Below are 60948 nucleotides of genomic sequence, written 5' to 3' on the forward strand. Positions count from 1 at the left end.
GCTTTAAGAGCCCACAAGAGGCTTGGTGTGATCTGAAACCCATGCTCCACTCCTAGCCTGCTTTACTGCTCTTCCAGCAACGCTGGATGGTGAGATAAGGTTCATGGCTGGGGGGGAGGAAGAACCATAGGTCTCTAACCTGGGGCCCCAAACTCTGAAGGCACCAGGGACCTCGACAACAGACATTTTACAAAGCTACCCTTCCACAATGCTCTGGCAGTGATTTCGCTACCCATTCAAGCAAATTTTCTAAAACTGAAGCAAAAAATTGAAATAAAACTATATAGCCGATGTAGCCAAGTGAGCATTATGATATTGCAGCAGAGTGGATTATGTAGTCATACAGATATGCTAGTCTTTGTCTTCTAGGCTCTGCTAAATGGTACTTTTGCATTCCTACAAAGGGAGTAAGTGGCATAATTTATTTTTTTTAAGGCTTCTAATGGGCTGAAACCAAACAGCCGGGCCATGAAAATGCAGAGCCAGATTTCACCTCATTACTGGCTTGCCGATTGCATGGTAGGCGGTTCGAATCCCCGCGGCGGGATGAGTCTTTCGGTCCCAGCTCCTGCCCACCTAGCAGTTCGAAAGCACCCCTGAGTGCAAGTAGATAAATAGGTACCTTTTTATAGCGGGAAGGTAAACGGCGTTTCCATGTGCTGCGCTGGTGCCGGCTCGCCAGAGCAGCTTCGTCACGCTGGCCACGTGACCCGGAAGTGTCTCCGGACAGCGCTGGCCCCCGGCCTCTTAAGTGAGATGGGCGCACAACCCTAGAGTCGGACACGACTGGCCCGTACGGGCAGGGGTACCTTTAGCTTTTTTCCCCCTAATTATTTCAAAGATAGTCCCTCTATGTGGAAAAGGGATATAAATCAGTAATTTTGGGCATAAGCTTCCAGGCACCTCGTAACAACGTCTTGTGCATGAGCACACAATGGTTAATTCTACTGATGTTACTCTACAAACCAAAGAACATTCACTCATCGTGTTTAACATCCACTGCTTAAAGCCCATTGCTGATCAATTTACATAAGCCATATGGGAGTACAAAATACATTTGCCATGGGCCATATATTTGACCTGTGTGGTTTCCAAGCTGGCCTTGGAGACCAGATCCTCTTCACTGCTCATGTGTATTTGGAGAGACCAAGCAACTAAAAATAAATAAATGCATGCGCAGTTCAGATGTGCTGCATGTACATTACTCAGGTACCATAGCAAAATACAGGAGGGGGGACCCATTACTGCACATGCAGATATTAATTTATAATCAGCGAGAGTCAAGAAACATGGCACCCTTCGACCTAGATGGGGGGCCCTTCAAAACACAGGAACACAAGTGCTGCCACTTTCTCCTTGCAAAAACTCTGCTCCTGCCCCAGCCGCTTTTCTCTCAGCAATGCTTCATGTTCAGAAATAAATTGAGGTAATGGAGAAAACATCCTGAGGGGAGGTGGCGGAGTGGCGGAGGGGGGTTCATTACGCTCTCCTATCTGCCGCTTCTCTGATAATGCTGAGAGCAATTTTTCTACCTACCACTTTACTGCGGCTTACTTACGTTTGAGGACACCGCTCTAACCTCGCCACCTGGAGTCCCGGTTTATCTTAACAGCTCCTTCAGGACATCTGCTGCTAATGAGGATCCCATCCGTCAGGAATTGCTTTTGAGCTGCCCTCATCCATTTCAGCTGATGCCACGAGACACGTGGCTTAATCTTTAGGGGGCCACAAGTGCTTTTGCTGACTATTCTCTCTGAATTTGGCTCAACAAACCAAGCCCCTTACCTCTTGAGAGCCTGGGAAGAGAGGGCTGAAGCTTAAGAATTCTAATCTAAGGCCAAGTATAAAATGGGGGGGGGGGAGAGAATTCTTGCTAGCCAGGCAAGATTTCGGTAGTGGGTGGAGGACAGAGTTATAAACATACACACACTGCCTTAAATGTCAGAAGAATTTCAGAATGGCAAGGGAAGACCCCCTTATTTTAAAAAATAAGTTAAAATTGAGTTGAATGGTCCTGAAATAATGTTTATTTAGAAAACTTCTCCAGGAATTGTACAGTTTAATAGAGAATGGAGTCTCTGTTTTTGAGCAGGGCTTTCTAGTGGCAGGCTGTAGAATGCTACAGCAGAGTTGTGATTCTCTATTCCACTCTACAGAAATGTTCAGTATGGTTCCCCCAAAACACAAAATTAGCCTCCTTCTCTATCTCCTGTTGTTTCTTTGCTAGATGCCAAACCATGTGCCCCTCCATAGCAGCCTTCCCAAACCTTTTGTCCCCATATGTTGTCAGACTACAACAGAGGCTCCGCTTGTGGCTGAAGATTGGGGGCCCGCAGCGACGCGTCGCATTTGTGACATCACTCGCGTGTCGCATGCTTGTGATGTCACGCCTTGCCTAGCACCGCACAGCTTCAATGGCTGCAGCTCCTCCTCTCTCAAACTCTGGAGGAGCCTGCTTTTGATGCTGTGCCACGCTCAGCTCAGTGATTCAGCTTCCTCCCTCAATATTCAAGGGGCTGAGCGACACCTCCGCCCCCTAGAGTTAGCGCACTCGGACCACAACCCACGTTATCTCTAACCACTGGCCATGCTGGTTAAAGGACAACAGATGTTGTAGCCCAACAACATCTGGGAGACCCAAGGGTGGAGAAAGCTGCTCTCTTTATGCACCACATCTCAGACAGAGGAAAAAAAAGAAATATACGTCTCCCAAAACAGTAGTGTCACATAATATTACCAAATGCACACAAGTTGCTTGCATTTTTTGTTTTTAAAAAAGACAGACAATAAAAGAACGGGTTTGGACAAGATGAACCACTTGTCTCGAGTCCGGTGAGTGCCAAGATGACAGCAGGATACATTTACATTGAAACAGAATTACCGTAAACATCCAGGTTGAGTCCTGGTCCTGGATAGGCACATGGAGCAAGAATGGTTTGGAGGAAAGAAGTAGCAGGCTGCCTGACTCACTGCCCCCACCCCAAACCCCAATACTGAGGACATCTCAAAGCTTCCTGGAGAACCTGAAGGCTCTAAAATGTTGGGGCAACTGGAATTTCATCCATTCTTCACTTGCAGAGAAGTTGCGCTCTGCGCTTTCTTGCTTCTACATCATCACCAGCAGAATCCCCCCCCCACCCAAAAAAAACTGACAGCCAGCCAGAACGCAGCAATTAAGATAAATGCAGGAACACGAGGGTTCGCCCTCATATTCAGAGCAGTGCTGTATCCAATCCTCTTAGCCCTCAGAGGTTGGCACAGTAGCATGTAAACATATTTTTAAAAGAGAGAGGTGGATTCCCCAGAGCTCAGAATCCGAGCCGCCTCTCCACTGGAGGAGCCAGGAAGAGGAAGGGAAAGGAGAGAAGGTTGGGGAAGGGTTGCCAAGAGGCTTCTCATTCATGCATCTGCTGCGCTTGCTTCTGCCTGAGCACGTGTCCGCGGTCGTGAAGGCTTCTTCAAGGAAAGTGCCGTGGAGAGGGAAGACGGGGCCCTCTTAGCTTTTGAAATCCATGAAGTGAAAACCTCCCACTATTCTCTCCATCAAAAGTGAATGAACAATAGTGTCCTGTTCACCTTCTGCTCACACCTTCTGGATGCAAACCAGGGTGTTCTGGGCTGAACGCTCATCTTCTTTATCTGCACAAAGCGCCCCAGATAGGTAAGCAAAGCACTCCTCCGTCTTGGTTCACTCCTCGGTCTTGCAACCGGTAGTCTGCCGAAAGTAATTAGCGGCAAGCCTCAGAACAGGTCAGGCTTGGAGAGGAGCAGAGACAGGGCTGTTTCCTGAAGGATTCCCTTCATCAGACAGCCCTACAGTCACATTTGGCAAGACTTTCCTCATCAGAAATAAGCTTCCACCGCTTCAATAACAAACGTGTGGTTTTGCCCAGCAAAATGTAACTGTTCACTCCGTCCTTTTCTTCCATTTTTTAAAAATAATTTTCTGGAGACTTGCAGGAGGATAAAAATGTGGTTTTTATGCTGATAAAACACTACCCCTCTTGTCTTTTGCAGCAAAGCAGCATTTGAGGATGGACTAAAAAGTATGTCCCATAAGCCATGACTTCTCATTCACAAAATCACTCCCGGTCAAAAAAAACAACAAATGCCCTGCAAAACTTAAGAACCCCTAACTCACCCTGTCTTCGTTCCTAATCAAGATGAAGCCTGAGAAATATTTACATTGTCAGCGTAAAAAGGAGACAGAGAGATTTCAACGGAAAGAGGAAAATCACCCTTTTCCCAGTCTCTGCTTCATCAGTATTTTGGCACTACAGAAGATCTGGTGGTGCTAGGAAAGGAATATGACCTCACGCTAAGTGGCACCCAGGCTATTCCCTCTCTGTTAGCTTCTGCTTCAAAAGCTGTTACTTGGAAATACAAAAAAATTAGGGAGAGGGGAACAGCGACAAAAGTTCTAACAGAAACTGGGAGAGGGTGGTGCTGAAGCCACGCATGCTTGCTTCCCTTGGTTTCTGCACCTGCACACAGCTGGAAGGAGAGAACTCCATGGCTGCATAAAATAGAAAACTGGCAGATGACCCACCCTCCCCCTTCCCCTACCCTGCATGCAGTATCCAATATTAAATAGGGGGAGAAACCCCTCTCTCCAGCTCCCAGGTAGGCAGAGGTAACGGGGGTTAATAAGGAAGGTTTCTGCAGAGGCCAACAATGCACACGGGCTGAAGAATGAGGTTTGGGCTGGACTCATAGAGCAGCTCTGTCCACATCAAAGGATAGTTGGTACCCACAGAGCCTCATTCTGGTGCATGGCCTGCACATCCACAGAGTCACTCTCTCTCCACACATCACTCTCTTCTCGGACTCAAGTCCAGAGTGCCTCTCCAAGCAGCACCTCACTTTAGGACGGGCCCTGGGGTTGCAAATTTTGCTGCGGTACGTTTTTGTCTACAAAGCTGCACGCCCTCGTTGTTCCTGCTCCACGACGCTGCCGTTGAAACTCTTGCCTGTATCCTCAATGACCTTCCAGTCCCAAGAGCCAAAGCAGATCGTAGCAGCATCTTCTGCGTCGCTGAATTAAGTACGAATGTGTGCCTCCCCTCAAAAAAACCCCACATCTCTGCTAAAAGCACAACCTGTATCCACCACACAGCCAGTGGAGGCCACCGTCTTGCATTCCCTGAGCTCTCTGTGTTTGGGTGTCCAAGGCAGTAGGTCTTGAAGGCTCAGCCCAACATGTACAGGAGGAAGGGGTGAGTGGGTGGGTGGGTGGGGGAGACTTAGCATTGCCCAGCACTTTTGGTCCTCGGCTTACCTTGCCGTGAAACTAAAAACAAACAAACAAGTGTGCTCGTGCGCTTGGGGACTTCGGGAGCTGGAGAGGGGGTTTCCCTATCACTTTCCCCCAACCCACCCGTGTGTTTCCCATGCATAAGAGCAAAGGGTTCCTCCATGGCAGCATCAGTTGTTGGCTTCACCTTCCTCTTCGTCAAAAGACTGCACCCCGGACGAGGTAACGTCGGAGACCTTGCGGCTGAGGGCAGCAGGCTCCGGCTCCTCGCGGGGGGACAGGGACTCCAGGTCCCGGCAGACAGCATCGTCCTCCTCGGGCGAGGGCTTCTTGTTCAGTAAGGGAGCCTTCTCCAGCAAGGGGTTTCCTTCCTCCTCCTCTGTGTGGATTCCCACAAAGGTGCTGGAATCTGTGCTGCTGCCGCCGCCACTAGGAACTGTCTGAGCAGGCCATACATCCACAAGGCTAGTATTAGAAAGCAGTTGTTGTTGCTGCTGCTGCTGCTGCTGTTGTGGCTGTTGTTGCTGCTGCTGCTGCTGCTGCTGTTGTTGTTGTAGTTGCTGTTGCTGCTGCTGTAGCTGCAACAACTGATGCTGCTGGATAAGGTTGTTCTGGATGAGAACGCTTTCCTGCAAGCTGGGCTGGGACTCTTCAAAGTTCTGGCCCTGATAGGAGCCAGTCGCTGGGGAAGCAATGAGAGACTGGTCGCTGGTCTCCCAGGCCTCGGATGAACCCAGGCAGTACATGCCTTGCGAGACGTAGGAGTGAGGCCAACTGTCATACTGTGCCTGGGCCAGGTGCTCTGCAGGGAAGGGAAGAGTCGGGGGGAGAAACAAAATTTAAAAATGGAAGAAAGGAAATCAGAGTCCAGCCATCTCCGGACGTTACAAATAGGGTTAATAAAACACCCAGGGTGTGGGTGTGAGGAATGGGAACAAATGTGTTAGCTCTACCCTTCCACCATTTTTTAAATTAACCTTCTAACTCTTATAGAGAGCTCTTTGTTTCTGTGGAGGCTCCCATGCCTCTTTAAAGGGTTTTAAAACGGGTGAGGAGCCCCCAAAATGCCCAAGACAGTCCCTTTCCACAAGATTAGGCCAAAATTCCCCTCAGTGAGAGGATTGAGAACCACAGATCCCAGAAAGGTTTGGGGGAAAGAAGTTTATAGATAGAAATAGAAATAGAAAAAAATCAAGCATTTATTTAGTGCTTTAGTATTTATATACGTTATTAATTTATTAATTTACGAATCACCATCCACTTGAATCTCAAGGTGATTTACGTAAAAAACAACTAAAAGCAGCTTTTGAAATGGTGCAAAATAAGCAAATTAAATGCAAGTTTTAAAACAGTACACATAAGGCAGAGAAGCCTGTTCACTCTGGTGGAAAAACTTGTGGAAACTAAAGTGCCTTCTGGGAAGTATAGAGAGGCACCACAGTGGCTTCCAATTTGCTAAGTACTGCTGAATCCCGGTTTTTCAAAAGCCTAGCCGTGGACCCAGTACTTTTGAAAATTTTGGTACCTCTACCATAGTTTTAGTTATATGAAAGGCACCGCAGACCCTGTGGGGTCCGTAGACCACCAATTAGGAACGACTGGTCTACTGTATCTCCAGAGGGGATGCAGTTCTACAGAACAGGGGCAGCTACAATTAAAGACTTGCCCTGAGTTATTGTGGAGAAGGCTTCTGTTATTTTATCAGAATTATCTCAGAATGCTTATTGCTAAAACAAAATTTTAAAAATTCCTTCCAGTAGCACCTTAGAGACCAACTAAGTTAGTTATTGGTATGGGTTTTCGTGTGCATGCACACTTCAACAATTCTCACAGTATCCATATAATGTAGGTCCTCATCATTAACCCCCACCCATCCCGAATTGCAGATGGGGACATCTTCAACCAACTCCAGGAGGAAAAGCCAATGCTCACCCTGGTTCTCCATCATCTCCTGGTAGTTCTCGTTGTAGTTGCCAGCTTGGTTCTCCTGGTTAGAATTGACGCTCACATCCTCGCCATCCATGGAAGACCAGGCCATGAGGGTGGCTTCTGAGATAGCAAACTGCTCCATCACCCCTGTGTTGAGCAGAGAAGAGAGAAGGATAGCGGTACATGGGATTGCCCCATTCTTCTCCCCCAGCCAATAGCCGCAGATCCTGCCTCTTGGGTCCCATTGCCCAGTCCGTGCCAGTTCCTGAGAAACTCTGGCTGGGATCCTAACTTAGCAATATGGAGTAGCCTGATCTTCTGTGCCATTGCCCAGGCTCCCAACCCAAGTATCAGGATTTGGTTTTCTGAGGGGTTCAGAACCCCAATCCAGAATAGCTGCCGTTACCCTGGTTCCACTAATACTCATAAGCATGCCTGCAAAGGGCCATGGAATAAATGTAACCCTTGTAAGCATCCTCTTGCAACTGTACCTTAATAGGGAACGCAGGGCAGAGAGTGGCAAACAGCAGCCCTGTGCTGAGCTTCCTCCTCCCTGCTCTATAGTGCATAGTATACTTACCCCATGTCTTGATGTTATTACACGGAGAATTCCCCCACCGCACCGCCCCCCGCCACTAGTGGCAGGCCAGCAATATGGAATGGGACTGGGACGTGCCCAGTGTATCTCACAGCCAGATAACCAGAGGAATTCAGCATAGCACTAAGGAGATCGCTCCATCAGCACAAGCATTTTGGCTTGCTTGGTGAAACAATCTCCCCTCTCTCCCCCCGGGGGGGGGGCTCTCCTAAACCGTGGGCACAGGAGGCGGGGAGCCCTTTTAAGTTAGTGACAGTCCTCATGCAAGCTTTCGCTGGTGAGGATGGCGAGTTGAATCTGGCCCAATAAGTGCGCTGAGTCTTTCCTGACACCTTCATTATATTTTTTAGATGCCAGGCGAAAACGTTCCTCTTCAACCAGGCCTGTGGCTGATTAATATCCTATAGCCTTTTTAAAGTGTCTGTGAGAAGAGTTATTGCTTTGCTGTTTTGGTTTAATTATTTACTTGTTTTTTATTTTATTTTATTCTGTGAACCTCCATGAGATCTGTTGATGAAGGGCAGTATATTAATTTTAACAACAACAACAATTTCCTCAGCATGCGTGTTCTCCTTTGAAATGCCTCTTGGGCTATTTCCACTTTGCTCCCAGAAAGCTGGAAGGGATCAAAAGGTCATTCCTTCTAAGTTTCCCCTGCGCCCACGACATCGGGTGGGTTAATGTTTATGCAATCCAGAGAGAAGATGCATTCAGAGAAAATGGATCCAGTCCAGTTCAACTGTTCCCACTCCTATACCCTCCTGTTCCACCACATCCACCGATGGACAGCCAAACAGTAGCAGCCCACCTGCAAGGAATCGGGCCTCCTTCTCCCCATCACTCAGGTCCGAGTAAGCGTCGGCATCCTTGCGCACTGTTTCGTGGGTGTGCTGCTGCTGCTGGGTGTTGCCGTTGCCCCAACCTTGCCACTCAATCATGTGTGCGACGCGACCCGACCCCATGGCCGTGGGCTTGGTGACGTGATCCTTCATGGTGCGGGATATCCCTAAGGCGCCAGACATTAGGAAAACAAAAAGGGGCTATTATACAGTTCCAGAGACATTGATTGTCAACCTAGGATGGGCCCATTTTCACCCAGTTCTCCCATTCCTTCTTCATACCTGCTTCCAAAACTCTATCTACATACTGGTCTAAGTAAGGAAACACGTAAAAGTCATAAGACGTGGGGCCCCATAATGAACTTAGTTGCCACGTTTTAATCTGACCAAGTATGGGCACTGCAGCCTTTTATCATACCAAAGGGGGAAATGGACTGGGCATCTGGTTATTGGGGGCCACAGTGTAACTGATATTTATTTCATTTTCATTATTAGTTGCTTGTCACCCAAAGATCTCCAAACAACTTACAGCAAAAAAAGAGAAAAAAGATATACCACACATATTACCATAGGGGGGAAAGAGCGGCGAGTCATATAATACATTAGTATTTCATATAAAAGCCATTAAAAATACTCAAATAGTGAACAAAGCAATACTCAGATCCACTAATGAGCAAATAAACAAAACCTCAACCTCCCCACAGTCTGAAGATCATTCACATCAAAACAATTTTAGTCAATTTCCTCCTTTTTTAAAAAAAAAAGTTTACTGATTTTATATAACATTAAGCAGATATAAGCAAATATAAAGCAGCCCCCTCCCCCTGTTTTAAGCACTCTCCATTAGTTGACACCATATAAGCAATTGGATATTTTTGGAGATAAATTTTGTGCAAACACATCATTTCACAAATCTCCGTGGGTCCTTGGTGGCCTGTATCCAATTTATTTTGCTAATGCATGCATATGAAATGCAATTAAGCCACATGCAACTAAAGGCGTTTGAGTTGTCACAATGTCTTTCTGAGGTGGGGACAGGTGTTCTACTATTCACACATTTTGACATACTTGTTCCGCAATGGAAATTTGTCATAGGAAGTAGTAGTGCAAGTCTTAATGGAACTGGTGAGTATATTGACACACAAGCCTGGAGTCTGAGTTGGTAATGAAGTCACTTCAGGTTTAAAAAGGGTATGTGTCGTTCAGTGTAAAGTAAGGGATATACATATAAAGCCAAGATTGGTGAAAAGTGAGATAGATGGCTTGAGAGCCACAGGTTTGGGATCCTCACCAGAGAAGGAAGACTTTGCCAGAGCTCCAATCCCATATGCATTGGAGTTTCGCTTCAGCTTGGGGAGGATGGAGGTTGTGTCTTCCATGGAGAGCTGCAAAGAGAGATCATGTAAAAGGAATGAAAAGGTAAGAGGGGGAGGGAAGGAGACATTCCAGTCTGGACTTCTAAGAACACAAGGAACTGGGAAGCAGAAGAAACCAAAGGAGAAGGGACAAATAAAGATGGGGAAATTAGTAACTAGACTGAAAAGCTGCATGGGGCTTGGTCAGGAACTGCCCGTGGGAGGGAATTATTGGGTTGAGTATGCCATTTTGGATATTCCTGTCTTGGGCCAGCCCTGGTGTGCTAAGATGTATCTCATGACTAGTCGGGTGTGCTTTTTTGGCCAGAAATTTGTTCAGGTGAAGTATTTATGAAAAGATGAAGATAACAACAAGCAGCAACAACGACAATCCTAAAGATTGTTCTGTATACACAGCACTGGAGCGGAAGGAGAAGAATGGGAAAAGTTTAATACTAACTGGATGAAGATATTACTGAGGAAAGGAGGTGAGAAAGGTCTTTTAAAAAATGTAACTAAGCAGATGTCCAGGCCAGTGTCCCTGGTGCCACACATTTTTTAATTTCAGTTTGCCCCATGTTTAGAGCAGGGCTTTAAAATTACGATAAACAGAGGACTGCTGTTGAAAACATGTGGCATAACTTACTTAACATTCTGATGTCACTGTGCTCTTCGTTTCCTTGCCTCTGCCCTCAAAACATTGGCTGTCACTGGAGGGGCAACACTCAGTGCAATTGGCATGGGCCATGGGGCAAATGGAACTGAATGTTACAAAGGGAAAGGAGATAACCTGAAAGGGGATGCTTTGTGTTTATCTATATGGTCGCTTTCATGCTTCTTATTCTTGAGGTTGTGGGGCTGCATTTATAGTATAGTTCTGCTGAGTATTCAAAGCCTTCTGTATAAGGATTTCTATCACCTGGAGATATCTCCATGGGAATGTGACGCTGAGGTAAAAAAATATATATATATCGAACCTTTTCCTTTCCTGCCCTTGAAAAAAATGATTCCAGAACCTTAAGCACTGTGTTGATGGTGAATCAGTTGATCTGTACAAAAGAAAATCTCTCTCTATTTCCACCTCCCTCCCTAAATAAAGAGGCTTTGCTAATGAAGGAGACTAGAATAATGGCTGGGGTGAGGAACATTGTGCTAAAAAACAGCCCAGAGTCTTGCGGCAATTTAAAAGATTTGACAAATGTATTCTATGGCAGAAGCTTTTGTGGAAGTGACTAATACAGCTACCCCTCTGGATCTGGGGGGAGGGGGTGTACAAAGTAATTGTTGAAAGGTTAGCACCTCTTCAGAGAAGCACAAATTTCTTTGTGAAAAAGAGGGAGTAAAACATGAATCACAAGGGTGAGCCATACCGGGCAGGTGAGTCTCAGGCCATGCCAGCATGCTTCACTCACGCCATTGTACTCATGTCCTTGCCTGATAGGTGTCTGAATCGGCCATTCTTGAGGATGCTTGCCATGCTATCTAGCAAAGCTGTTTGCAGCTATTGATCTTAGGTGAGCAAGTGTACAGGTGTATGTGGCAATAAGCCCCAGGCCATCCCAGCTCTGCAACTCCAGGCTCTGCCCAACAGAATAAAGCTAATTTAAGCTGTCCTCCTTCTCCAACTCCTCCTCCTCACAGAAGTCAAACATAATAAAAGTTCACTTCAGCAGGAATTTATTATTCTTGTATAAAAATGGAAGGGATTTGTTCATTTAAAAAAATGAAGGAAAGCTTTGGTTATGTACTGAGTTGAATAGGATCCAAAAGGCAGCCGTCTGATTGGTCCTAGAACAATAGGATTCAGAATGCAGCAGTCTGATTGGTCCACAGGAGCCACCCAATCCAGCTCCAGGTGGAAGGGAATCCGCAACCTGATTGGCCTACAGGAGAATCCCGGAATTAGCCAATCACGTGGGGCCCATTGTGTAAATAATGTATATAAGGCAGACATTCTGGGGGAACTTCCATTCCTCCTCACCACTATGAGCTGCATAAAGAGCATGAAATCCACTCTTGACTCTGAGTATATTTCAGCTTTACTTGCATTTCCTGCCCACATCATATTTGTATCTGGCTTGGGTTGTATTTAGAAGGGGTTAGAGGCACAAATTCACAGAGGGTAGATTCACCAGCAGCTATTAGCTAAGATACCTTATTTTTTGCTCTATAAGACTCACTTTTTCCCTCCTAAAAAGTAAGGGAAATGTGTGTGCGCCTTATGGAGCGAATGCAGGGATTGCTGTTTTCACTGCGCAGCGATCCCTCTTGTTGTTCTGGCTTCTGAGATTCAGAATATTTTTTTTCTTGTTTTCCTCCTCCAAAAACTAGGTGCGTCTTATGGTCTGGTGCGTCTTATAGAGCGAAAAATATGGTAGCTAAGAATGGAAGTTCCGTGTACAAGGATTCTGATCAACATTTAGCCACTGTGTGAGTTTGGGCCAGTCACTTGGTCGAATCTACTGCGCAGGGTTCCTGTGAGGATTATTTGTGCATTTATTTCATTGGTATCCCACTTTTCCTTCAACTTAAGGTGACACCCCATTTTATCCTGACAGGAATCCTACAGGGGTTAGGTCAAGAGACAGTGACTGGCTCAAGGTCACCCAGTGAGCTTCATGGCAGAGTGTGGATCTGGACCTTGGTCTCCCTAGTCCTAGGGCAGTACTCTAACCACTACGCAACTATGGCTTTAACTCTTGTGTTTGCCTTTCTGAAGGAGAAGCCCATGGCTTTCGTTCTAAACTATAAGTAGTGCAAACCATAGCTGGCGTGATGTCCACACTGAGTAAAGGAGAGTGACAAAATTTCAAAATAAATGGGAGCGCCTCCTATGTTTAGAAAGAGTGCAATATGAAGAGTTAAACTAAAATGTATGAGGCAAATCACTACTTCTATTACTAGATCCATTCACAACCGAGAAAAGTAGGCAAATTGTGCTTTCAAATTATAGTGCTTGTGTGCCACAGAGATGCCCTCATAACCGAAATCTTTAAATGCACAAAAGCATAATTAAAACGCTTAGCAAAATAAATATTCATTTATCCATCCACCTAATTCAAAAGTACAGATCTCTGCTGCTGCTTCCCTGCCTCTGGGTAACTAATGCAAAGCAGGAGTGGGTGGCAAGGAGGTGCCAGTCCTCACTGGAACGACTGCAGGGAGAGGTGGTGGGCCATTCACATGCCCGCTCTGGGCCAATTTTTATTTGATGTTGTAATGGTTATAGGGGTTGCTCGTGTGTAAGTTGATGCCACTCCTGGCCAGGTTACCTGGTTGAACCCTTTCTGTCTGGACAGCCCTTCACTTCGTGGCTGTCTCAGTCGCTGGCAGAATCCGTCAGTGGGTGTTTCTTGAACTTCTTCCAGCAAAGAAGTTCTTTGATGCCAAGTCTCTTCCTACTCTCCCTGCGCAGGGAGGGTGTGGGCAGCGGAGCACCCGTACTCCCCCCGCTGGTCTCCAGTGAAGAGTCCTGGAGCCTCCTCTCCGATTCCCCCATCTGCCCCCCTTCTCCACTGGTGTTACGCTGATTTCCTTCCCCAGCAGATGGGCTGCCTCTCTCCCTGCTGGGACCCTCTCTGGCATCCCTCTGGAGCCTTCCCTCCGCCCCTAGCTCCGATGGCAGTTCCCTGACAGATGTGATTCCTAAATGTTCAGCAGGCACCCTTGCAATCACTATGGGTCAGACTGGAAGCAGCAATACACCCAACTTGAGATATAATCCAAAACCCACCAGTAGCAAGATAGGCTCCCACACAGACACATGGAGTCTATGCAAGAAAATCTCTTGGGGCAACAGTGGGGAAGCTGGGGCCCTCCAGATGTGGTTCGGCTGAAGCTCCTATCAGTCCTAGTCAGCACAGCCACTGCTCAAGGATGATGGGATATGTAGTTGAGCAATCCCAGAGGGCCAACCTCTGTCTTAGGGAATGGGGACAGTACTCACGTTAATGCCATCCCAGGAGAAATCTGTCCGTGTTTGCTATGGAGAAAGAAGAGGCCAGGTTAATGTCGCATGTGAGTTCTCTGCATATAACATACATTACTTCCTCTACCAGCTGATCCTACTGGTTACTATGAACAACCTACTACAGTGGTACCTCGGGTTAAGTACTTAATTCGTTCCGGAGGTCCATTCTTAACCTGAAACTGTTCTTAACCTGAAGCACCACTTTAGCTAATGGGGCCTCCTGCTGCCGCTGCGCCACCAGGGCACGATTTCTGTTCTCATCCTGAAGCAAAGTTCTTAACCTGAAGCACTATTTCTGGGTTAGAGTCTGAGTCTGTAACCTGAAGCGTATGTAACCTGAAGCGTATGTAACCCGAGGTACCACTGTACTTAATCGCTTATTGAAAAAGGGTGTTACTCCTTCACTTTAAGGGTGCACGCTTGGAAGCGCATCCCTGTCCAATTTGCTCCTGACGGCCACAGCCGTACGTGTGCAGCCATCGTGTGCTACATAAAGAATAAGAAAGATGAAGAGACAAAGAGAAGAACAGAGGTGGGCTGGGAGAAAGGGAGAGAGAACCACAGACACGCAGAAAATATATATAAAACTCTTCTGGGATTAGGAATCCCATGGCGATCAAACCCCTTCAGTCTTTTATGGCTGAACACTAGATCTCTGACACCAGCAGACGTACATTCAAAGGGGATGAATGTGCAAGATTAAAAGCTTATTCACAACAGTAACGGATGATTAAGTGCATATAGATTTATACAACAATATGGAGCTCTCTGTACCTTGAGGCTAGAGGCTTTCTTCTGCTCCCCTGCATGCTGCCCAATTTTTCCCCCTGTTTTTCTACATTCATTCAAGCTCCTTTGGTTCTGCTGCTTCCAACTTCTCTTCATGAGCCCTGTCTTCCTTTTGTTCTTTCCTTTAGCCCTCCATTTTCTATTGTGCCATCTTACTTTTAGAATCCCCTTTCACTGCAAATATATGTTCTGCATTGGCTATACACACATTAAAATTTAGCTTTTCTCACATGCTTCTGTCCCCAGTTCAGGGGTGGCCTTGCAGGTGCTGTTGGGATATAATTCAACTCCAATGATTGGTTTTGCTGGCTGTGTCTGATGAGAGTTGTAGTCCCGCAGCACCTAGAGAGCCACAAGCTAACCACCCCTGCCCTGACTGAACTGTTTCTCTTCCCTCCCCATCTCAGCTCAGCCCTTCAATTCCCCTCTTCAGTTTCTTTCATGCTCTGTCCCGTTTTCTCCAAATTACAAACTCGCAGGCAAAAACTGTGACACACACCCTATGCACAATCCAGCTCGTCATGAATAAACATGACGGTAATGCACAGCTAGTTGCATGGAAAGGAGAATGAGGATGCACATTTGAAAGCACACGGAAATGTCCCACCATTCAAATTCATGCGCAGTGCGCCTCTGAATGCGCATCCAATTTATCCAAATCTAGGCAGTAGATGTGTGCTCACAGGCCTGCTTATATGCACAGATCTCCTTAGCTGAGGGAAGGAGTTTGTCTAGCTAGTTATTCTAAAGATAAGCCTTGAATATTAAACATAGACTTTGGGAGGTGCTGCCAGTCAAAGTAGACAGTACCTATGCTGGATCACATCTAGGGTCTTGTCTGGTCCAGCAGTTGCTCTCCAACAATGGGCAATGAGATGGAAAGTTCACAAGATCAGCAAGATGGCACCGAATGAGTCCCCTCTAGTGTCAGCAGGTTAGGTGGCATCCTGGTAACTCACTGACACCAACCATCATCGCACAAAGAGAGGGATTTCTGGAGTCATTCCCTACAGCTTAGCAGAGATGTACTGAAATGAAACTCTCGACCTCATTGCATTTTGCAATGGTGAGAGATTCATAAAGCTAAAGTGGCCTGTTTGAATAAAAATAGTATTCATCTTTTGAAAAGACCAAAGGTCTCATCAGATTGCATTCACTGAAGCTTATTACATAGATAACTCACATGCATAAAATTACAGATGGTGAAGCGGCTGCCAAACAACACAAATAACACCGTCTACAGAAACCACTGCCTGGTAATCAAACGGCAGATATCTGACAGCAAATTTAGAGCAAAAAGAGGAGATTCTTCTCTGTATGGCAACAGCAAGGCAAGGATATGCTATAGATTCTGTAGCATCCTTTTGCATTGCTGCAGCCATCCAAGGAAGCTTCTCCTCTTGTTGAAAATTCGCTATCAAATCCCTGCCTCTATACCAAGGGTGGGCAACTTCCAAACCCAATTATGCTGGCTAAGTCATGCCAACTTGTCATCAGGTATGGAGCAGGTAATAACCTGGTTCAGCCCAAAGGTGATGCCTGCAAATCCCTATATGAAGTGCTGTGCACACGTCTCTGCCAGGTCTTATAAAATGCCCCACAAGGTATTTATAAAACATAATAAAACATTAAAAACACAACAACAGCAACAACTAAAAACAGTTGCAAGCATTCTTTAAAAAAAATACCATTGCAAACGTGATCAGCTAGAGATCTCAGAGTTGCCAGGAACAGTGGCTTTCAACCACCTGATGCCTCTGTTAACAGGAATGTTTTTAAATTCCTTCCAAAAGTCCATAATGAGGGAGAGCATTCTGCAAATGAGGAAGCACCACTGAAAAGGCCCTGTCACACCGCCACCAGTGGCACTTTGAAAGTGGCTATGTTGTGAAGCACTCGGCAAGGTGCTCTTTCAGATCCATGCAGGCAGAACAGGGCAACCAACATCATTGCGACATCAGATGATTGCAGGTGGGTGGTCCCACACACCTGTCATACTCGGCCCATGAGACGTAGGGGAGATAATGGTCTGGCCCACAGTATAGAGAATATCACAGTATTGCCAACACACATCCAGGCCATTGGGCAAATTGTTTAGACTAGAAACTGTCCCAGACACCCACTTCATGGAGAACATCTGAGATGTCCCAAAGTTCCATGTACCTGGAATCAAACTCATTTGGCTCTAATCAAGTAGTCTGCTGCAACTCAAAGTTCAATTGTGCAGAAAATGAATAAAACTAACTACGTCTGGGACTCATTCTCTAATGCAAACAAAGAAGAACACTGCCTTCTGTCCCTTTATGCTCTCCAAACTTGATCCTGATACTCTGTCTTCTTAAGAGGACACGGAATGGATACTTACCTCGGTGGACGGCCGGTGGATGCTGCTGCCATGGAGTGAGCTGGTGCTGTCCATATTGATCTGGTCAACATCTTTTAGTCCTTTCCAGTCCACAGCAATCACCTCGTTTCCTGCAATCGCACAGAAACTGCGTCAGAGCTTGCCGCTGCTTCCATCATACAGATTTCATTCCAAAACTGGAACATCCACTGCATTTATCCAAGCCATAGTGATACAAGCCATTCGCGGGGTCAATAACTCACGCTCTTGTTAAAATTAAGGAGAGGACGGGGAGTTGTTTTATGGTTAACAAATCAAAGACCACAAATTCACTTTACAATCTTACATGGCAGGCAACGGCAGAAATACCTGTGAGGGCCAGGAAAGGCTCTTTTTCAACAACAAAAATCCCCGGGCTCACCATCCACTAAAGACAACAGATGTATTTCAATGCAAAATACTAGTCAAGCTGAGAGGTAAAACAACTTTGCTCCAGGTGCAATGAAATCAGCACAAACTCTAAATATTAAGTTCAAATATTGGTTATCAACAACCAATATCATCGATCAAATAAGGAATACATAAAATATAATTCTGTTTTAAAATACAGATTATTAAAGGTGACTGATGATAAAACATAGGTTATTCAGTATTGCTTAAAGACAAGATTCAAATAGGATGTGTTCAGACAGACCTTAAGTGGAGGGCTTTCTATTTTTTTACCTCTCATAAGGCAACCCAGCTCCCTTAGCTTTCAAAATGCGTTTGACAGATGTCCTCCTTACTAGCAATTCTGACCCCACTATCAAGCATATTTCCTGCTCCTCACTCCTTCATCCAGTTGGCTGTTTACTCTATTTATTTTTTAAAGTATAGCGCTAATGTCTATACATTAAACAGGAATGTGTTCTTGTTTTTGTTGTTGTTAAAGCAAAATCCATCTTAAGGGAGCTGCAAAACATTTCTAGGGAGAAGGATTAGTGGTACCCCACATGCTGGTCAACTAGTACAGTTCACAACCAGCTTCAGCTACAAACTGGCTTAACCGGTTTCCCACCTTAGCTTCATCCTGAACAGGGAGCCTTCTATGTTTGTAGTATTCTGAGCCATGTTCCACAGCCACTCAACTGCTCAAATAATATAGGACTGTACACACACCCTTAAATATCAAATATCAAATGCCAAACAGAAACAGTCTATGTGCAATCCTTACTGAATCTACAAAGATTAATTTAAATTTGGTGTAAAATAATTAAACAGAAAAATAACAGAACAAAAATAGGATGCAATACAGATCCTTGGTGCACTCAACATTCTACATTCTTCCATTGAGATAACTGTCCATTTATTCTTAACCTCTGCTTCCTGTTTCTTAAGCAGTTACTTATAAACATGAAGAGATCTCCTCATATTCCATGACAGCTAAGCTTACTCAAGAGTCTGTCCGAACTGCACCAGAAGATTTGGGAGGAGTGTGAAATGTGAAGGGTGGTCATATTTTGACCTGCACATTAGTCCAAGAGGTGTGGATCAGGTCATTTCATTTAGGAATTTGCAAATATCTAATTCCTTAACCATCATTCTTAAGGCTGAAAGAAGAGTTCAAACAAGAGAGGTGGTTTTAAAAGAAAAACAGCTTGAATGGCACATATCATGTTGTCTTGTGTTCATTCCTTTGAGTGCAATAAAGCCAGTTATCATCCGTTAAGAAAGAATGTAGAAGCCTGCAAGAGGGACCGTGAGACCAACTGTTCAAAGATCACATTTGATTCAGACTGAGGATGCATGTATAGGTAGCCTTGAAACAAGGTTTGAAACTGAGAAAGCAGAACATCTGATCCTGAGGTGAGAGACGATGATAAACCAAAAGAAACTTTAGTCACACAAAGCACCTGTGAGACTTGATGACAATAATATAGACACAGAGATTCCCATTACTAGCTTGAAAGAGAAAGTGACCCAGATCCCTAAGAACTTTACCTTCTAAAATGTTAATTTTATTTCATGGCTCTGAGTGCATCATATTTGCGGCAACAGATGTTATATTTTATTTTTATTCCCCAGCCAAGTAAGTCCCTTTCCTGCTCAGCAATGATCCATTAGCTCATATTTTCAAGTGCATTTTTATAAGCCTAATTTTCTACCTGTGCATTAATCACAGCTTTTCTGCCCACATGACTTTAGTGTTTGCCATTCTCTATAATCAAATAAAAGTGCATTGCCCATATTGCAAGTAAAAGTGTGTTGCCTTTGTACAGGAAACCAGTTGTCCGACCTAAAGCATTTAAACTCTCAAGATATGGTCTGAACTGAAGGCACAAGACCATAATCTTGCTGAAGCTAAACAGGTCTTGCCCTGGTCAGCATCTTTCACAGGAGACCTCCTGGAAATCACATGTATTCCACCTCAAGGACCTAAGAAAGCCTCTGTTGCATCCGGTCAAAGGCCCATCTAGTTCAGCATCCTGTGAGATACATACATAATTCTATTTGTATGCTGCCTTTCCAGCCTTTGCATTGTTAAAACCATGCTCAAGGCAGCTTACAACATGATTACAAACATAACAAAAGTAAGGTAAAGGTAAAGGGACCCCTGACAATTAAGTCCAGTCGCGAATGACTCTGGGGTTGCGTTGCTCATCTTGCTTTGCAGGCCAAGGGAGCCAGCGTTTGTCCACTTCTGCAGACAGTTTCTGGGTCATGTGGCCAGCATGACTAAGCCACTTCTGGAGAAACCAGAGCAACGCATGGAAATGCCATTTACCTTCCCACCGCAGCAGTACCTATTTATCTACTTGCACTGCGTGCTTTTGAACTGCTAGGTTGGCAGGAGCTGGGACTGAACAACGGGAGCTCACCCCATCGCGGGGATTTGAACCGCGACCTTTCGATCGGCAAGCCCAAGCGGCACAGTGGTTTAACCCACAGCCCCATATAACAAAAGTAGTCATAACCAATAAATAAAACATCAAGAAGTACAAAACCAAGTTGAAGCAATTTCCACATAAATCACAACAGCATCTAAAATAAGGATACACAAAAATTAATACATCCACACCAAAACCTCCTAAACAACACCCCAGCCCAAGTGTCTGTTCAGGAGCCTCAGCTGTTGTAGATGGAGTCAGTCCAGGCCCCGCCCTCCCCGGTCAGGTGGAAAGAGGCCTGCAAGACATGGAGCAGGTCTTCCAGGACTCACAACCAAGATGCCCAAGGGAAGACCACAAGCAGGACTTGAGTGCAACAGCATTCTCCCCACTGGGGATTTCCAGCAACTAGTATCCAGAGGTCCACTGCCTCCAACAGTGCAGGCAGAACATAGCCAATGATTCCATGACGGAAGAAAGGTGGGGTATAAGTGCATGAGAATAACTAGACTGGCTTGGTATTATTTGTTGGCTGCTAAAAAAATTGTAGTATTCCCCCCCCCCCTCCCAGATGCTTACAAATCCTGTATTTTATGTAGCATTCCAAAAATGTGCTTCTGCAAACACAAGTCCAGCAACCTGTGGACAGGATTACAACTGAGTTCTTCCTGTGTTGCCCATTGGCATCAGATATTAAACACTAGGAAATGCAGAATTCAGCAGGGAATAGTCAGGAGAGGAGCATGAGGTCTCTATAGATACCAGGATAATCTTGACTTTGAAGTGTGTGGCACCTACGGTTAAAACAGGGTTCCCCTTGAATCTGGCTTGGAGCCCATCACTATGGAAAAGGCAGCAATGTGGCTTTTCTGCAGCCGCTCTTCTCTCGTTTTCTAGCAGGAACTTATTTCCCATAGCTAGGCAACCTGACCTCTCTGCAGTTCAGGGGCTACTGGTGTCACATCTATATTCAGCCACTTCATAGCCCAGAGTCATTTGGACCAGCAAAGGACTTGGACTTGTCTTTCGCAGGTGGGCAGTGCATCTATGTGCCCATTTAATGCCCAAGAAACTCTAGAAGCACCTCTAGGAAATCAGTGCCCAGGGATCTTCTCTGGAGCAATCCCTATGAAAGCTGGTGGGAGTTGTGCAGAAGCACATTACTGCTCATTGATTACCATGTGGCTACTACTGGAGAATGGGACGCGGGTGGCACCGTGGGTTAAACCACACTGCCTAGGACTTGCCAATCAGAAGGTCAGTGGTTCAAATCCCCACGACGGGGTGAGCTCCCATTGTTCGGTCCCTGCTCCTGCCAACCTAGCAGCAGTTCTAAAACACATCAAAGTGCAAGTAGATAAATAGGTACTGCTCCGGTGGGAAGGTAAACGGCATTCTAGTTCGCCAGGAGCAGCTTAGTCATGCTGGCCACATGACCCGGAAGCTGTACGCCAGCTCCCTCAGCCAGTAAAGCGAGATGAGCGGCACAACCCCAGAGTCGGTCACGACTGGACCTAACGGTCAGGGATCCCTTTATCTTTACCTTACTCATAGGCGCCGACTCCATGGGGCTTGAGGGGGCCCGAGCCCCCTCAAAAATTCGTTTGGGGGGCTCCGCCCCCCCAATAATCTCCGGCGCCCCTCCAGCAGAGCGCCATCGCCGCCCCTCCCCCAGCCCAAAATGCACAGGGAGGGGCGGGCTGCATGCCTCCTGCCCTCCCTCCCGAGCAAAAGCTCCACCCAATTTCCTTTGGAGCTGATTAATAGGCGCAGCACGCTCTCCCCTATTCGCTCACGAGGAGGCGGCGCCACTTTATTTGCATATTCATGAGCTTATTTATTATTCATGAGCTTTCCCGGGCCCCCCCAATATTTTTTATAAGTCCGCGTCCCTGACCTTACTACTGGAGAACTTCACAGGATATTGCACCTTTAGTATTCTGCAAGTTACCTACAGGGCTGACCCACCCAGTGCTTTTTAAAAAGAAAAATAGGTGCCGGAATTCACCATGGGGCAGCCCTGAACGGATGCCAATCTGACAACAGCCACGTTCACCAACCACAGAGTTGCTAAAAATTATGGCAAACTCTCTCACTAACTGGTTTGGGGGTCGCTCCTGGTTCTGGCACAGGTCAAATAAACGCACCCATGTTCTCTTAGATTCAGGCAGATGGCTAGGGCATCTCGGAAGGGCCCTCGCGCAAACGCACACATGTTGAAAGGTTAGAGGCCTGGGTGGGAAGCTTAAAGCCTGTCACTACTACACAGGAGAAAAGGAAATGTGAATTGGCTCCACCTCGTAGCTTGACCAATTGTAGCTAGCAGCAGCTAGAAGCTAGGTGAAGTCATGGATTTTTTAAAAAAGTCTAGATTCGCATATGCTGGCTGGCTTCCGTTTTGAGTTGAAATGTTTGCTTTGGGCTTCTCAAAAGTATGTCAAGGCAAGAAGCGGTGGGAGGAGTGTTGGCCTGCAATGGCACCCGCCTAAGAGGTGCCGGAACTGCGCTCCGGCTGAAAAAAAGCACTGGGCCCAACCATGAGGCGAGATGAGGCAGTTGCCTCAGGCAGCAGATCCAGCCTCTGAGGAGTGCAATGCTTGTTGATTGCTCCTCTCCAGACTTCTTTACTTTATTCCCCTGCTGCCTTCAGTACTGGGGGCAGGAGGTTGCAGAAGAGGAGGCGGCGGCTGTGGGGGGTGGGACATTATCTGTTTTGCCTCGAGTAGCAAAGAGCGTCCTGCCTTTCTGACACGAGTCTTACCCAGCTGGCTTCCAACATACAGAATAACTCAGCTCATTTGCTTCATATAAGATGAAGCCATCATTGGTCAGATACGCTAGCAGTGGACTCTCAGAGTCAACAGGCATCTGCACCCTGCTAAACGACAAAATAATTATTTTTTTTAATATAGGAGAAAGGCAATTACAATATTTAGATAATTTTCAAGTTGGCTCTGAATTATTGCACAGAAGCAAGCGGTATGGGTTGCCACAGCGCATAGATGCTACTGATTAGGAGAGAGTGTCTGACTCATTGAGTGCATCAGCCATGAGTGAAGCTGGGCGGAATCGGAAAATTGAAGAGGATTACTGACATTTTAAAAGTCGCACGGGGAAAGCAGCTTCTGCAATTAGGCTGCCGGTGAGAACGGAAAATGTAAAACCCAAAGTTGGGTGCAACAAGGAAGGGCAGTGTGCATTTGCACCAGTGTCTCCCACAGAACACGTATGAGAAAAAGCTGGTGTCATTGACATTAGATCCAGGATGGTGTCGCTGACTGGTGTCCCACTCCAAACTCTGAAGGCAAGGAGGCTGTTTATAGAGGCACATAAAACTAGCATTGCAACTTTTTTTAAAAAAGCAAACCAGTTAAACATCAAGAAACCTGCTAATAATTTTTAAAAAACCTATGTGATAAATGAGGCAGATTTTTAAATTTTAAATGTGTTAAATTATATTTTTTTACAAGTACTGTATACAACAAACTTGGCACGGTGGTACCATCTCAGAAGAAGCATCCTATCTTCTTCTTCTCTCTCATACATACACAGTGCCTAGTGTGACACATGCAGTACCCTACTGGGTTTTCCTTTTGCTTCTTGATCTTTGTTTTAATCATATGCAAATATATGCAGCTTTAATAAGCTAATCAATCAATTAATAATAACATTTGCATAGTGATATGCAGTGCTCAAAACCCTTCACATGCATTATCTAGATGTAATTCTTACAGCATCCTGTGAGGTACGACAAGTATAATTATCTCCCATATTACCAACCGGGACAGGGAGAGTGAGTCACCCAAGGCCACCTAGTGTGTTCATGGCAGACACACGAGATCCAAACCAGCAGCCTTCTGATTTGCAGGGCCAGTCTCTTTGCCACTAGGCTACACGATATCTTTAAATTGGGCAAAAACCCCAGAACACACACATAACGGAACCATCAGACCTGCCAACTGGGAAAGACTCCCATTTACGGCTTGAAACGGAGCCCAGCTCTGACAGATCTGCTGCAGCCATTTATCAGGTAGATCTGTCAACCAGGAGGGTTTTAAATGGCAAGATGGAGCTCCACCCCGTCAAAGAAATGATCCATTAGTAAATGTTCCCTCTGGGAGGAGAGCTGAAGCGGATCTGGAGTAGATTCTGCCAGAGGTAGCAGGCAGCAGCCCACCCAGACAGATTTACTCAAAGGGAAGGAGCCCAGCTACTTAAATAATATGCTGGCCTTCTGCTGCTGTGCTTTGCAGCCGAAGCAAAAACATCCACAAAGATTTAAAGAGGTGGTGGCACATAGAAAAGAAGATTCCTCCCATTGTAGGATGACATACACTTACCCACGAATGTATCTACATCCTTTAAAGCAGTTTTTCCCAACCTTTGGTCTCCAGCTGTTTTTGGAATACAGCTCCCATCATGCCTAAGCTAGCAAGACCAGTGTCAGGAATGATGGGAATTGTAGTCTGAAATCAGCTGGAGACCCAACCTTGGGAAACACTGCTTTAAAGCTCCAGTAGGAAGTTCTGGTAGCATTAGGCTGCAGAAACGTGATTTGCAAAATCCAAATGGGAGCAACTCCCCATGATGGTACCACAACACCAACCTTCACTCCAGGATGAGTCGGTTGACATAAACTGTATAAAAGCAACCAAAGGGGTGGGAGGAACCAACTTCAAACTGGTGGGACAGTGATCCATACTAGCCTTTTGGTTTTGTTCTGCGTGCTAGGGGATTTGTCAGGCATGCGGAGAAATATTATTCTGATGAGAGAGAATGCACCCCTGTTGAGGGCTATACGTGCTCAAATTGCTCCTGTTAAGTTGTGGGTGAACATATCAGACGACACAGCGATTCTTCAAACAGCTTTTGTTTATTCACAGGCCAGAACAGAACTGAACTGAAGGATTCAGTCAGCCTGCTTATATAGAGCTCCAGTACAATGTAACTGTAACAATTTTCTAAACCTATCCAATCACTGAACGTCACTTTCGATCCCTTATTTGCATAACTATCTACAGTATCCCCCTGCTGGCCCAGGGTGAGAACTTCAGTACATAACAGCTCCTATACAAGAAGAACATTAGAGAACAGTTTCAAAGTTCTGGCAGTGGTGAAAGCAGGGGAAGAGAGACTAGAGCTTAAAGAGAAGATTCCCTTCCCTCACACTCTGCCCCTGTATGGAGAGAAGTGAGTAGAGCTCTCTTCCACACCAAATTGCTCTCAGGTTGGGAGCTGGTTGAACAGTTTGCTGCACAACTACCTCCAAATTCTCTTTCCCGCCCCTAATTTACAACAATGCAACACAGCTTGCTAGTTCTGAACCTGCCAACATAGCACTAGCGAGAGTTTTGATCCCCACCCCTCTACCACTTTCATAATATTACAGCACTCAACATTCATGGCTGACCATACAGTGTTGGGAGAGGGATTAGATCAGCCCCCTTGCATTGCAGTGCTTGGGTTGGGGGCAACCCACAGCACCCTACTTTCACTCGCCATCCTCTCAGCAGCCAGCATGTCCCCAAATTGCTCCTAACCCATCTCCGATCCATGCAGTCCAAAGCGTGGTGAATTGCTTCTTGTTTCTTTGTCAGAATGACTTGATCTTTAGGAATCAGCAGGTGAAGCTTTTCGCAGCATGGGGGATTTTACAATCTCACTTGCTAATTCCTACAGGTCAAAGCCGCTGCTAAAAGCACCACCGCAGGGGGCTGGGGGGAAAGGGGGGGGAATCCAGCCCTAATTGTGCCTGGCTATGAAGGAACCTAGGTAGATCTCTCTTTTCCCACTTAGCTTCGCATCTACTCCTTTCACACACGGTGCCCGGAGACCACCTTGATTTTTCAAGCCTAGGCAATTTCTTTAAGGAAGGGTTGCTTTCGTGATCTAGTCAGGCTCTCAAAGCAGATGAGGCCTGCCAGGGTAGTTAGTAGAGCCCATAGCTCAGATAAAGGTGGCAAAGCCACTGATGTGATTCCTGTGTTTGCGGCGTCTGGGAGGATGGATAGGCCAAGAAACCTAAGTCATTAAAGAAACAACAACCAGGAAGATTCTAGTAGCATGGAGAGCCAGCAACTCATCCTGAATGAGAAGTGCAGCAGATGTTGGTGCTGTATAGATGGCAAAGGTATATAGGACAGGCTCTCCTAGGTCACCTGACTTCTGAAATCAGGAGGATTTTGGCCAATATTGCCTGTTGCCTGGTGGGAAATGGCTCAGGACCACAGTACCTCAAGGACTGTCTCCCCCATATAAACTGACTCAGACACTGCATTCATAATCTGAGGCCATTCACATGCCTTTTCCATGAGAGGTCCAGAGGGTGGCAACATGAAAACGGGCCTTTTTTGCAGTGGCTCCCTGTTTGCGGAATGCTCTCCTCAGAGAGGTTCACCTGGTGCCTTCCTATATCTTTAGCTGCCAGGCGAAAATGTTCCTTTTCAACCAGGCCTTTGTGTGATGAATATTCAACAGCCTATTAAATGTGTTTGTGGGAGGGCAGGTTATGGGGTTTTGTTTTGGTTTTTAAGTATTTATTTGTTATTTTACCTTGTTCTTTTATCCTGTGAACCACCCTGAGATTTTAGGATGAAGAGCGGAATAATAATAATAATAATAATAATAATAATAATAATAATAATGTGGACATAGCTCCCTCCTTCAACTCACAATCCTGGCTGCTCAAATCTAATGGACTTGCTACCTGCACAGTCCCCAGCTTAGCTATTTGTGATGAAAAAAAAGTATATCTTACACAAATAGTTGAAAATCTTTTTAATTTTTACTTGTCAGGTTGGCAACAGTATTATGTACAAACTCCTCCAGACAGGGTCTGCATGAAATCTCCACACCTCTCACCTTCAGTCAAAATAGAACAGAAAAAACCAGCCAACTGCCAATTTCCAACTGTCAATTGTCAACTACCACCTCCTTTCTCCATCTATTCTTTGGGAAATACATTTTCAATGAAATTACAAATACTAACAGCTCAACACCCTGAGCAAGTGGCTGCTGGTCAGATTTTTTATTGTTATTATTATTCTAGCGTTGCAAACTATTCAATCAAGTGTTCAACTATGTTCCTCCTTTCCCCTAAAATGTACAATGTTGAAAAATTGTGGTGGAGATTGTGAAGAATGGTAAATTCATCATGCCACAAGACACCACCTCTAGGCAGATCTTTTGATATTTAAGTTCTACCATGTTATGGAACCTAAACAAAAACAAAAACTTGCCTCAAAACAGAAGTAGCACATTTGTTTTACAAAAGCAGCAAAACTGCCTCTACCATTTTCACAGCACCAGATCTGTACACACTCCTTAAGATAACACAACTATAGCAACAGGAAGCAGATATAAGCAGAAATTAACAAGGACTGTAGAAACACAACTAAAAGTAGTTTTTTTAAAAAGCCAACTAATTAAATTATGCCCATATACAGTAAATATAATAAACAGTATGCAATACACAATTACGTCTACCTACTCTAAAAGGTGAATGCCAAGAGATTCTGTTCCACTAAGCCATAATTTGTTTTATTGGCTCTGTCCCCAGTGTTTGGTGTTTTCTTAAAACTATCACCATATATATATACATATGCTATTTCTTCATTATTAGAAGCTTCCTTACAGCTCCCATTTCACTCTGAATTTTTTTTAAAGTAAGTTTATAAAAAGAAAGCTGACAGGGGTTATTTATGGAACTGGCTGACAGGGTAGAAAAAGGCATTAGAACTAGTAACTTGCCTACAAGGCCATCACTCCTGATCTCTCTTGAAATAGCAGCTAGGAAGAGACAGGTTTCTCCACACAAACCTCCCACCCTTTGCTTCTAGTGCCAGCCTGATGCAGGCTGAGAAGTACCTGGCAGCCAAAAAAAAACTCAGCACCAGGTATACCTGCCTCCCAAAGGATCAGACAGCAGTGGCACATGTTCCCCAAACCCAGCAACTTACCATCTGCCACATAATGGTGTAGGAGAACTGATAATAATGCCAATATATTTCACACCTGGCAACCAATGTGCCCCTTTGGTTTCAGATAGTACATGGGTAGATGAGTGTAAAAAGCCTGGGATGCAAATTTTCACATCCCTCTACGGTGGCTCATTTACCAGAAGTAATGTATTGAGTGTTAATTCTGGAAGTGTATACTTGATTCTGACCAAACTTAGCCTCCTGGGAGTATACACTTCCAGAGTTAACGCTCAATACATTGCTTCTGGTAAATGAGTCGAAACATAGCTGCTAGAGGGCTGTGAAAACTTGTGTCCCGTGCTTTTTAGACTCGTCTACCCGTGTACTATCTAAAACAAAACGTGTGAAATACATTGGCATTATTTTCAGCTCTCCTGCCCCATTACCAGCAGTGGCCAAAGGGAGCTGTGGAACGGCAGAAACAACATCCCTCCAGAGACCAAGCAATTTGCCACCGATGGCATTGCACATTGGACTAGCCAGGAGGCAACAAGCCTGGTGGAACTTGGAGGAGATGCAGGAAGATACCTGGGGCTTGGTAGGGACACTTTCAGCCATAGACCTATAACTAGTGCATCTCCATTGTGGTGGGCCAAAGAGGAGGAGCTGCCCCATTTGGGCTGCACCAAGGCTGCCCCCCACTTTTGTTGTTGCTTTTTGGGTGCCCCCTAGTGAAAGCAAGGCACTCCAGGGGTGGGGAGTGTACAATTTTGCCTCAACTTTTGGTGTGAACTTAAGTTGGCGAGATAGCAGCCCAAATAGTATGGGCCTGATATATTACCATCTAAGGAAGAGGAGCCCAAAAGGCTAATAAACCCGTCGTATAAAATTTCCTAACTGTGCCACTGTCACTCTGGAAAAGAAAGGGTTTCCATGGAGTATTTAATTAACACACACATCAGTTGTTCTTAAACATTCTGCTTGTTTAATTTATTTGCTCAGCTTTGGCCTCTGTTAACACAGGGTTTTCGTGGACCTGCTGTAGTTCTTTAAAGTTTATTTTGTTGATAGAAATCTTGTGAGGTTTGGAAGATTTACACAATACACAAGTTTTTCCATTAACAAAATCAGAACGAAAATTAATTGCATTCTACAAGCCTGGTGGTTTTTAATATGTGGTCTAGGAAGAGAGAGGTGCTCTCTCCTGCCCTATAGATTTGCATCACTAAAGAGAGCAGGCTTGTGTATATCTACTAATTTGGTCATCTACGGCAAGTGAGAATTGCATCCTGTCAACCCCGAAAAGGAGCTGTTGTAAACTGGAAATCAGTTTACAGCCCCTAAAAGGACTAGTGTTGGTACATGTGGAAAGGTGGGCCATTAAACATTTCTGGCGGCTAGTAAGTTTTGAAGGTTAATCTGCATGGGTACCTTAATGTGCTCTACACTTAACATACTGCAAGATGCAGCTCACTTGCACATCAATGCAGGAAATTTATGGGAATGGTCACAGGCATGATCTATTGGTGCTTTGAATAAAAAAAGTACCAGAGAAAACTTTCCAGCTCCAATTTTCTGATAAATGTGTGTACACACCAAGAATTTTCTCCCTACAAAATACAGTGCTATTGAAGTATGGCTGGTTGCCTCTCCACACATACTTGGTTGAACCCAAACCTATGTATTTAAACTTATCATCTCTGTTTGGTTCCCTTTGGTTCAAGAGGCGGCATTTGTCTTTTTCAATTTCTATATGATACTTTGCACTGCGTCTGGTCAGCCTGTCATCAAGTTGCCTGGGCAGCCTTAGGCATATCCTTCTCTCGGCCCAACTCCAAGAGAGGTTGTAAAGCTGAAAGGGGAAGCTGCCACATATGCCGCTCTGAGCTCCTTGAAGGAAGGGTGGGAAGTGTAACGAGCAAACCCAGGTACCTGGCTTCTTCAGATAAATCAAAGTTTTGGAAGCTCGGTTTTAAATCAACGTCAGAAAGTCATATCAAAGACTATCCAACATCTATGGGAAATGAGGTGTGGGGGGAATGAAATGGAAGATGGTGGAGGCTGGCGAGGCTGACTGATTGGAGCACTCCATGCTGGAACTTGTTCCCTAATTTATCATCAGTTATATAGTGCCATCAGCACAACTGGAGCATTTTTATGTTTAAAGCACAGGGCACTCACTGCCTTGCCTCTAGTCTGCCTCTCAGTAAGTAGGTCCAATTTAAATGAGTTGTGCTAAAAAGCCACTTCCGCCTTAAGAGGAGCTGGGGTTGGGGGCTGCACGCCCCCACCACAGCGCTTCATGCGAATGAGGGAATCCCTGGCTGCGTCATCCCCTGGATAGCCAATCGGCTGGCTCAGGGGGTGTGGCCTGCGCTATTTAACACTGGCACGGCTGGGGATCTTCCTCTTTTGCTGCCTCCAGTTGCTCCGGTTTTCCCACCCTCCCACCCTTTAAGGTTTCGTCTTTGACCTTGCTATGGACCACGGTTGGTCGCCGTTAAGGGGCCGGGTAGGAATTTTTCCCACTTGACAAATTGGCACCAGCCACTTGGTTTCTCGCCTACCTCGTAGCAAATCGTCACAACTTCCTTGGTATTGGAAGACATTGGTATTTGTATTGTTATGTAGATGGAGGGAGGAAGGATTCCGGGGGGCTTGGCCCTGTCCGAAGCCTATGGAGGTGTGGGCCCAAGGCACGCCCCCGAGCGGTGACCCTGGGGGAGATCCTAGTTGATGTGCCTCAGCAGGACTCCCCCTACTGGTGGTTAACCCTTCCCGGACTTCAAGCGGACAGGCTGAAGCCGGATAGTCGGTTAGGACCAATGCCTAAGCCAATACCGCTCATCACCTGTAACCAATAACGTTGTGGCCTTATTTAGCCCATTAACCTTAAATAATTGTGTCATGTGTCTTTATTTCCACTGGGGGGGGCGGGAACTCGCCACGCAAGCCCCGGCTCATATAGCATACCTTCCAATACTGGAGTGAGGGAAATCGGGACACAACCCCTCTCATTCACCTGCTGTTACCTTCCCCCTTCACTCCTTTATCCACCGCCTTCGCAGTGGCAGCCGCCACAGCCATCACACAGCCTCTGCCTCCGCCATACTTCCAGAAGCTTTTGGGAAGTATGTTGGTTGGAAAGCCGCCGCAGAAGGAGGAAGGAGAGTGGAGGCATGCAGGTGCAACTGACTTGCACCACAGTGCAGGGGGGGGCGGAAGGCTTGTGCATGAGCTAAAAAGTGTATGCGCCCTATAGCAATAAACTCTTTTTTTACAAAAATCTGCATTACATTCAGCTCTTGGGGTCCAAAATGATATGACCTATTTATTCAAAATCACGGCATGTTATTTATTTAAAGCAGTCCATAAAAAACAGAATTCTTAACTTTGTTTAGTTAGTTTAGCTGCTGCGCTTCCAAGACTGGCCAATTTTGAACCAACTGTAATTGCTGCCATATTGAGTCAATCATCCTACAACCCATCTGAGAAAAACCCCACCCCACCCTCCCACTATATATAAGGGTCTGGTGACTTCTGTTTCAGTGTATCTGAAGAAGTGTGCATGCACACGAAAGCTTATACCCAGAACAAACTTACATAGTTGGTCTCTAAGGTGCTACTGGACAATTTTAATTTTTTTATTTCTTTCAGCTGCCATTCTGTTCTTGAGTGGGGCACCTCAGAGAGTTGGTGCTTACCTTTAAAGCTGGAGTGGCTGCCCTTCCAATACAGTGGTACCTCAGGTTACATACGCTTCAGGTTACAGACTCCGCTAACCCAGAAATAGTGCTTCAGGTTAAGAACTTTGGTTCAGGATGAGAACAGAAATCGTGCTCCAGCGGCATGGCGGCAGCAGGAGGCCCCATTAACTAAAGTGGTGCTTCTGGTTAAGAACAGTTTCAGGTTAAGTACGGACCTCCGGAACGAATTAAGTACTTAACCTGAGGTACCACTGTATTGCTGGATTACAACTCTTACCATCCCTGAATATTGGGCCATGGTGGCTGTGGCTGAAGGGAGTTGGGAGTCCAACAACATATGAAAACCAAAGGTTAGCCACTCCTGCCTTAAAGCTTGGAACCTGAACGAATGCTTTCTTCCATCCAAACCTGTCTTGTGTACAGATGTCTCCATCAAAGGCTCTTCTGCAGGTGCTGCAGGTCTCTGAAGTCAGGTGTTTCTTGACCATTTGGTGCCAGCTGGAAACCTTTTCATTTCCCCAGACCTCTGCTGTTTTAATATGTTTGTTTTGCTATTTTGGTTTTGTTTGCTATTTTGGTTTGCTATTTTGGTTATTATGTTTTAATTGTTCTCATAGCCAGCTGCCTTGAGAGTACGTTTCTGAAGAACAGGATATACATATTTTTTTTAAATGCTGCAAGTTGCTAAAAGCTGGGAAATGACACAGATCGATGGTAAAACACATGCCTTGCATGCAAAAAGGTCCCAGATTTTATCTGCAGTACAGCTAGGGAAGATTCTTGCCTGAAACCCTGGAGAGCCATTGCCAGTTCTTTTGTAGATCTGGATTAGCTAACCGGTGGTTCTCCAGATGTTTTTGAACTCCAGCTCCCCTCATCCCTGACCACTGACCATGCTCGAGGTTGACAGCAGTTGGAGCTCCAATAACATCTGGATGGCCACAGATTTTCCACCCCTGGGGTAGGCAATACTATGTTGGCTGGACAAATGATCTGGCTTGCTATATGGCAGCTGTTTATGTTGCAAAAGTATATTTTCTTTGCACTGAGAAATAACAGCTCTACTTGTCTAGGAATAACATTATGCACATTTGTCAGCGTACAAGTGAATAGAGATAAAATGGCCAGCATAACACTCTCATCACAAACATGCTTTTAAAAACAGCCACGCTTGCCGGATGCATTTTGACCTGCTGGTCTCCCCCCTCCACCCCCATCAATATCAAATTACAAATATAAGTAGGTTAGAGTCACATAATGCAAATAATCCGGCTTAATGGGGCAGGAAGAATTCACTTGGTATTTAATTCAGAGGCAATTCTCTCCTCTGCGAGTCTTCAGTTCTCTTCAAACTTAGAGCCTGCTCAGTTTCACAGTTTCACAAGACAAAGCAAAGGCTCTGTCTCTTTTTCCAAAGGTTTGTAAGCTAGAATTTCATGAGGTTTTGAATAAACCTATTTTGTGCCCTTACTGCTGAATATAACATGTAAGTGGACAACTGTTTAAACACAAAGCTGGACCAGAGATCCCCACTCAGGCTTCTATTGCAACTGGAAGGTCACCGAAATTGGAGCTTATAACAAGGGAGCTCAACTCCACAGCCTGGTCTTCAATGGCAATGTTCCCTGGATCTACTCCCAACACAAGCTTATTCAGTCTGCCACAAGTTTCTATGCCTCTTGTTCCATTGTCCAAATGTCCTCACAATTAGAAAGCAATCCCAGGTATCTACCCTAAATCTGGTTGGCTGCAACATGAGCCCATAATTCTTGTGCTCCCCTCACTGCCTGTAGGAAATTGGGCTCTTCCTTTTATAACAGCATCCTTTCATATAGCAAAAAAAATGTTTCCATGTTCTATATTTGGTTGTTTCCACGAAAATCCACCCCAGTCCGTTTAGTTTTTCTTCTATCTAGAATCTTTGTAGATCATACTAGCAAACTCCCTGCCTTCCGGCTTTAAGAGCCTGGAATTTTTGAGGAAGAACTGTCCCATGTCTGTCTCTTCTTTCCACAAAACAACCCCCGTTTCCAGAAAGGTGGAAATGCACTTGGAATATTAGAATTCAGTTACTACTGAAAACCCTCTAGTGCAATTGTGACCAATCTGTGCATTCATGCCCTTCGGTTCACCCACCAAGTCTCATGTTGGGAGTTCCTTGCCTCTCTGGTGAACATTGCAAGCTTCAAGCATTTTCCTGATCTTGGGGGTGGAATACTCACCATGGCAAGCAAATATGCAGATCCATGGTATGATGTCAGCCCCGAAAAGTGACCTGCACAAGTCCATTCCACTTTAATGTCTCCCATTTAGAGGTCAGCTTGCCCTGCCTTCCAATTACACAGCTGTCTTGAGTTAAAACTGACTTAACACAGGACTGGCTTCTCGTATCTATCCAAGTATCAGCTGACAACTAAGGTAGCCCTATAAAACAACTGGAGGTGGCTCAATTTGCACCAGAAGACAAATGTCTTAAGAGTTAAGGTGATCTTATGTGTTATATATGCACAGAAAAATTGTGCCAAGTTTCCTCCCCCCCCCCCCCCCGCTTTTACTACTACAAGGAAGGCACAAGAACATGCAAGCTGCAATAAAAAAACCTTGTGAAACATACTTTTAAAAAAAGAGGTAGTCCAAAAATGCCATAGCTAAGGGAAGATGCGAAGGAGCAAGACAGAAACGCAACATAAGCGATCTAGCCAACGTTTTTATAAAGGCACAGGAGACAATTCGCAATGTAAATATAGCTTCGAAGTCTGAACTGTCAGGCCCAAGTGTCAGCTGGGAAGATGAAGAACCATAAATACAAGATTAAAATATTTCATGGGGAAAGCCCCTGATGTGCCAATGGTACTCATTCACTTGTTCCTTTATGCAGCTGGTACATAAAACTGCCCTATTAATTTTAGTGGAACTTTCCCCTACAAGTGAAGTGTCAGGGATTGAGATGTTTAACAGCCGTGGCCACTCACTGTCCTCTCGCTGACTGTCCAGAATGGGAATCAGGCTCTCTAGGTAGCTATTGTTCTGCCCCATGGAATTGTGTGCATTTTGTACTCTGGGCTGTTTCAGCATCCACATGAATCCATTGAATGAGGTAATTCAGAATTTCAGGGAGGTGTCTTCAACATGCTGATGGCACCCATATCTACTTCTCCTCTGATTCAGGCGAGGCTCTGCTGAAATATGGAGTGAGTAAAGAACGGAATGAGGGACAGCATAAATTGAATCCACAAAATACTGGGTACGGTTGACCAGATTTGGGGAGGTGATGTTCTAAATAGGGTTGCACTCCATTGCCTAAAGCGGAGATTATCAAGGTGACACCCATAGGTAGCACGGAATCTGTGCAAGCACTTGCTTCCAACACCCACTAACAACCATAACCACATCTGAAAACTTGTCTAGAAACCAGGTTTCAAAGTTCTTTGCTAGGCCACATGTAGACTGACCACACACCCTTTCCAAGGGCAACTCTGATTGGATGTCAGCCCCATCCTTTCCATTCTGGATGAGAGCGAAAATGGGACAACATGATGCACAGATCAAGTGGTGGTTGTTGAGTTCAGGTAGGTTGCTATGGCTTATTATAGTTTCGTCTGTGGGAGGGTGTCAAAAGGCACTTCTTTTTGAGTTTTTCAATTTTCTATTTTGCAGAACTGCTCTTGCCAACCGTTTTATGACTGGCGTCCACAGCACATTCTCAGAATTCAAAACATGCCCACAGGTCCCAAAAGGTTGGCAACCGTTGCCCTAAAGAGTCAGGTCCACAGCTTCAGTATTGGAAATCCCCGTGGCTCTGGCATGAAAGTAACTTTCACCAGGTGCAAGCCTTCCTGGGCAGAGACAGCCTGGCCAAAATCATTAGCATTCGGGCAACTATTGTAATCCACTCTACACAAGGGCTGCCTTTCAAGACTGCTTGGGAATTTCAGCTGGCACAAGTTGCAGCAGCTAGGTTGTTGACAGGGATTGGTCATATGGATTACATTGCATCAGTCTTGAAACAACTGCTCTCGGCTGCTGGTCTTTTGAAGTAGAATTCAGAGTGCTGATCTTACCTTTAAAGCCAGTACTCCAGGGACTCATTTATGAACCTGCCAGAGTATTAAGACTGACCACAGAGGGCCTTCTCTGGATCCCCCATAAGCTTTAGGCGTGAGGCAGGCGGTGAGCAGGGTTAAAGCCTTTTCCACTTCAGTACCTGAGTTTTGGAAAGCTTCTCCCATGGGAGACTTGCCTGGCATAATAAGCCTTGTTATTTTTTTGTGCCGGGTGCAGAATTTTGCTTTTTGTTTTTCACTCTTTTATTATTCTGGATTCAAGGTGCTCTGCTGGCTTCAATAATTTTTATTTTATTGTTTTACATTTTGTAAGTCACTTGAACTGAATCATGAAATATTAAATTATTGCAATAAATAAAATAATAATAAGCATTGCTTCCTGTAGTGAAAAACAAGAGTTTGTTTCTCTCTGTCTCTCTCTCAACGCACTAAATCAGAAAGAGCTTAGCTAGCCCAGGGAATGAAGCTAGCTGGAGGAAAGCGAGGAGGGGGGTCAATGTTATATTAATACCATTATGTGTAATAGCATCTCTTGATGTGCTGGAATGATGTCACTACGCAAGAACTGGATTTATACACGCTAAACAGCATTGTATGACCGCTAAGCAGAAACCATTCTAGAGAAATTAGACGGGGCAGTTTTGTGGGATCTGGAAAACAGTCAAGAGACTAAACAATGGAGGGTAGCAGCATTGTTTGGGGAAGGAAAACAGATGAACAAATGCATCTGCAGATTGACAGTGCTTTGGCAGCATGAAGGCAAACGGAGGAGAAACAGGAGGGGAGAAAATAAAGTGCCAATCACTGAACCAACACATAAGCAAGAGTAGTATAATACATGAGACCAGTGTTTCCCAAACATGGGTCTCCCACTGTTTTTGGACTACCATAATCCATGGCTAGCAGGACCCACGGTCAGCAATCATTGGAACTGTAGTCCAAAAACAGGTGGAGACCCAAGTCTGAGAAACATTGCATTAGATCAGCCTTTCCCATCCAAGAGCCCTCCAGATGTTGCTGGACTACAACTCCCATCAGCCCCAGCCAGGATGACAAAGCGGCTCCAGGAATCTCAAGGCAGTGAATAACTCAGTGCAAGCTGTTGGTGACCTGCTGCTGCTACCCAAGTTACTAGTTCACATATTATACTCAGCTCCACGGTCATTTGCCTTCTCTCTATGGAGAGGCAGCTTCTAACATTAAGAAACTCTAGCACAGAGTTATTGTGTGTTGGGGAAACATATGTAAATGATAGCATGATGGTGGCACACGTGTTTTGCTGTGTGCATGCAGGTAACAGGCGCCGCCAGGAAGCTACGATCGTGCTTCCTAGTGAATGAAAATGAAGCAAAACAGAAAATACGCAGTTGCCACATGTAGAAGCATGGTTTTCAGTCAGACAGAAAAGCTGACCTTTGTTTAAGAATGTTTTCACCCTGCTGAAATGGCTTGTTGTTGTTGTTGTTTAGTCATTTAGTTGTGACCGACTCTTCGTGACCCCATGGACCAGAGCACGCCAGGCACTCCTGTCTTCCACTGCCTCCCGCATTTTGGTCAAACTCATGCTGGTAGCTTCGAGAACACTGTCCAACCATGGCTTACAGAGCAATAAAACAAGTTAGTTCCTGCCCCAGGGCTGTGTCCACACATTTAAAAACCTCATGTTAAAACCTTACTTCTTGTTCAATTCCAGGTTTGATCAGTAGTGTTTTTATAGACGATGAGGTGCTGGAAATCACCATGAACGCCTCCTTTATAATGGTAATGGTGGCCACCTGAGAGGTGCCGGAACTGAGTCCTGGTGAAAAAAAGCCCTGGGTTTGATGAAAAAGCTGCTGCCTTAGATGGAAATCTCATACCAGAGGTAATTCAGTTAGATTGCGGCCTGTGCTTTTTGCTTTCTTACCATGGCAGACTAACAATGCAATTCTAGCCATGTCTCTTCAGAAGTAGGCCATATTGAATTCAACTGGGATTGCCTCCAGTTAGGATTGTAGCCCAGCACAGCTAACCTTCCTTTTTAAATGATAGATCCCCCTGGTTCGCTGTATTATTTTCTTCCATTTGCCCTCCCCTTCCTCCTCACTGCTTGAAGGCACGCTGTGGTTTGGCACTGCCTCCCCAATCAGCTTTAATGCATTATGGAGCTATCACCACCCAGCTCTGGTCTCTTAATAATGCCAAATTTGATTAGCTCTTTCTCTTTCAAGGGCCTCCATCCTTCCTGCCCTGTTGTCCTTTTCACTGGCCTGGTTTACATAATCATCTCTCATTTGGTTAGCCTGTTCCCTGTGCACGCAACCCTGACACTCTTCCCTTCACATGATTAAACTAGGAAAGTCTCTAATTAAACCACAGTTTCTCATTCTGTCCAAACCGGAAAACTATACTTAAAACCTGCAGTATAAGCTAGGATAAAAACAAAACAAAAACAAACAAACAGCCACTTCAAACTGTGGTTGGAGATCTTGGCTCGTCCAGAAACTGATAAACCATGGTTTTCCCTGTTCAGACAAACTAGAGTTGATTAGAGGCTTCCTGGTTTTATTGTTAAGCAGCACAAACACAGAAGAGAAGCAGCTGTATCAGCTCATGTGTATTTCATCTTAATATGCCAATATATGATTGTCCAAATGTAGTCCTCCAAAACACACATCTTAAGATTAAGCAATGCCTTACTATTTCCTAGAAGCAGGAAACCACTCCCAAAAGAATACCACATGACTTGGTACACTGATTATGATAAACAGCAGCAAATTACTTTGTGTTTATACTGTACTTTGGGCACTTTGCTTGCCTTATCTCAGCAATCCTTCCTTGAAAGATAGTTTGTCTACCACTGTTGATCTTCTCCTGTTAATCTGCAGCTGTTGGAGATTGTTGGATGGGCTCTGCAATGATCTCATAGTTCAGGCAGTGCCAACCGTGAGGGCCAAGACGTCGCCAGCACTCCATCCGAATTGACAATGCACCCTACCATCACACCGCAAACTTCAACAATCCGCAGAAGTTCATGGAAGATATGGAGTACCTCAGTAGACACACTGGTTTGAAAACAGTCCCTTGAAGGCACAAAGTTTGAAAAACTATTTTGTTTTGGATGATCCTCAAAAGGGTCATGTAACTACACTGAGAACCAGAACTAATTACACATACTTTATATGTTTTTTAAATCCCACCTAATTTTCAAAAGAGACTCCAGGCAGCTAGCAAATCAAATCATTGTGTCATGTTAAAATATGTCACAAGTCAGGAGTCCTTTGCCCCAGTTAAATAACTGTGACCGATATATATCATGCAAAACTGGCATAATGGAATAAAACTCTATTAGCATCCAACGGCATCCTGGTGGCATAATTTTGAATTTGTTGCAGTTTCCACGCTGCAGTTTTCAAGGCCAGTCCCATGTAAAGTGTGTCCCAGTAGTCTAGCTACTGGAATGTTAATGATTGTTGAAAAATCCAAGGTTGTCTGGAAGAGCTTTAGCTGGCACCAAGCAACCTTCACTACCAATGCTGGCCACATATCTAACATGAGCAGCAGGTAAAAGGTAAAGGACCCCTGGACAGTTAAGTCCAATCAAAGGCGACTATGGGGTTGTGGTTCTCATCTCGCTTTCAGGCTGAGGGAGCCGGCGTTTGTCCACAGACAGCTTTCCGGGCCATGTGGCCAGCATGAGTAAACCGCTTCTGGCGCAACGGAACACCGTTAAAGAGTGCATGGAACAACTGTTTACCTTCTCACCGCAGTGTTACCTATTTATCTACTTGCACTGGTGTGCTTTCAAACTGCTAGGTTGGCAGGAGCTGGGACAGAGCAACGGGCGCTCACTCCGTCACGGGGATTTGAACCACCGACCTTCTGATCAGCAAGCCAAAGAGGCTCAGTGGTTTAGACCACAGCACCACCCACGTCCCTAGCAGCAGATAAAGCAACACCCCAAACCATGCACCTAATATTCCAGGGGTGTGTGCAGCTCTATCTAACCTGGCTATAAACCCAAACCCAAGTACCAGACCAATACTCCATTCACCTAGCAATACTTAAAATAAATAAAATCTTGTTAACGTGCTGGACAGTAAGCTGGATCCAAATATCCTCCAGGCACGTCTTCATGTAGAGGGTTCACTGATCAACTTCAGTACCCCCACCCCTTACGATCAGCTCCTGAAAATTAGAATATATTTCAGAGCATCTATTTGAGGGGCATATGGAGTATGGCAGGAGGAACAGTGAAATTCTATATGGCGGGGATCCTAGAACCAGGAGGCAATGAGTCTCTTGGGGTTCTGTGCATAGACAGATTGGATGTGTTTAGCTGCCATCCAAAAATGTGGCTTAACAAGACACGAGCAAGCGTACACTCCCCTTGTGCTCCTACACTAATACCTCACCCCTCTTCCTTCTGAAGCATTTCAAGAAGGCGTTTGGAAGTGTTTGCTTCCAATTTGGGCAAACCACGGTTTGCCATGTCATCCAAACTGACAAACTATGGTTAGCTTTAAAACAAACCAGCTTCAAGTCATGGTTTCTGAAGATGGTTTGTTTTACATTATCAATAATTCTGGGTCCGGGTGACAGGGCAAGCTATGTTTAACTAAAAGCAGAAGCATCCAAACTGCTCTTGGCAGAATTGTCACCCTAGGAAGAGGCTAGGCTTATTCAGGTGTCGCTAAACTATAGTACAGTGTTTCCTAAACATGGGTCTCTAGCTGTTTTTTGGACTACAACTCCCATCATCCCTAGCTAGCAGGACCAGTGGTCAGGGATGATGGGAACAGTAGTCCAAAACAAAAAAACAAAAAACTTGTAGACCCAAGTTTGGGAAATCCTGCTATGGTATGACATCTGAACATAGCTTCTACACACAGGAATGACAGGCCCTCCTATGTAAGATGCTAACCAAATGTTTGCTGTAAGAACTCTCAAGGCAGAGCTGGGCATATTGCTACCTCATAATGAATGTTCAGCATCTGATGTTTATTTCCATCTTATAATTGATCTCAAGAAAGCAGACAGGCTTCTAGTGCTGAGGCCATCTGTGACTGCGCCCTAGAGAAAATATTATCTTTCCTGCACACAGTCAAGAAAGAGTCTGACCCAGTAGACTCAGGAGTGCCTTGCAGACAGAATGAGACATTTTAGCTCTCCAGGTGGTATTCAACGAACTTTCACCGAGAACAGACCCCACTGAAATTAATGTACATGGCTAAGTTAGGCCCATTCATTTCAATAGGTCTACTCTGAGTAAAATGTGCTGGAATATTACCCTTCGCTCCAGCTCTACGTCTTCCAAGCAAGGATAGAAGGAGCGAGTGATGTGCAGACTGCCCAAAATCAAATAGCAGACACTAACTGGATCTACTTCTTTATTTCTAGCTCAAATTTCCAGTCTCCTTTATCTGTGTGTGGGGAAGGGGAGAAGTTATGTATCACGAGCGCTGCATCTTTTAACATAGTGGAGACCCACACAATTTGTCATCAAGCTACTACCATTGCAGGGCGGCACAGCAAGGGCTCAATAGCCTCCTCAAAAGCTATTTCTAAATAACTTCCAAACTATTTTTGTTAGTAGATTTCTATCCTATTTCCCCACCTCGCTGCCTTTCTGGTAAAAAGACACAGGACCCTTGCTTTTAAAGAACCCCGACTAAAGCCCATATATACCACTTAGACATATTTTATTATAATGACAATCAGAGCGCTTAAAAATAATTATACCCAATCACTGGAAAGGGGTCCAGAATGATATGAAGTTATGGTCTGATTTCAATAGATCTTTCATTGGAAGAAGAAATATTAAAAATGAACATTCTCCCCTGCTTTTATGGCTGCTCTGCTGGCTTTAATGTTTTGTTTTATTGTTTCTTGTTGCATGTACTACAAGAGTCTACGAAAGCCTTCAGAGACCAGAGTCTTAATTCCTACAATACTTGAATAAAGTGAGTTCAAGACCCATGCCTTTCTACCAATACTTCCAAAGATTTTTTTGGTTTTTTAGCAGAGGTTTAGTGGGTTAGATACAAAGAAGCAGTTGGAGTCATTTCCTCTCCTTTAGGAGACTCACTGATGTCTTCCTGTCTGCTCTCCTAATGAAAACTAGCTCCAGAGGATTCGGAAATCCTTTAGATTAGCTACTTAAGGGACATTTGTAGTGTTGGGTTGGAGTAACAGCAACCCACCCTGTATGAATGCAAGTACCTCCTTTGTGGAATCCAGGGTCTCTGGATCCAAGCCTATATTACCTGGACAAAAGACAGAGTTTGAATTTTAACAAAAGGTATCCTCAGAGGAATTTTCCAAAATATCTGAAGTGCACCCTACCTTATTGGAAGAGCAAATAAAGTGGTAGATGTTTTGACAGAATAGAGACCAGAAAATATTTCAAAACTTCAGCACTTTTTATTCACTTAAAAGCAACAAATATTAGAAGGCAATTACCAATGCAATCCATTGTCATTTGACAATACAGAACTAAGATCCATGTTGCAGGTGTTATTTCAGCACACAAAGGTGATTCTTTTTCACACACACACACACACACACACATTGAATTCATGTGCCTCATGAGATCTTCACAATACAGCGAATCACCTATAACATCCCTTCTTAACGCAGTGTTCCCGGTAAGTTATATGGCGGCATTTCCCAATAAAAAAAATTATCAGCAATATTTTCTTACACATCTTGTTGCCCGGTTGACACATGCAAAGGACAGGAAAACAAGAAAATATGAAGAAAATGAAATGGATTAGAAAAGCAATGGACCCCGTGACATGCTATGTATGTTTACTCAGTTCAGTGGGACTTATTCCCAAGTGCGCCTGGGACTGCAGCCTCAGTTAAACGAACAGGGTAGAAAGGTTCTATATTACTGTATTAACACTTGAAGCCAGCAGATCTGTTGCTCATTATTTAGCAGGTGCCCTCTCTGTTTCTTAAACTAACCTTGTCTTAGTTTGAACAAGCTATAATAATTATTTGATTTGCTTTCTTCTCCTTCCATCAGTTTTATAACAATGTTGTTTTCGGTTTTATTTCTATGCTACGGTTCCCATCGTCATTTTGTTTCACATTGCTTTCGCTTATTTCATGTTCCTTTTATTAAAAAAAAAACCTAACAGGAAAAGAATCATAGAGTTGGAAGAGACCACAAGGGCCATCGAGTCCAACCCCCTGCCAAGCAGGAAACATCATCAGAGCACTCCTGACATATGGTTGTCAAGCCTCTGCTTAAAGACCTCCAAAGAAGGAGACTCCACCACACTCCTTGGCAGCAAATTCCACTGTCGAACAGCTCTTACTGTCAGGAAGTTCTTCCTAATGTTTAGGTGGAATCTTTTTTCTTGTAGTTTGGATCCATTGCTCCGTGTCCGCTTCTCTGGAGCAGCAGAAAACAACCTTTCTCCCTCCTCTATGTGACATGCTTTTATATATTTGAACATGGCTATCATATCACCCCTTAACCTCCTCTTCTCCAGGCTAAACATGCCCAGCTCCCTTAGCCGTTCCTCATAAGGCATCGTTTCCAGGCCTTTGACCATTTTAGTTGCCCTCCTGATTAAGGCTGCAATCCTATGCGCACCTACCTGAACACAACAATACTTACTTTGAAGAAAACAGCACCATGTAGTACCTTGTTTTTAAGAAGATCCCTCTCACTGACACACATGAAAGCATGAAATTGGCAGTCCTGGTTATGATCAGTTTTGCTGTCCTCACATTTCACAGCCACTGTGCTTCCCAAATGATGAGACTAGTTGGAGACCGAAATGGAAGAGGACCACATCCCCACAGCAAGCTCTGAATCATATCCCATGTTACCAGGAGCCTTGTTCACATTGCTCAGAGGCTGTTCAACCCCCAACTAGCTTGGCATTTCAAAGACGCATCTGCGGAGAGATTTATGCTTCCCCCACAGAGCTGAGAATACTAAACAGTGGCAGGTTGAGCAAGGCAAGAGCATTGCAATGCGTCCTACTCTACCCAGACTCAATAACGTTCTGCAGTCAATCTGGAAGGGGGAAGGAAAGAGACAGCACAGGTGTGTACGCATGAAAACTGCAGTCAAGTCAACAACAGCACAGCCATAAACAAATTTATTCAATTTAAAAAGCCCCATCCACTTGGGAGAATTATGATCTTCAGATTGCAGGCAGAAGAGGTGAGTTCACGGCAGAGGTGAGATTTTAAGTGGGGGATTTCTCCACCGCCATCAGCCATCCATGACTGCCACTTTCTTCTACACAATTTCAGCAGCAGAACCCTTATGGGAATATGCATAAACTTGATCCTTCCCAATATTGTTTGCTTCAGGCACTTGGTCCTAATTTGCCTTAAAAGTCTCCTAAACAGATAATTACGAGCAGTTCGGTTAAATGCTTGGCCAACCAAGAGTGGGTGTCACCGGGGAGGGCGCTTGTTATTTTAGGAGAATGCGTGGGTGATACGGAAAGGAAGATCATCAGATGCTGTGGATTCGTATGCAAGAAAAAGAGTGCAGTATGTTTGGGGACACAGAGGAGACTGGTTTTGGTTTAGATTAATGGGTAATATACTTGAACTATGCCACCTTTGACTACGTGCTGAAATGCTATAAGGAAAAAGCTTCAACAGGTGTCAGGGACAGGTTGGGCACAGAGGAGTGGTAGGAGGCACCAGCTGGGAACCACCAAAGGAAGAAGGCTCAGAGCCTGGGGAGTGGCAGTGAGACAACAATGAGTGGTCAAAGGGAGAAGACTGGGAAGAGAAGGTGTCGGAAGCTGGCACCTTTTAAGAACTCAGGAAGGGGGAACTAAAAGGTGGCATTATCAATTACTCTTAGTAAACAGAAGCATATGTTCATGTGTCATGGACTGGGTAGACTCAGAGGAATGGTGGGAGGAACCAGCTGCGGAACCACCAAGGGAAGAGGGAGAAGACTGGGAGAAGGAGGTGTTGGAAGCTGAAGAGGTATCAGGGCTTAGGGACCAGAATCAGAGGCAGAAGCTGAAGAGGAGGGAGGCCAAGAGGCAGAGATGAGTCTACCTGGTGAAGAAACCAGGGTGTCTCCCACTCCTGCTGCAACAAGCTCCCTTCCCCACTGGTCTCCCGGGTCCAGAAGAGGTATGAAGAGAGGGAGGAGCAGAGACAGGAGTGCAGGCTGAGTTTCAGATTGCTTGGGAAGCACTCGGGATAACCACAAGTCTTAGGCAGCTGTGGGAAGGCGGGGAGCTTCACTCCCCACATGGGGCAAGACCTACTGGGAAGAGCTGCTGTGCTCTTCAGACCTGGCATAAGTGAGCAGCCTTGTTTCTTCTATTACAAAGTTAACTTTACTTACTCTGTGTAATTTATTGCTCACCTGACAACAGGACAGAAAGTATATTGGGCCAGAGACAAGCAAGATTTTTGAGAGCTGAAGTTAGCATGATGAGAGTAGTTCAAAGATGGAGAACCTTCCTTCCCCCCTCAAGGACACATTCCCTCAGGGGTTATACCTCTGGGGTTGTGTGCTGCAGCTGGTGGTCAGTGGTACCAAAGCCACATGATTCGCTTTCCACATGAATCACATTAGATCTAGGGGTGCATATGGTCCCTTGAGCCACGGGCTTCCCATCTCTACTAGAGATCTAGGAGAAGATCTAGAGTCACACACAATGACTACCGTCACAGTCCTCACTGGCAATTTTGGCGAAGAATTAACTTGTTCCCCCACTCTCACATCCAGATGGTTTGCACCAGAGATTTCCCAAGAAACAGAGCAATGCTACCATAGGAAACCATAGCTAATGGTGGCGTTCCATTCTTACCAGAAGTTCAGACTGCATCTCATTTGAGGCCTGGAGTGGCTAACTGGTGACTCTCCAGGCAATGTTGGACTCCAACTTCAATCAGTCAGCACAGCCTGGTTGCAGCCTAACATCACCTGCAGGGCCACAGGTTAGTCCAGCCTTACCCAATGAAGTGCTCTATATACCAGTAGATCTTTTTTGGATTACAGCACCCATCATCCTTGACCACTGGTAATGCTGGCTGGGGCTGATGGGAACTGTTGTCCAAAACATCCAGAGGACACAAGGCTGGGGAACAGTGGGTTAGCCTATATTCCAGATTTTGTTTATACCTATGTGAATGACACCCATGGTGTTAACATTCATTCCTTTGTTTGATCACCCCCTGGCTCAAACCGGTTGTATATCATCTCCCATAAATACGTTATTTTCAGCTTAACACATTAGAATCTGAAAGACAAATAAACAAAAGGAGATGTACCCATTGGTTGCAAGATAAGGTGTGACAGAATGTTGAGGCACTGTAAAAACCTATCAGATCGATTTATCTAAAGGCAACCGTGGGATGGATGTGCACAGCATGGACAATAGCTACCAGCGCATTGTGAAAGCTCAGTCTTCAGCCTTTAAGATAGTCCTCGCCAACTTGGAGCTGTCCAGATGTTTTAGCCTACCTGTCTATCAGCCCTTCTAAACCCTTGCAAACATGGGGAAAGCAGTACATGGGGGAAAGGGTTAGGGATGCAATCCTATACACTCCTGGGGAAAAGTCCCACTGAACTCAAATGAGACATACTTCTTAATAGCCATGGGTAAGATATCACTGCAAGCATTCCTCCCTGTTACTTTTCTGCTGCAAATCACGCCCTCCCCCAATTTTCACAAGTAGTTTCAATCAGAAGCAGCAACCAGTTGACTTTAATATATGCTTGCCTTTAGTGTATCACAGCAAAACCAGTCAAAAATCCTATGTCAACTTGGTAGTCTGGCGCCTTTAAGATGGCAACAGGGTGGGTTTTTTGGGTGTTTCTTTTGCAAAAGATGCTGCTTCCTCAGGTGCATGGGCAACTTTTCAAGGGGATCCTAACATGCTAATAAGCAAGGGATCACCCAATGTGCAAGATGCTTCCTTGAGATCTGGTGGGACACCTTAAAACTAAGTCCAAAATACTTCCATCCCTGCAGCTCAACGTTCTGTTATGTGGCTGTCAAATGCATACATTTAACACTACAACAGTCATTTCACAAAATATTAAAATTTTAGAATAAAGGTCAGTCTAAGCATTTGAGGGACAGAGGCAGAAGATACAGTACCTAGACACCATTCACGGGCATGCAGCACTGGAAGCTCTCCTACGTAAGTATCACTGAAGGGAACAGAAGCTTCGCAGGACCGCTGTTGCATTAATGAATGGCTCCTGCCTGGGGCTCATAGATCAGATTTGGTTGTCTCCCGCTCTGCCACCAAAGGTTAGGGCCACCACTAAAAGTCACCAGATTCCCTACACTGGCAAAGTCATGCGATCTCACTTCCAAGGAAGGGTATAGCAGAATACCAACACTAGCATTGCTAGAAGAAAACTCTGATATTAGAGAAAAAAATTAGGGTACAGCTCATTTCAAGGTACAACTCCATTTTAGCAATGCAGGACTACGTGGCACTACACACTGTATGTTGTGGAAACTCAGCAGTGGAACACCTACTTCATGCATAGAAGGTGCCCCTGGCATCTCAAGGTACGGCTGGGAAAGACCCTGGAGAGGCACTGCCAGTCAGCCAGAAATACTGAGCTAGATAAATGATCCGACTTAGTGTAAGTCAGCTTCCTGTGTTCCTATATAGCACATTTATGGGGCGAGGGTTCTCAGGTCTCTTGTGCCATACTGTGGCCACAGGTACTGTACCTATTAAGCAGGTGCCGTGAATCTGGGGGAAGCAAGGCTTCCATAGCCTCCAAACAAATTGCTACCTATAATGCCCTCTTGGGGACACAGGTGGCGCTGTGGGTTAAAGCCTCCCGCGCCTAGGACTTGCCGATCGAAAGGTCGGCGGTTCGAATCCCTGCTGCGGGGTGCGCTCCCGCTGCTCGGTCCCAGCGCCTGCCAACCTAGGAGTTCGAAAGCACCTCTGGGTGCAAGTAGATAAATAGGGACCGCTTACCAGCGGGAAGGTAAACGGCGTTTCCGTGTGCAGCTCTGGCTCGCCAGAGCAGCGATGTCACACTGGCCACGTGACCCGGAAGTGTCTCCGGACAGCGCTGGCCCCTGGCCTCTTAAGTGAGATGGGCGCACAACCCCAGAGTCTGTCAAGACTGGCCCGTACGGGCAGGGGTACCTTTACCTTTACCTTTAATGCCCTCTTGACACCTTATTCAAGAAAGCACCAATTCCCTGCTGACGGCTGCTATGCTTTCTGAAGTGTAGATATGTGGAGGAGATGTATTGGTTACTAGGAAGAAGGAAGAGATGCAGTCAGTCACTCAGGACACCTTCAAATCTCTGCCAAGCCACCAAGTTCACTGGGTGGGCAACGCAACGGGCAAGTCATGGCATTCCTGAGCATTTTTGCTTGGAAATAACAAGAGTCTGTGAAGGGACTGGCAAGTGCAGTTACAACTGCTGCCTCTGTCTAATTTACTCTTGCGTCGTGAGGGTGAAACGGGATTTATATTGCAATGCACCACGAGCCCCTGAGATCTGGCAGGGAAGGAACGTTAAACAAACGCGGAAGAGTAATTTAACTGATATGCCAAACACAGGGGGAAAGAAGCAGAGCTTTTGGGCGAAAAGCATTTCAGCGCCAGAGTCAGAAAAGCTAAATGGCAGCACCACCACTAATGGACAATGTGGGTGGGGCGCAATCCACTGGGACGGCTTTCCTGGGCAATACTCATCCAACCAATTTTTCGGCACCTTCCTCCCTTTTGCACTGAGCCTTCCTGGAAGGTTGTGGCACATGGGTCAAAAGCCCAGGCTGGACGCCTCTTAAGTGGTACCCAAACCCACCCTAATATGCCTCACGCCTGGAAGGGCCTTTGCAAAGACTCATCCCACAATATGTCCTTTTCGTTTTTTGCAATTCTTTGGAAATGCCTGAGGCTGCAGCCCGTAAACCTCACTGGGGACCGTGGTGGGCGGGTGCCATTCGATTCTAGAGGGATGCGAGGAGCTGTGTAGCAGAAGCAAGTGGGGGTGCCCTTGGCAAGGGACTCGGGTCTTGTGGGAGGGATCCAGTGGCTGCTCCTTCTGCTGAGGCGTGGGCAGCCACGGGGAGGGAGGGCGCGAGAGAGGGATGAGCAGCCATCACTGCAGTGATATGGAGAATCTGATAACAATAACCACGAAGGGGAGGGGAAGGGATCAGCTGGCAACCCAGGCGCTGGTGGGAAACTCACTCAAGGAGTGGTGGAATGGTCTGGCCACTGCCCTTCCTTATTCTTTACCTTAAGGCTTCCTCCATCCATCTCCACGCCAAAGGCACCTAGGCCGGCAAGCTATGGGCATTCCTGGGGGAAGACGGAGGCGGTGACTATCCTCTCTTTCTGCCTCTCCTTGTCAAAGGGGAAACACACCTTCTGCCCCCGAGGGCGCCTGCCAACCCCTTGGGGATGGGGGGCTCGCATCCTGGCAGCAGGTGAGAACCAGCCCAGGCTGCAAAGGGGAGACCCCGCACTCCAGACGTGAGGCCAGCCAGCGAGACCCCCTCCCCATTCTTCCAGACGGGGGCAAACGGCCCTTCCAGCCCAAGGCCCCTTCTTCCCCGCCTGGCTGGCCGCGGCGCTTCTCCGCCCCTCCTTACCGACAGTCCTGGAGCCGATGCAACCCATCCTTCCTCCGGCCCGCGGGGCTCCCTCGTCGGGGAGGGCGCGCAGGAGCAGGCGCAGGAGGCGGCGGCGGGGGAAGCGGCCGCCGCAGCCTGTGCGCACCGAAGCAGAAGGCGGCGGCGGCGGCGGCGGGAGCGGGGCTGCGGAGCGGGGGCTCCGTCACGGCGAGTCCCCAGGGCGGCCCGCCGGGGGCCCCGCAGGGCTGCTCATCCCCGCGCCGAGGGGCGAAGGCGCGCGCGAGCCCGGCGGCAGGCCGAGGCGCCCCGAGGGAGCCGCGCGAGACGCTTCCCCGACGAGCAGCCAGACCCGCCTCCTGCCCGCCCGCCTGCCGTCTCCCTCTCTCTCTGCCCGGCTCGGTGGAAGGAAGATGCTCCCGGGGCTCACGAGGGAGGGAGGCGAGGAGGGAGGAGGGCTCAGATTGGGTAAACAGCTCCCGAGCCCGGCGCGGCGCTGCCATTGGCTGAGCCGGAGCCGCGGCGGGAGGAAGGAGGGAGCGGGCGAGGAGCGCAAGGCGGCAAGGAGACGCGCGCTGCTGCTGGGGGGGGGGGGCGCTATCTGCCAGCTAGCTAGCAGCCGGCCTGGTACACGCCCTGCCATGTGGGGGGGGCAGGTGGGTGGAGAGGAGAGGCTGCAAAGCGGCGTGTTGGCACGTTCACACGAGAAAGCAGAGCGGGTCTCCGCTCTTTACCAGGAGGCCATTTTGAGGCATGCCGCCGTACGAAGCGGCACCGAGGAGCAAACGGGGCGGGTGGGGGGGAGAAAGCCAGCCAGCCGTGAGGGTTCACACGGGTTGCTGCGGCTTCTCCTCCCTAGGAGGCCATGTGCCACGGATGCTTCACTCGAGGTTCCTGTATTGCAGGGGCTTGGACTAGACGACCCTGGAGGTCCCGTCCAACTCTACGGTTCCTGGATTCCATGGGTGGCGGGGGTTCAGACGAGACGCCAGGGTCGTCGCCTCGGGTCAAGGGTCGGAGAGGAGAGTCCGGCGGGCGTCGTAATCCGCACCTGTCCAGAAGCAGGGCCGCCGCTGGTCGGCTGCGGCTGCCAAGCCTGTGCGTGCGCCCACCTGGCTCCCGGGAGAGGGCACTGCGCACAGAAGGGCAGCCGGCGAAGAGCGGCTACGACTGCAGTCGTCTTCGGCCTTCGCCGGCGAGGAAGCCCACGCCTAGCGCGAGTCGACGGGCGCAGGAGGGCGCTGCAGGAGAGGAACAGCGAGGCCCGTCGGGACAGAGGGCGCGAGAGGGATGGGGAGGCCAGCTCCCGGGCATCGCAAGCCCCATAGCAGCCAACTCCTAGGGGCCGAGGGACCCCCCAATAAAATATTGGAGAGTAAGGGTGCCCACTTGGGGAAGTGGGTAAGCCCCGCCCCCATAATCGATCACATGGCGGGGTGCACGCGCACTATTTGAATTGCAATGCCTATCAACTTGGGGGAGGACAGCCCTCTCAAATATTTTATCCCCCCCCCAATACGGTCATTGCTATTCAAATAGTTGTGCGTGCATGGCACCAAACGATCGATTATGCCAGGCGGGGCTTTACCTCCCCCCCCCCAATTATTTTACCCAAGTTGGCACTCCTGGCAAGCCCTCTTTGCCCCGGGCAGACGGCAGGTGCGCGGGGAGGGATAGCGAGCTGGGGCCGCTTTTTTTTCTTTTGGTGGCGCTTTCGGGCTCTGCGCCTCTGACCCAGAAGGAGGCGCGTGCGCCGGAGCCTCCTCGCGTCCGCCGCCGGGAAGTGCAGCGGCGCCTCCGAGCGCGCACCACACCCGCAGTGGACGGCGCGGCATCCATCGCCTGGTCTGCGGCGCGTGCCAGGGGGGTTCCTGCCCGTGCCAGACGGGAGGGAGTAGCGGGGCGCGAAGGAGGGGATCCCCGGTACCAGCAGGCAGATCTGATGGAGAGCTTAGAGGAGGGCGGGAGCCGGCCAGGACGGGGAGGGAGGAGCGAGCTACAGCCGGGGCGACCAGCGCAGCTCCACGCTGTCGATCCGGTCCAAAGGTGCCCTTCCTCTGGCGACCTGATCTTAGGGGAACGCCCGGGAGACCCGCCGGCAGCCCTTAGCCCTCCACGTGGGTCGTTGGTGGGTGGGGGTGATGGGGCCTGCAGGCCCAATGCCAGAGAGACAGCAGCTCTGTTAGTCATTTGCAAGGGCGGGGTGGGGGGGGAGGCGAAAGAGGCACCCTGAAACACTGACAGATATACTGGGGCAGAGTCTTGCCAGGGCCAGAACCCACAGGTGCGTATGACTTCCCCACACAACGCCCTTTCACAGATCCCCCAGCAGGGCTGTGATTGCCCCAGACCATAGAAGCCAATTCCTTTGCACCCCCCAATACAATATTTGAGGGGGCCGCCTCCCCCTCTCCAAGTTAATAAGCATTGCTATTCCAATGGTGCGATAGCTGGGGAGAGACATCTGGCGAATGAAGGTCAACAAACCAAACATTTCGAAAGCTTGCAAATACAACTGTGATTGCTCTGCTACCAGGAATGACCATGTTGAGCAATTGGACCCACAACGTTAGTGCGGACTTTGTTCTGTTTCCAATGGGATTCTTCCCCATTGAAAGCTCCTTGCTAGGAAGAAGTGTCCTAAGCTTAACTCCTTAACATGCCCGTTTCGTCTTATTATTTTTGTTCTGAAGGTGTACACTTAAGAACCAGTGGTACAGCTCAAATACTGTTTTAATCACAGCAATGAGAACACAACCTGTTAAGTTCCTCCTCCCATTGCCAAACTGCAAAAAGCTGGGGTGGGGGCAGCACTGAGCAGAGCTGTGGGGTATGTGTGGCATAGGTAGCTCAGTAGCAGAGCACATATTTGGCCAGGTCTCAGGATCAATCCAGCCAGCAACAAATCTGAGATTTTGTTGAAGTGCTGCCAGACAGGATAGACTGTCTTGGCTAGATGGACAAGTGAGTTCACCTATGTTCCTATGACACGAGCATAAGACAAGTTCTACTGGATCAGACCAAAGGCTCATCTACTCCCGCATGGAAGCAAGACCTGAGCAAGCTTGCCACTCTTTTCCCCCCAGCTCCTGCAATTCTTAGTCTTCCTCCCTCTGACACTGGAGTTGGTATACAACCATTGGGAAAAGTGCATGATCTTCTGCAGAGACACATTCTCAACCCTGGGCCACAGTTCCAGCTGATGTCAGCTTTAATAATAATCAGGGGCACTATTGCTGAACAATGATTTCCTTCCTATGTTTGAGCCAGTTCAGGTGTTACCTGAAGCCATAGCCGAAATTGTTATGGACTGAAGTTCTCACCCTGGGCCAGCAGGGGGATACTGTAGATAGTTCAGGTCCACATATGCAAATAAGGGATCGAAAGTGACGTTCAGTGATTGGATAGTTACAGAAAATGGTTACTGTTGCGTTCTAGAGGAGCTCTATATAAGCAGGCTGGCTGAACCCTTCAGTTCTGTTCTGTTCTGGCCTGTGAATAAACAAGAGCTGTTTGAAGAATCGCTGTGTCGTCTGATATGTTCACCCACAACTTAACAGAAATAGTGCCTGGTTTTTAAAAATCCTACTCTCAGTGAATTGTGCTGGGAGCAGCTCAGGGAGAAGAAACGCCACGGTGCATCTGCAGCAGCACAAAATCTGCCTCAGCTGCAACAAAACATGTCTCTTCCACATCGGGAGAGTGGCTCAGATTTCTTCTCTGTTTATGGGACATTTAAAATTTCAGTTCATCCTTTCTTGAGCATTATAGTGAGAGGTTGCCATGCTTGATGGCTGCCATTTGTGACGTAGCTGCAAGATTTTGTCCCATATACATATTGTGGAGACTGCCCATCTGCTTCAAGGTCAAGGCAAGGTTCCAAATTTGTCATCACCTCCCAATTCACTGGAATCCTGAGCAAGCAAGTTTGAAATTACCAGATGGTTGGATTGCCGCTAGAGGGCTGTGAAAATTTGTGTCCCGGGCTTTTTAGACTCATCTACCTATCTACTGGGACTTGGAGCCTAGGACTTGCGGATCAGAAGGTCAGCATTTCGAATCCCCGTGACGTAGTGAGCTCCCGTTGCTCGGTCCCTGCTCCTGCCAACCTAGCAGTTTGAAAGCACGTCAAAGTGCAAGTAGATAAATAGGTACCACTCTGGCGGGAAGGTAAACGGCGTTTCCGTGTGCTGCTCCGGTTCGCCAGAAGCGGCTTAGTCATGCTGGCCACATGACCCGGAAGCTGTACGCTGGCTCCCTCGGCCAATAAAGTGAGATGAGTGCCGCAACCCCAAAGTCAGCCACGATTGGACCTAATGGTCAGGGGTACCTTTACCTTTACCTTTATACTTTCTGAAACCCAAGGTTGCCAGCTGTGAAATTTCCCCCCCAACTCTCCTACCTCACAACTATCACTACATGCAGGGCACAGTTGCATTGAACCATCCAACCTCAGCCCTGGAACTAGGCACAGCACCAGATAAATGTATTACTGTATGTTGTGTTAAGTGCAAGAGCCGACTGTGATTCTTCAATAGGCACTAAAGGCTAGGAGGTGCTTGTTCAATGTCATTTGAGGGCTGGTGGCTACTAGCTATTTCACACATGACGTTCAGGACCAGGTCAGATGATGGAGACTCTTTGGCAGTTCAAATGCCCAAGTCATTTCGTGTATTTGCTTCTTCCGTTTGTACCCTGTCGTTCTGCCAAACAGTGCTGAGATGCTGGTTGCCTTTAGGGGCGCTGATGTGGTATTAAAGCTAGCGTTGTGTCTGAGTGCTTAGCTGTGCCAATGCTCACCTTGTATATTTGTAAGGAACCCGATGGGGCTGGGCCATGGGCCAGGAACCAGGTGAGTCAGGAACCATGGAATAAAGCCAATAAAGACCAAAGCCAGGACAAAGGGACAACCAGAAATAAAGGTAGAGAAAAACAAGGAAGAATCAAAGAGCAATCAAAGGATACAGAAGCACAAGAGCTCAGAGAGGTCTTGATGCTTAAGGATCAGGAAGCTGTGTTAGTGGGTTATGAGCATATCAAACTGCTTGTGCAGTGGCTGCAACATGCAGTTCAGCAGCCTGCCACATGGGGCAGCCCCACACAGTTCCGAATATTCCTGCCTGTGTGTGTATTTGAGTCCCGACAGAAGCAGATGTTGCACAGAAATGCTCTAAAAATGCCTGGGTTCCACTTTGGGGGCACAGCCAGAGGTGGGAGCTGCTAAGGCACCATCTGTCCATGTTGCAATGGATATATTTCGGTTTGTTCTCCCCGAGGATGTGCACAGGCTGCTTTGAGGTTCTAGGCCTTGCCCATCCTGGCTGGCTGAAGTGGTCAGAAAAGATCTGTCCACCTGAGTCTCAGAGATAGCCAGTGAGGCAGTGGGTAACTGAACTTGGGTGGGAGTTTGTTGTGGAAGGAGTACCGCTTACGCGCACAAGTTCTGTGCAGCTGTGCCACAGTGCCATTGTCACCGGAATGTCAGATTTTTAAGCATTTAATCTGAATTCCCCATTTCTGTGGAAAATTCAAAAAGCAAACACATATGCAGTCACTGCTGATGTGGAATATTGTTTGTGGTGGGTTGGGACTTTTTTATTTCTGGGGGGTGCTTCATCATATATGTGGTGATGTTTCAGTGGACATGCCACACACCCCAACTCCTGTCTGCTCCTCACCAGAGCACAACCCAGCCATTTTGTTTCAGACAGCCCAAATGCCTATTTCCACCAATCACGACAGGCTGAAGGCATGTTTGAATTTCAACAGCCAAAGCTTGAGGACCTCTTCTTTCACATTCACCACAAAACACAAATGGGGAATTGCCTCAGAGTTTGTAACCATAGTGCATACATTGGGTTGGTTTAAAATAAATAAATAATACAGAGGTCTTGTGCAAGGCCTCTTTATCACTCTTGTGTGAGTTTTACACAAATATCACTCTTGTTTAAGACATCCATGTTTAAGGTAAAGGTACCCCTGACCGTTAGGTTCCCTTTCGGATGACTCTGGGGTTGTGCACTCATCTCACTCTACAGACCGAGGGAGCCAGTGTTTGTCCACAGACAGCTTCACGGTCATATGGCCAGCATGACTAAGGCGCTTCTGGCAAACCAGAGCAGTGCACAGAAACACTGTTTACCTTCCGCCGGAGCAGTACCTATTTATTTACTTGCACTTTGACGTGCTTTAGAACTGCTAGGTTGGCAGGAGCAGGGACCGAGCAACGGGAGCTCACCCCGTTGCGGGGATTCGAACCGCCAACCTTCTGATCAGCAAGCCCTAGGCTCTGTGGATTGGACCACAGCGCCACCCATGTCTTGTGCAAGGCCTTTTTATCACTCTTGTGTGAGTTTTACACAAATATCACTCTTGTTCAAGACTTCCATGTTTGACTTCTGTTAAAAACCCAAACAGGCATGGATATTGCTCAGCCACTTCGAAAAATGCACGAGCCTCCATTTTGCCAATTGCAAAATGTTAAAAAGAAAAAGATGTGCAGACACAGGTGTAGAAATACTCGTATACCTGGCGCCTCCAGATGCATATGCCACCAAGCTCTGTCCCCTGATGTGGACACCAAGCAGCACAGTGACAATGAAAATCGGTGACTGAAACAGGGATTTGTGGAAGGTCTGAAATGACCCATTAGTGATAAACCTTCCACTGGAGAGGAACCTTAACTCTGCTGCATTTTCAGCCTTTAGATTCTGCAACTGTTTTAAACTGTCTACTTTTATAGTTGTTTTGAGTTTGCTTTGTGTGTTTTGTTTGAGTTTAATATTTGTTAAGCTTTATGTGTTTTTGCGTAAGTTAGGGCACTTCCAGGGAGCCTGTATAATGAGCCTTTATCCTGATTGGCTTGCAGGGAGAGTATATGTTTGCTATTTAATGAACATCCACTCTGAAATATACTCGGAGTCGAGAGTGGATTTCATACCCTTTATTCAGCTCATAGTGGTGAGGAGGAATGGAAGTTCCTCCAGAATGTCTGCCTTATATACATTATTTACACAATGGGCCCCACGTGATTGGCTAGTTCTGTGATTCTCCTGTAGGCCAATCAGGTTGCGGATTCCCTTCCACCTGGAGCTGGATTGGGTGGCTCCTGTGGACCAATCCGACTGCTGCATTCTGAATCCTATTGTTCTAGGGCCAATAAGACTGCTGCATTTTGGATCCTATTCAACTCAGTACATAACACCCTCTGATTTGTTTGAGCGAGAAGCCGGGTGACAGTTGCACCAAAGCAAGTGTTCTCCTATGATTCCCAGTACTCTTTCAAGTCATTTTACTTAGCACAAAAAGAATCTGATCTTTGGGGGAAGCTGGCTTGTTGCACAAGGCCTTCCAATGAACTGCCGTTGCGCAACTTGAATTTGCTAGTTACGTGACAGAATCCTGTCCAAAACAGCAACGGTCTGGAAGCCCCTGGTATGCTGCTTACGAGGAAACTGATCCTGACCACGGCTGCTGCGTGTCGTGCTGTGCAGACTAATGTGACTTAAGTCACCAAGGCCATGCGTATCTCTCCACTATCCCATTAATTACTTCATTATAATCTAATCCCTTTGATTCTGAAAGGTGGAGAATTCCTTTTTCTACTGTTCTGAAGTCTCCCAAGAATGGTAGACATCTTTCCAGGACATATTTGCGCTGCAAATAACCAGGGCGGGGGAAAGGAGGGACATCACAGAGACTTGTTCCAGGAATCGCTGGTGTGATTGGCTCTTTGTTAGTTCTCTTCGTGTCTTTGTTTTTCCAAAACCAACGAGACTACAGATTCCCCAGGAATGCATGAAATCTAAAAGCATGACATCATGCTATGAAACCTCCAGGAACACATCCAGCCAGGGCTGAAAGTTTCACGCCGTGGAGATGAAGCAGTACCTGATTATTTGTACAATGTCCATTCCGGGATAGTTGAGCATAGCTCATATTACAACTAAATTGTACACCAGCCTGATCACACAGACACTGATTTGAAGTTAATGCTGGTTTCTTGAATCAACCATTCTGTAGCTACGGTGGACTCCACCAAGTCCTTCGAGATCAGTTACCATTCATTCTTCAGCGCAATGTTCTCACACGAATGTGTGGCTGAATAGGATGAGACATACAAATTTCCGTCCTCTAAGGATGTATTCACCACCCCTGCTGAACAAGCTTATTCTGTGTTAATTTAGGCTTGCAGATCAGTTGCAGAGCAAGCGCAGTGAATCTAGTTTAAGGAAATAAATAACACAGGAAACCATGTTTTCATGCCAGTCTGGAGAACTAGTTCCACAGTGGCTGGAGCAAAAGTCCTCTCTGAAGCATAATAATAATAATAATAATAATAATAATAATAATAATTTATAACCGCATTTTTCCATGTGTAAGATGCCCCCATGTATAAGATGACCCCTATTTTTTGAGCCCAAAATTAAGAAATAGTTAATTGCAACATTCCGTGTATAAGACGACCTCCAATTTTAAACTTAAAAAAATTGGGGGGAAATGCAGTCTTATACACGGAAAAATACAGTATTTATACCCCGTCCATCTGGCTGGGTTTCCCTAGCCACTCTGGGCGGCCCCCAACAGAATATTAAAAACACGATAAAAGATCAAACATTAAAAACTTCCCTAAACAGGGCTGTTTCCAGACATCTTATAAAAGTCAGATAGTTATTTATTTCCTTGACATCTGATGGGAGGGCGTTCCACAGGGCTGGCACCACTACCGAGAAGGCCTGGTTCCCTGTAACCTCACTTCTCGCAGTGAGGGAACTGCCAGAAGGCCCTCGGAGGTGGACCTCAGTGTAAGCAAAGCAAGAGGGGAAATTGTCCATTTCACAGGTAGCTTTGTGGGAGGGACAAAAACGAATTCATGGCTCATGGCTATCCACTTTGTAGGTCTGTCTAACATTTGAAGACAAGTTCTGAAAAGACACAAAATAGGTAACAAGACAGAACAACACTTTATTGATGCAGAAGAAAGAAGGCTTTTGAGTTACACATAAATCTTCATCAGTCAGAATGGAAAATCAAAATGCCAGCCCGTACTTATTATTTTTTAGTTAATCCAGGTTACTTCTTCCTGTGAAAAACCCATTAAGTAAAAACAACGGACTATACATCCGCAGTCACTGCTGATGTAAAAGCCTGTTAACACACTTTTTCGAGGTGGGCAGTTAGTCACAAATAATGTTTTGGCGGGTGGTCCCTATTGTCACCCTGCTTCCTCTTGCTCCTCACCTGAGCGCGATCTGGCCATTTTGTTTCCAGGAGCATACTGTACTTGTTTTCTCCAACTGCTGAGAGTATGTTTGAATTTTGTTCAGAAGGACTATTCTCTCAAGACCTCAACATGCATGGGGAGTTACCTTGGAGATTGTAACTGAGGGCTCATCTATACTTTTGCTTGACCTGTATTTTGCTTGTGTTGTGTACTGATTAATTCCTCCAGGTCTAAGAGCTTCTCTGCGGCTGCGCCTTGCGAAAATTGGATTCTACCTGCTGAATTGGAAATTTCCATGCACGGAAAATCCAAAGAGAGACTTTGCTTACTGAGCTTCTGATTCAGCAGGTAAGACTGGATTTTCCCAAGGCACAACTGCAGGACAGCAAGAAAAGCTCTCAGACCTGGGGGGAATTAATTGGTATACAATCCAAACAAAATTTGGGGCAAGTGAAAGTGTGAATGAGACCTGAAGTACACAAAAAACCCATAGAAGTCTTGTGCAAGACCTCTTTACCGGCATGTAAGTATAGCTAAATATCAGTTTTGCACAAGAGCTCTGTATAATTTTTTTAAAGCACCAAATGTAAATGGATGTTGCTGCCTTCTGCCCCCAAAATCTCCATTTGCCCATACTGAAGCATGATAGCCAGGGGCTGATAACATTTGCTCTGTGCACTTTCTGTGAAAAATACATTTTGAAGATGCACACACAGATACAGAAATACCTATATGTGCAGGCCCCTCAAAAGGTGAAGGTGCCAGCTAATAGCACTCAGGGGAGGTAGGAATTGCATCACGAAAATAGCATTTTATTTTTATATTTAAGAGAATTTATAGACCAGACCCCTTAATATTAAAAAATTGTGTAAAATATATATATTTTTAAATACTGACAAGATCAAGGAACTTTAAAAAGCAAGTACAGTGGTACCTCAGGTTACATACGCTTCAGGTTACAGACTCCGCTAACCCAGAAATAGTGCTTCAGGTTAAGAACTTTGCTTCAGGATGAGAACAGAAATCGTCCTCCGGCGGCGCGGCAGCAGTGGGAGGCCCCATTAGCTAAAGTGGTGCTTCAGGTTAAGAACAGTTTCAGGTTAAGTACGGACCTCTGGAAGGAATTAAGTACTTAACCCAAGGTACCACTGTAGACATAATAAGGTTATCATAAATATAGATAAAATCATAATCTAAAAACAAGTAGACATAAGTAAATTATATGTCTGGGTAGGCTTGCGTAAACAAAGCAAAATATTAGCAGGTGTCGAAAGCAGAACAGTGAAGGTGAGGGATTCCAGAGCACGCTAAAAGACTAGCAGACTGATTTTTAGCAAATGCAGAACACAAACTATATACCGTATTTTTCGCTCTATAAGACGCACCAGACCACAAGACGCACCTAGTTTTTGGAGGAGGAAAACAATAAAAAAAATAATTCTGAATTTCAGAAGCCAGAACAGCAAGAGGGATCGCTGCGCAGTGAAAGCAGCAATCCCTCTTGCTCTTCTGGCTTCTGGGATAGCTGCGCAGCCTGCATTCGCTCCATAAGACGCACAAACATTTCCCCTTACTTTTTAGGAGGGAAAAAGTGAGTCTTATAGAGCAAAAAATACGGTAGCACTTTTGAAAGTGTAAGGTCTGAAGGAGTATAGCTTGACTCAAGCAGTCAAGTCGGCATATATAGGGTAAGCATGGGAGGAAAATGGTTGGACACACCTCATTGCGCCCTTTCCCTGAGCTTCGCAGCAACTGTACAGGAAGGCAAATCAGGTAAGCAAACAAATGCCATGACTAGTGTGGGTGCCAATCAGACAACATTTCAGATACTGTACAAAATACATTGACCAGCAGGGGGCTACAAACTATTACAATGACTTCAGAAGCGGAATGGTATCTTTTAAACCAATTGTCTCATGCCAGTAACAAGAGTTAAAAGTCTTTTAGTTCCTTGGAACACACCCTTTCCGGTGTTGTCTAGATCAGGGCAGGAGACAAGGTATCAGAAAGGGAGTGGTCGTGTTGAGATAAATGTTTGCCTACTGGTGATAAACTAACTGTTCTGTAGGATAATTTTCTCATTAAGATCTAAAGCTGTTTGCGTTCCTAAATTATTATTTTTTTGCCTCTTACATATTTTGTTGCACTGTAATTAGAAATACCACAATCTATGGGGCAGTATTTCTCAGGTTTTTGATCCCTGTGGAAGATTTCAGTTTCAGATTTCTGACATAAAAACGAAAGCACACTTTCATCTTAACAGTCGGAAATGTTTACTTTTTTAAAGTTCGCAGCAGCAGGAACTACCAGCCCACAGAGGAGTATAGTAACTCATGTAGAAACGTACTATCTGCCACTTCCTCTGAGAATGAGTCATTCTGCTGTGTTTTTCCATCAAGAATGTTGAACCATGCCGTGGCAACTTGCAGAGCCATCACTAGGAGAGGTTGTCTGCGAAAAGGTGACCCCAGAACAGTGAATTACGCTGAGAATTATGCTGCGACGGGGTGAGCTCCCGTTGCTCAGTCCCAGCTCTGCC

At 46.2% G+C, this 60948-nt stretch overlaps 1 protein-coding gene and 1 long non-coding RNA gene across 8 annotated transcripts; one reads left to right on the forward strand and one right to left on the reverse strand.

Annotated features, from left to right (window-relative positions):
- Nucleotides 1–2004: 2004 nt before the first annotated feature.
- On the reverse strand, nucleotides 2005–49335 carry FAM131B (family with sequence similarity 131 member B). 5 transcript variants are annotated; one of them, XM_081894521.1, is made up of 7 exons: nucleotides 49208–49335; nucleotides 17100–17209; nucleotides 13922–13957; nucleotides 9911–10005; nucleotides 8590–8795; nucleotides 7187–7330; nucleotides 2005–6056 (listed from the first exon to the last, which is right to left on the reverse strand). In XM_081894521.1, exons 1-7 carry the CDS (start codon nucleotides 49233–49235, stop codon nucleotides 5425–5427), a joined length of 1251 nt encoding a protein of 416 aa, XP_081750647.1. In that variant the 5' UTR covers nucleotides 49236–49335; the 3' UTR covers nucleotides 2005–5424. The 5 variants fall into 5 exon arrangements, with proteins under 5 accessions (XP_081750647.1, XP_081750649.1, XP_081750651.1 ...); XM_081894523.1 differs by lacking the exon at nucleotides 49208–49335 and adding an exon at nucleotides 48804–48877; XM_081894525.1 differs by lacking the exon at nucleotides 49208–49335 and adding an exon at nucleotides 43245–43713.
- On the forward strand, nucleotides 26780–39881 carry LOC309360387. Of its 3 annotated transcripts, none has more exons than XR_014164086.1 (3): nucleotides 26780–26962; nucleotides 37329–37499; nucleotides 38503–39881. It is a non-coding gene; the product is annotated as an uncharacterized lncRNA (long non-coding RNA). The 3 variants fall into 3 exon arrangements; XR_014164087.1 differs by lacking the exon at nucleotides 26780–26962 and adding an exon at nucleotides 34560–35140; XR_014164088.1 differs by lacking the exon at nucleotides 26780–26962 and adding an exon at nucleotides 36531–37092 and having other exon boundaries at nucleotides 37242–37499.
- Nucleotides 49336–60948: the final 11613 nt, after the last annotated feature.

The sequence above is a fragment of the Podarcis melisellensis genome (genome assembly GCF_964234715.1).
Source record: "Podarcis melisellensis genome assembly, chromosome: 17".
NCBI lineage: Eukaryota > Metazoa > Chordata > Lepidosauria > Squamata > Lacertidae > Podarcis > Podarcis melisellensis.

Excerpts from the sequence above, each read along its gene's own strand:
- FAM131B (XM_081894521.1), bottom strand. The coding sequence starts at position 49,235 with ATGGGTTGCATCGGCTCCAGGACTGTCG. Across the intron at positions 8,796-9,910 it reads GCAAAGTCTTCCTTCTCTGG|CGCCTTAGGGATATCCCGCA; the intron begins TGAGGATCCCAA and ends CCTAATGTCTGG. Across the intron at positions 7,331-8,589 it reads GGAGGCCCGATTCCTTGCAG|GGGTGATGGAGCAGTTTGCT; the intron begins GTGGGCTGCTAC and ends TGCTCAACACAG.